Genomic DNA, 71,361 nt, shown 5'->3' on the forward strand with positions numbered 1-71,361 from the left:
AGAGCTTGCTATGGGGATCCTGTCTCTGCTAACATCATGCCCACCCAGCTTTCTGGTGGTTTCTAGGGGTTCAAACTTGAGCTCTCAAGCTTGCACAAGCGCTTTTACCGGTGAGCCGTCTCCCCAGTCTCTGTCGGGTACTTTTATTTGTTGAGACAGGTTCTCACGGGACCCAAACCCCCGGCCCTCCCGCCTTAGCCTCCTCAGTGCGGGGGTCTCAGCTGCGTCACTTTAGTTTTCGGAGACAGGGTCTTGCTATACAGCCCTGGTTGGTCTCATGCTCGCCATTCTTCTACCTCAGCCTCCAGGGTGCGGGTATTACAGAAATGTGCAACCATACCTAGCTTAAGTCTCAATAATTAAACATATTGCCAGAACTAAATCTCTGCATCTTTTAAATTTCTTTTGCCTAAATGGCTCGCTTTTGTCACAAAGAACGTAAACTCTATACAGAGTTGCTTTAATGCCCATCATCTTCTCTGAAATAGATTGGTGCTGTTAGGAGCAGACTTGTCTCATTGTCATGAAACATAATAAATACCACATTCTTTAGGTCTTTGAAGACCATCTATCTATTTAAATGTCTATGGCCGTAAAAACATATCTAACATGACTGTAAGTTTGACTATTATAGATGACTATTAATTTATATTTAATTATACAATATATTTTTTAAATGAGCTGCACAGACATAACACTGCAAACAAGAGTAAAAATATACATACAGTATAACAAAATTAACATTAAACTTGTATCAATATACAAAAATGCATACCAATGTAAAATATTTATGACTAGTAGTTACTTTTCTATTAAAAGTAGATTCAATAATCTACCTTTTTATCTTATAACTTTTATATCCCCCTTTTATTTTCAGAAAGAGATCTTTGAATCTAATCTCCTTTGCTCAGCCTTTTTCTTGACCATTACCAATAATAACTTGTAGCCAATCCCCCTTATAACCTATCTTTTGGGAACGTGGGTGTTGGTCTCTGAACTATTTCCTGTTGTTTGGGGGGCAATGGTAATCTTTGCGGGAACCATGAGAAAATCAGGATAATTGTTAAGTCTTCTCTAGAGTATTCTGTGAGACTGGCTCATTTCAGGCAGCAGTCTTGAAACTGTTCTGGATGGTCTGTTTTTATAGATGTCTGGTCCCTTTGGTTTGAAAATATGTAAACTTTTAAAGGTAACATATATATCTGCATTAATACAAGTACAGACTGTGCATTGTATATAAGTCTGCCAAAGATGAAATTTTCTATTATGTTTGAGCAGGTAAAATATGCATCACGTGTCTTGTAGTTCTTCTAAGTTTATTTCTTTATGCCTGTAACCAGGATTTCAGGGGGGGGTCTTCCCCAATCAAGCCTGATCCACACCAAGTTAGAATGAACCCACAGCCTCTCATTTCCTGTGGAAATAAAAGCAAAACGTCCTCTCCAAAGTATTATGTTTTTTGACTTCTTTTTAAAAGTCAAGACATTAAAAAAATATATATAGATTGGTTTAATCCAGTAGTTTTCACAATCCAATGCCTCCTAGCAGCCAAAAAATTTAAAGACAACACAGTAACATATGATCCAGACTCTGTGTATTTTCCATTTTTACGTGGCCTATTTCTTTCATTTTACTCCCCTTTTAAGGACTTTACAATTATTTTAAAACTATATATTTCTTTTTCTTTTCGAGACAGGGTTTCTCTGTAACAGCCCTAGCTGACCCGGAACTAGCTCTGTAGACCAGGTTGGCTACAAACTCATAGAGATCCTCCTGTCTCTGCTTCCAGAGTGCTGGGATTAAAGGTGTGTACCCACACCTACCATACCTTCTCTTTTCTCTCCCAAGCCTACGTATATTTTTAAACACACTGTAACCCGCTCAGAGTTTTTTCCTTGTCTGAATCTGTCCTTACTGTGTATCTGTCTTTTTCCTGACGGCAGGAGCACTTTCCTGTACAGTGGCTAGTCTAAGGGAACGCGGGAACCGCCATGCAGCTTACGCCATGGTGCGCTGGCAGTGCAAGTCCACAGGCAGCAACCGGGAGAAACGTCCCTGTGCTGCGGCCCGCATGAGGGATACGAGACTACCAAGTTGCTCTTGGCTCTGTTTTAGAAACCTTTTTCAAAACTTTCTCAGGTTTTATGTAAAATTTTTTGTTTGTTTGTTTTTGCTTTTTTGAGATAGGGTTTCTGTGTAGCTTTGGAGCTTGTCCTGGAACTCATTCTGTAGACCAGGTTGGCTTCAAACTCACAGAGATCCGTCTGTTTCTGCCTCCCGAGTGCTGGGATTAAAGGCGTGCGCCACCACTGCCCATTTATGTGGAAATTCTTGCTTAACATTTGGGCGCCATTTGTAGACAGAAGTTTCTATCCCATCAGCAGCTCCCAAATAAACACACTGAAGCTTATATTAATTATAAATGCTCGGCCGATAGCTCAGGCTTTTTAGTAACTAGTTCTTACAATTTAAATTAACCCATTTCTAGTAATCTATTGCCATGTGGCTTGTTACCTCATTTTCTACATGTTTGGCTTCCTAGGTGGCTGGCTGGTGTCTCCTCTGGCTCTGCCCTTTTTCCTCCCAGCATTCTTAGTTTGGTTGTCCCACCTATACTTCCTACCTAGCTACCGGCCAGTCAGTTCTTTATTAACCAATGAGAGCAATATATATTCACAGTGGACAGAATTATTCCACAGCGACCTCTAGTTGTTTGGGTTCACACTACATGTACTCTGACTCCTCGTATCTTGGTTGTAATGGAACCACTCTCCAAAGTGGCTGAGCCCTTTGAGAAAAGTTAAATAGCCACTAATCCACTCTAAAACACTCCATGTATCTAATGCACAAGCTCAGTCTCTGATTCCCATTTGTGACGTGTGAACTGAGGGCGGAAAAGTCACTGATCTGATGACCCAAGGAGTGCCACTTGTCCTCCTGAGGAATCACAGTGAACAGCCAGGATGCCTTCTAAGAAGGCCACAATGACCCTCTTGGCTGTGTCTCCAGCCAGTGTCTGCACACTGTGTATGTGCGTCAGGGCCACTCTGACCATCTGGTCTCTCTCCTGTGGGGTGTGGACTGTTCCAGGATCACCTCCCTCTGCTCCTGATTTTAAGAACTGCAGGACGTAGGACTGGATCATATCCCCATTCAGCTCAAGAGTTTCTAGAATGCAGGGGAGGTCGGAGGCACTGGCTAGACTCAAGAGGTGAAGCAGCGCCTGGCAGACGTGGGTCCGTAGGCTGGCACAGTACTTGAATTCCAGAAAGTCTGTGGTGTCCTCACTCTTCTGCAAGGCAGTGACCAGTGCATTCCAGATCTGAGCAAACTGTTCTAGGGACCCGTACTGCGCTCTCTTGCCTGGGATGGAAAGGGCTGCGGCAGATCTGATGCGCACTTTGAAGTTCTTGCATGACATCACAACCGATGTCAGGGCCTTGTAGGCCTGGGAGGTCCACGGGGCTGACCCTAGGAAGAATTCACAGTCACTGAAACTTGCGAAGGCTTAGAGTTAGACAGGGTGAGCAGGAGAGGGGTGGAGAAGCATGCATTTTGTGTTTACGCCACTTTCATCGTGGCCCCATGAGGTGGTCTGAGAAAGAATGGTCGTCCCACTGGCTCATATATCCTTAGTCATCAGGGGGTGGCACTGTTTGAGAGGATTCGAAGGTATGGCCTCGTTGGACAAAGTGTGTCACTTGGGATGGGCTTTGAGATTCCCAAAGCCATGTCAGGCCTAGCATCTCTCTCTGCTTGTGGATCAGGATGCAGCTCTCAGTTACTGCTCCAGTGCCGTGAGTGCCACCAGGATCCTGCCATGATGATAAGGGACTAAACCTCTGAAACTTTAAGCCAGCCCCCGACTAAGTGTTTTTCTTTATAAGAGTTATAGTGGGCATCATGTCTCTTCACAGCAACAGAACAGAGACCAAGGCTCCTCATAGGAGCAGGGCAGCGAAAGTCAACCTGTGGGATCCCAGGGAAGGGATCAAATACTGATCTCTGGTCTCCTGCCTTCCCTAGACAAGCCTGAAGCATGATCAAAGCCTCAATTACCCAAATAGGATTTTATCTGTCCAAAGGGGCAAAGTTTGGTGGGAAACATATGGATGGAACTGCATCCAATCTGCTCCTGGCAGTGCAGGGCTGCACACTGTATGAAACAACCCTCTTCCCACTAGCAAAAGGAATATTCCCTCCTCAGAAAGCACCAGGTACTGACTTGCTGCAGCACACTGTGCATTTATTGTTAAGACATAAGAACACTTCTAATGTCAAGAATATGAAGCTTGCATGGTCTTTTCCCATTTCTGTGCCTCCAGTTCCTCCCCCAATAGCTTTCCATCCTGAGGTGCTGCCAGCCACTCCGGCTTCACTGTCTCACTCCTCAAGACGGATGGCAGTTCTCTGTCCCCTTCTTTGCTGCCCCCCCCCCCCCCCCGCAACTGAAAAACAGACTCTCTCCATTCCGTGAACGCCAGTGCCACCCACAAGGGCCCCAGATCTCAGTGTCCCGTCTGTTCCTGCTCCATTTTTACATGCGTCCTCATAGCTCTGCAGCCCCCAGGTAACTTCTCTACTGTCTCCCAGGCTCTGCTCTGCCGGGACAGCCCCTCACAGACTGCCTACTCTGCTGGCACTCATGGTTGTCCCTTATCCAGGGACACAGCCTTAGCTCTCCAGTCCTGTCAGAGGCAGAGATGTAGGGCCAGTGCTGGTATCCCCAGTGGCTAAGGTCTATGCACAGAAGAAACTATTAGCCCAAGATGTCTTGTCAAGCAAGGCTCATGGTATTCGGGACAGTATGAAGGGGAAAGAAGCCCTGAGCTTCTAATTCTGAATCCAGAACTTGTAAGATTTGAACCCGTGTCCTCTGTGCCAGCGGTGATGCTGTAGATTTGGACAATTTCCTTCCCATCTTTTCTCCTAAGTACTTAATAAGATGACATTGTAGGAACGAGTTAATATCCTGCTTTAGTTTGCTTAACATATGAAGTATATTGTAAATATACTTTAAAACGGCAATAAAACACCTCATCAAACACATACACCCAATGACGTAGTTCATTGTTCCCCTAAACTTTTGATTCCTGTCATTTTCTAAGCCTGCGACAAAAACCATCGTTTTTTTAACAACAGCACAGACTGGTGCATGCTTTCTGGAGAACCTCGGCACAGGCTGAGAGAGGGAAAACATCTTACCAAGGGGAAGAGCAGGGTTTTTAAAAACATTTCCCATCGCATAGCAAGCATTCCATCGGACTTTCATGGCAGCCTCGTTTACAACGGTAGAGATCAGAGCCTGAATAGACGCCTCGATGATCTCAGCAAACCTGGGTCTCTCTATGTGAGACGGTTGTAGAAAATGAAGCAAATTCCCAAGGGCCCGGACTGCGTTGCTTTTGACCTAGAACAAAATATAAAAGGCCTCAGAGTTATTTTGCTAGAGATGTTTCTGACAATATAAATTCTACTTTATGAAAGACCCTCCATGTCTTAAAGCTAGAGAATAAACGAGACATGAACCCTGTGAGGGTGTGAGTCCTCAAAACTATGCATGCTCACCTCACCCCATTTGTCCGAGCCCATGCTTTTTAAATGGACCATGTAATAGGCACATTCAAGCTCTTTATCTTTCTTAAGTATCCATTCCATTTAAGGATTTATTCTGTCATTCTTTCTTTTCAAGTAACAGATAAACATGAACATATCACGCAGTAAGACAATGAGAGAGTGCTAAGGCAGTAGAATAAACTGTAGGAGGACGGTGTGGGCAGCATTCCCCTCTGAGTGCCTGTGGACACAGGAGGTTTAGGGCCATCAGACCACCCTGCTGGGGCAGCGCAGTTGCAAGTGTGCGCCCTTAACGTCTTGTGTGTACCTTGTCTTTGTCTGTGGAGGCTTGTATCGCAGACTGCAACATTTTCAAGAGCAGGAGCCCAGAGAACTCATCCTGAAAACTTGGATCTGCTGTGTCCCTGTCCCACCCAAGGCACATGGTGGGGTAAAAAGAAAATATCACTTAAACGTGTGCACACAAAGATACAGTCACCAAGTACACGAGGGTAAAAACGCCAGGAAGACAGCCTGACAGACCTTTTCAGATTATGCTAAGAACTCACACATCTTTTTGTTTGTTCCTTTGTTTTTGAGACGGGGACTCATGATAGGGCTTAGGCTGGCCTGGAACTTGGTATGAAACTTAGGTTGACTTCAAATCTGTGATCTCCTGCTTCAGCCTCCTGAGTTCTGGGATTACATATAGGTACATGCCACCACACCTAGGTTTCAATGGCAGTTCTCCATTTAAGAATGTAACCACCGGGAACATCTCAAGATGAACATTTTATACCTGGAAATATTCACTGCAAATAGACACCCACAGGCCTAAGTAAAACAACCCTTCAAGAAGAGGATTGATTAGGATGTGCCCTAATCCTCTGTGTATGATGCGGTTATTAAACATCCAGTGCAGAGAATGTCTGTGTGCTACACACGCTCCTTACGCAGAATCAGGTGACAGACAGTCCAGCAGCCGCCACCCTAGGGAAGTGACGGGTGTTGCGGGAAGGAGGCAGATTTTACACTACATGCCCCTTTATGCTCTTCCAGTTCTTTCGACCTGTGACTCTAGTCCTTAAAAATACAAACTGCTTTCTCTAGTAGAATGCCGCTGGGCATCAGCTACACTCCTGGGCAGGCTCCATGCTCAGGAGTAGCTGGTGACACAAAACAGACTCCGTGGGGTTTTTGTGGGTAATTTTTGTCTTATTGGGTTTTTTGTTTATTTGTTTGTTTTGATCTTTGTTTCTTGTTTTTGTTTATTTTGGGGGGGGAACAAGCATGAAGTTGGGTGGATAGGGAGGTAGGGGAAATCTAGGAGAAGTTGTATTAAGGGGAAATATGATTATATATTATATGTAAAAATATTTAATAAACAAATAAATAAACAAAAGACCTTCTGTCCTAAGAGCAGGGTAACTGTTACTAAGGTTTCAGATTTCTACTGTGATATTTTCTACAATGTGGGTATATGCTTATGTTAGCAACTGGTATTTTTGAATATATATACTGTTATAGAATCATACGTATCTGAATACACAGTAAGAACCAACTAGATTTATTGCTTAAAGGAATATTAAAACAAAGTAGTAAAGCTGTCGGTATGATATGGGGGAACTCTTGCTAATTCTTTCACAGTAAGGAGGAAAGACCCCTTTCAGAGCTCTGAAACAGTGCCACCCTTGGAAAGCAAGCTGAGTCACTTACATGTTGACGATAAGAGTGTCTGTCAGGTTGCCCAGGGACCAGGCTGCTTTGGCACGCACATTTAATGACTTATCTTGAAGTGACATCAATATAGCATTTGCTGTGTCTGCAACAAATATGACGTCCTGTACAACAAAGGAGGCTCTGTTACTCAGCAGTTCACACTGCTGCCCTGAACTTTTCACAGAGAGCTGTGAGCCTCTATGATAGTTTTGATTTAGAAACCAAAATTTATCTATGGAATCGACGTGAACCTGTGAGTTACCTGTGCATTCTGTGCTTGGGTTGACCCCTACCCCTACCCCTGGTAACAATGTTCTCATAGAGAAAACAATGCCCAAACACATTCTCTGCACTACACACTCTTCCTATGGATGAATGTCACATAAGGAATAAAGGAACACTTCACTGTCTTCTTAGAAAAATGGGTATTAGCTTTCTCAATCATTACTCATGTGGGTAATGTCCTCTTTTTCATCTTTAGTTAATCACTCATTAATTAAACATTTGCTGTACACTACAGTCCCAGGCCGTGTGTCAAATAATTAACAAATGCAGCACGGGTACTGCACGTTGTAACAGCAATTAAGGAATCTGATTACACAGCAGGCTTCCTTCACCACTCACCGTGGAAGCTATATGCCCACAAATCCACTGGTGGGAAAGGCTCTAAGGAAACAGCGGGCAAGCCAGGCTCACTCTCACCTGTCTGAGGCAGGGGAAAAGCACATAAACGCCAAGGGCCCTGGAGGTCGCAGCTTTCACTAAATGGTTCTTGCTGTCGTTCAGGCCAAGCAACATTGTAATGCACAAAATCTGCTTGTCATTCTGCAGAGAAGGTTCACAAAAGGAGAAGTCACCTGGAATCACTGTGAGCCAAAGTCTGTCACAAGCAATAGAGCACTGTGACCCTCAGCTGACTACAGGGCAGGTGCCTGGACACTGGGGCAGGTATCTGAGGCATGATTTTGGGCAAGGTACATACAGCATCTCATCACATTACATGTATGTGCAACAACTATGTAACAAGGTCATTTTTATCCTTGGCTCTTTTAGAAGGAGCCGCCTTCTTTAGAAAAGTTAATTTACATAGCTAAGTACAGATCAAAAGCCATTGAGGGATAAAGAACAGGAGCAGAATTATATGATTGTATACCCCAAATCAGACATGAAATCCTCACCTAAAGCTGTGGGATTGGGAGGTGACAGACTAAGCGAATACCCCATGTGGAGACCTTAACCTAAGTATTTTCACACACTGCTGCTTCTCACGTGACTCCTCTGTGAAGAGGATTATACAAAGCTTTGGAGAAATTCAAGGGAGTCAAAGAGCTGGGGTGGAATGGCTAGGATGCAGAGACACCAAGTGCTTCCTTCGGAAGTCTCATCAGAGCTGTGTCGCTCACACCCACACCTGCCTTCTAAGGCAGAAGCAAGGCTTTCCTGGGGGGAGAGGATGGCAATTCTCTCACAGCAAACTCAACAGAAAACAGTTCTTTTTTCTATAGAAGAGGTTGAAAGATTTCAAAACAGAATCACACTGGAGCCCTGCTGCCCAGGATATGGTCCAAGAGTGAGGACATGAGGTTAGGTTACCGGCAGACTGCTGAAGGCCTCTGGCAAGATGGAGGACAGGGCATCACAGGCACTTGCTTGCAGAGTTGGGTGCTCTGAACTCTGTAGGGCACGGGGCAAAGGACCATTCAACATCATAGTCCAGAACATCACCACCTAGAACAGAGGCACAGTTAGAACCACAGCACAGCACCCACAGGAGAACCTATTGAAGCCATGCCCATCAGATGCAGCCTTGGAGAGGAAACGCTTCTGTAGTAGCTTTTTACAGGTGTTTTCACTGGGCATCTTCCACAGTGACGGAAACAACTTCCGAAATAACTAGCCAGACCCAGTAGGGCATACAATGTAGTCAAGGTGACGGCAACAGCGGTGATGATGGTGGTGGTGATGACGGTGGTGATGACGAATGATATGACGATGGTGGTGATGACGGCGGTGATGACGAATGATATGACGATGGTGATGATGCAGGCAGTGATGACGAATGATATGACAATGGTGATGATGACGGCGGTGATGACGAATGATATGACGATGGTGATGATGATGATGGTGGCAAAAACAGCAGAAGCAGCTGTTTCGCGGAGGTTTTATCATAGGCCAGGCATTATTTGAAGTGACTGTCATACATCAACCCATTTTAATCCTCAGCACAACTAAATGAAGTCTATACCACTACCACAATTTCTACCAAGAAAACAGGCACAAATATGTAATATGCTAGTCAGCAGCAAGGTCACTGAGAATCCGGATGTGCCGCCATCTTGCTGGGCTCTTTCAGTGTGACCCTGTTTGGGCACAGGAGGCTGTGCACACCAGTCAACAGGATCAGGGGGAGAACTGAGTTGTTTCCTATCCCTTCTGTCTGTAGCACTGCCTGGTGACTTGATCTGTGTGTAAGCTTTAGCGCCTCTTCAACCACACCGGCAGACACTGAAGTCTACAGTAAGACGTGACACTGTGCTGAGATCCTGGCACCAGGATAGGCTAGCTCTCAACTTGAGAAGCAGGCTCTGCTTTAGGAACTTTGAAGACTCATCCCTAAGCCCTCAGGCGGGTGTCAAGTTGACATGGCCCAGTCACTCCAATTCCTGACCAGCAGAGACTGCAGGGAACAAATGTTCATTGTCTAAAGATGCTAGGCGCTTAGGGCTACTCTTTTGCTTGTCTAATGCCAGGTAATACACAAAGTCTGTCTTCTTTCTAGGGGAGGCAATAATAAAGTTGTGAGCAGTTAAGAGGCTTGCTTACAGAGATGGGAAAGAAGGTTAATATCACTGGCTGCTCTTAGAGAAGTCTTGAGTTCAATTCCCAGCAACCATATGGTGGCTCACAATCATCTCTAATGGGATCTGATGTCCTCTTCTGGTATGCAGGCATACATGCAGATACAGTACTCATATACATAAAATAAATCAAAAAAATTACAAAAAAAAGAGGCTTGTCCACTGCGACTTGTCTAGCAAGTGGAGAAATCTGGATTCCCATCCAAGTTCTATCTGATGTCCAAACTCACTCCATTCTCCTTCAAGTGGTTCCAGGAAAGCTCAAGCTGCTGCCTTGGAAAGGAGCTTAGGTATTCAATTTACAGCAAAGATGATGGATGTATAAACAGTAAAGAGAAGGCAGGATGAGGAGGTCACGGGGAGAAAGCTTCACCAACGCTGAGTTCATTTGGGTGTTGGCACCAAGTAGAGAACATTTTGGCGGGATTATACTTCTCATCCAGAGAAGTGGCACAGTGTAGGGCGACAGAAGCAGCCTGATCATAGGCTTTCCTTTTTAAACTATATATAGATACATGGGAAAGACAAACCTGGCTGTCATCTTTAGGGACACTGGTCACCTCCTTTGAGATACTTTCTTATTGGCTTGTAGTGTCCCAGTTAGGTGACACTGTCTAGCCAGTGAGCCCCAGGGATTCTCTTGGCTCTCCCTCCCAGCACCGGATGAGCACCTGCCACCACACCCAGCAACTTTTTTGACATGGGTTCTGGGGATTGAACAAGCCCTTTACCAATGAGTGCTCGCTCTCCCCACCTCCCTTTTGTTCAACTTTTAGTGGGAACCACACAGCGAGAAGTGAGCAGATTAAAGAAACTCTATTCACTGGGCACCAGCATCTTCCCATTTTAAGCCTCTTTAAAAAGAATCAGTTTGTGAATTAAGGATTATTATTCCTGTTTACAGTAGCAACCTAAGCTCATAAACACATGCCCACTGAATGATGCTTCCCAGACCTGGTTCCCTGCCTTCTTAGCCACACTCCCTGTCTTTCCCCACAATCCTAGTTTGTCTCTTGAGCAGGCAGAATAACCATATTAAGCTTTCTGCCTTGGTCTAATAGGGCAGAACTTAGGTAGGCAGAGAGGACGAAACTGAATGCTGCGGGGGAAGAAGGGCAGAGAGAGAGAAGCCATGGATCCTCCGCCTGAGATGAATGTCGGTTAGAATCTCCGGTAAGTCACTGCCACATGGTGATATACAGACTAATAGAAATGGGTTAAATCAAGATGTGAGTTGGCCAATAAGAGGCTAGAGCAAATGGCCCAAGCAGTGTTTTAATTAATACAGTCTCTGTGTGGTTATTTCGGGGCTAAGCTAACCGGGTAGCTGGGACAAACAAGTGAGCCCTCCTCCTACAACACTATTCCACAACAGGAACACCACGGGTTTGTTCTAAATTTTATTTTTTATTATTATTAGTAGTGTATACACATGTATGACGCATGTGGACACATCTGTCATGGTGCACATGTGGATGTGAGAGGAAAACCTTGCAGAATTGGTTCTTTATGTGGGTTCTAGGGATCACACTCGGGTTGTCGGGTTTGCATTCTTGGTGGCAAGCACCCCTATCCACGGTGCCATTTTGTTAGCACACCATGGTTTTTGACACTGGAAGAAATGATATCATCTGCTCCACTTTATTGCTGAGCCTCAAACTAAAAAGCACACTAGAGCATGCGGAGAGAACACTGGGAACGGAGGTGTGCTTACCACACAGAGGGGCACTCTCTGCTCAGGAGCTGTGCTGGAATCGGGCTTGTACTGCTGTATCAAGCCTGTACCCAGTTCTTCCAGAAGCTGCCAAGACATAAGAAATGAGCTGTCAGAGCAGATCATTAGCCCTGTGGAGATCAAGAATACCATGCCTTCAGTTTGGAGAAACCTCAAATCAACAGGAAAAATTGTTTCTTTTTCTTTCTCTCTCCTTTTTTGTTTGTTTGGTTTTTTGAGACAGGGTTTCATTACGTAGCCCTGACTGGCCTCAAACTTAGAGATCCACCTGCCTCTGCCTCCCTCATGCTGGGGCTAAAGGTGCGAACAGAACTTAGAAAAGGTAATTCTAACTGGTTTTTCTCTTCTCAGTAACTATGGCAGAGGTATTCCTTGAAGGAGTAAAAACCAACACCAATGGTGTTAGCTGTCCCTGAACATAAGAACCAGGATAGGAATACATCCTCTCCTTGCCCGAAACCCGAGAAACCACAGAAGAAAGGGTGTCCCTTGTAATGCAATTACCTTCACGCCATGGAGCTGAATGGACGGGTTTGCTTCACCCATGCACTTACAGATCACCTCGCCAAGCTCCATCAAGTACAGTTGAGCCATTGAAAAATAGCCCTTTGCCAGGTGAGCCAAAACCTACACAGAGAACAGGCAATTAGCTCATCTGAAAGCAGGTAAGGCTGCAGAATCCAGAAGTGCTTCAACATTTTGGCAGCCGCTCACACCTAACACAGACCTTAAGTCTGGCACTGAACACGTGAGAAGCAGCCATAATCTAGCTACGGCTGGCATCAGTTTGATGTAGATTTTTATGGACTTTATAGCTGAAAGGACCAAGGCTGAGGGTAAAGGGTCCTCAGTGTCCTCAGACGACCAGCAGAACCTGAGCTATGATGGCTGCTCTTGGCGGTCACCTAGGCACAGTTGGAGTTCACTAAAACCCAAGTGGCTAGGCATGCCTGTGAGGGATTTTTTTTTCTTAATTAAATCATTTGAAGTGGGGAGACCCACTTTTAATCTGAATCTTTTGGGAGAAAATCCACCTTTAATCTGGGCCATGTTGTAGGAGGCTGTTTGTTCCCGGCTGCTCAGACTCCCGAAATAATCACACAGAAACCATATTATTTGCAAAACTGTTTGGCCAATAACTTAAGTGTATTTCTGGCTAACTCATATCTTAAATTAACCCATCACCATTAATCTGTGTATCGCTACAAGGCTGTGACTTACTGGGTAAAGTTCTGGTGTCTATCTCCAGTGGGGCTACATGGCTTCTCCTGACTCTGTCTTCTTTCTCCCAGCATTCAATTTAGTTTTTCCCACCTAGCTCTACTCTGCTCTATCAGGCCAAGCCAGTTTCTTTATTAACCAATGGTATTCACAGCATACAGAGGGGAATCCCACACCAGGGCCACACCTTCTGCTGGCAGTCTATATAAAGGACATGGAAGAAGGAAGCTTTTGCTCTTTGCCGGCTTGCTCTCACTTTCACTAGCAGGTTCATTCCTCCACTACAATTAGAGCCTACTTTTTTGGGATTCTGGTTTATGCTGAAGACCAGTTCAGACGTCCATCCTTATGGACTGAACAACCACTGGATTCTTGGATCTTCTGTTGGTAGACAGCCATTTTTGGGCTAGCTGGACCATAGTGTGTAAGCCATTCTAATAAATCCCATATATATATAATAGATATACATGTTCATTCTATCAGTTCTGTTCCTTCTAAGCACTGGTTCTCAGCCTTCCTAATGCTGCAGCCCTTTAGTAAAGTTCCTCATGCTATGGTGACCTCCAACCATAAAATTATTTTGTTGCTACTTCATAATTGCAATTTTGCTACTGTTATGAATTGTAATGTAAATATCTGATATGCAGGATATCTGATATATGGCCCCCAAAAGGGTCATGATTTACAGGTTGAGAAACTCTGCTCTAGAGAGCCCTGGCTATACACAACCCTGTGTTTTAGACTATATCTGAGTACAAGGGTATTTTCTTTTTTTTTCTTTTCAAAATTTTTATTTGTTATTTATTTGCTTTGTGATGAGTTCTTACTATGTAAACTTGTGTGTTCTAGAACTCGCTATGTAAACCCGATTGGCCTTGAACTCTCAGAAATCTGCCTGCCTCTGCTTCCCAAGTATTCAAATTAAATACACAGACCAATGTACTCTGAAAGGGGTATTTTCTTCCTTCCAAAGAGCAATAATTTTGTTTCAATAAATAGATACAAGATGACAACAAAGAATTTATTGAGAACTAACTTTAAGTTGTAGAAGTCAAACTTAATCGTATCCACCTGTCATACAATACTTGAAGTAACTACAATAGACTGTAACAAAAGAACAGAAATATACCCAACAATTTACAAGGACTGCCCTAAACAAAACAGAGCAAAAGCCACACCTAAAGGGGCGGCCACTTCATGCACCTGCCCCTCAGTCACTCTCCTGAGAAGAAATGGTCTCTTTCTAACAGACAGGAAGACATGGCATCCTACCTGCAGAGCCTCCAGCCGCATGGGGGATGGTTCGTAGGTGCTTCCCAGGGAAGAGCCAGCATCGCTACCCGAGCAGGAATCCTCCTTGGGCAGCACCACAGTGGAGATGCAAAGTCGGATGAGCCAGCAGGGCTCTGTAGACGCCTTTGGCGAGCTGACGGATGCTTCCTCCAGAGAGGGTCCTGCAGGGACTTTCTTCCAGCAGTCAGGAGTTGCTGAACTGCTGCTGCTGAGCCCCGAGGAGCAGGGCTGCTGCAGGAGCAGCTGGACTTCTGGCAAAGGCGCGTGAGTAGACACTATAGCTCCTAAGAGTGTGAGACTCGACACTCGAACATTAACATCTGCCCAAAGAAAGTCAGAGCATCACAAATCACTGACATAAATGTCATAAATGCTGTAATTATCCCTGCTAGCAATTAAGAATTGCTAGATTCTTCTTTAATTAGGTATAATTAAACTCCTAATTTCAGTTCATAGAAAATATGGGACAATATCATGAAGAAACAACATGACAAGAACATTATTCTACAAGACAACTGACTAGGAGTATTCAAATATGAATACTAGGAAAAACAATCAAAATAGGTGGTGAGGTTTCTTGATTTAAAAAGACCACAGAACCCAGGCGAGGAGCTGTATATCTGAATTCCTAGCACGTGGGGGTGGGAGAGATGGTTCAGTTGGTAAAAGCACTTGCTGCTCTTGCAGAGGATAGAGATTGGCTCCCAGCACTCACAAGGTGCAGCTCGCAACTGCCTGTAACTCCAGTTCCTGGGGATTTAGTGCCCTCCTCTGGCCTCCTAGGTATCCGCATACACATGCACATACTTACCCATAGTCACAAAAATAAAACCAGTGTGTCTTTATAATTCTAGCACTCTGGAAGCTAGGGGAGGAGGACATTTGGGGCCAACCTGGGCTACTTAGGTAGACCTCATTTCAAAAGGAAAACAAATAGAAACACTATAGTGGTGCATATAGTAACAAAATACTATTAATCCAGGAACATGAATAATCACAGGATTTAAAAGAAAAAGCTATTAAAAACAAGAAACAGGAGTGGGGTTTTCTCAGTGATTGAAGCAATTGCCCATAAGCATGGGGACTGGAGTTCAGATCCTCAGAACCCATATACATGATGAGTGGGTGTGGGGCCTACTCGTAATTCCATATACATGATGAGTGGGTGTGGGGCCTACTCGTAATTCCAGTGCTCAGATGACCAGAGATGGGAACCCAGGAACAAAATGTCTATCCAGAGATCTGGTGCACCCGAGAAACGTTCTCAATGAAGTGGACAGACTGAAGAACATGCCTGATGCCAATCTAGGGCCTTCACATGTGTGTGCCCCCCCAAAAAGTCCATATACACATGCACTCATACCACACATACATAACAAATGAGGGGAAAAAAGCTAAAAGGTCTGTATTTGAGTTCAGTTTTTTTGCATCTGGTTGCCTAGCAGCCCTAGCACCATTTACTGAAGAGTTATTTTGATTATTTTGCTGTATCAGCTAATGGTGATGGATGTGGGTATGTTTCCAGGCTTTCTATTCTCTTCTGACCTATATTCGACACTGTCTTTACTGTAGTTCTATAGAAGGTTTTGAGGTGCTGACACTCTCAGGTCTTGCACCCTCTAGACAAGTGTTCCACTGAGTTCGACCTCCAGCCTAACTTCTCTATCAGTACTGTTTCCTATTCCAGGTCTTTTGCCTGGTAAATGTGAGAACCTATCTGCTGGTGCTATACAAAATAAGCTGCTGTGCTTTTAATTGGGATTACATTAAACTTTTGATCAAATTTGGGAGAACCGACACTGAATCCTATCCATGAACAAGGACTCTTCCATTTCATCTATCACTTTCTAGTGTTCATATGAACCTGCTATTAATTTTGTTAGATTCACTCTGAAGCATTTTAGAATTTGGACATTTTAACAATGAAAACAATCAAGTACAAAAGTCAAATATTTGAAAGGGATTGTTGAGATGTGTCCATCTCCTGGGGCTGAGGATGCAACTAAAGAGAAACAGGCACTGTTAGACAAGCAGCTGCCTGCACCAGGAGTCTTGGGCTCTAACTTGTACCTTCTGCCATCACTGTGATGAGAGGCCTCAAGGCAGGACTTATCTTTCTGTGTCTTGATTTACAGACCGTGGGCTGAACTTGGCCTCTCATGCCAACCTTACAGAATAGGTGCAAGTCTTTCTGTTATGAGGAAATGGGGTTCTGGAAGGGCCATAGCTGTGAGGATGGAAGAAGAGGGGGCTGTAGATCCTCAGACTGACTCCAGGGCCAGTGTCTCTCCCATAGTATTCCAGAAAATACTGCACATTCCAGAAAAAGCTCTACAACTCTGACTGAAAACTTAGATGTAAGAGGGAACCTGATCTGAAATCTTGCAAACAAAAGAGGAACATTTAAATGCAGGTGCTGACAGCCCATACACATGTGTGGGAACATTCTAAAGGCAGGTGCTGACAGCCCATACACATGTGTGGGAACATTCTAAATGCAGGTGCTGACAGCCCATACACATGTGTGGGAACATTCTAAAGGCAGGTGCTGACAGCCCATACACATGTGTGGGAATATTCTAAAGGCAGGTACTATCAGCCCATACACATGTATGGGAACATTCTAAAGGCAGGTGCTGACAGCCCATACACATGTGTGGGAACATTCTAAAGGCAGGTGCTGACAGCCCATACACATGTGTGGGAACATTCTAAAGGCAGGTGCTGACAGCCCATACACATGTGTGGGAAAAGCCAAGACACACAAGCAGTATCTCTGCAGTCAAGGAGATGTGAACCAACTTCAAAAGACCTTATGTGAACCACATGGATTGTGTTACAGAAGTCAGTTTGTTTTCTCCTCAATAATGATATCACCCACCTATTCATCTATCCACCTGTCTGTCCGTCCGTCCATCCATTCTGTCTATCCACCTACCTATCCACCCTTCCTTCCATCCACCTGCCCTCCCGTCCATCTATCCACTCACCCACCCACCCACCCATCCATCCATCCATCCATCCATCCATCCATCACTATCACTCTAAGATGCAGTTTGTTCACTGTCCTGAGACGTCAGGAGGAAGCCCACTCCTCCATTCCTGCCCAGACCACAGAGAAGCAAGATGTAACCTGCCCCGCTGGAAAAGGTACTGAGCCACGTGGCTAACATAGATCAGAATAATGGGTTAATATAAGCTATAAGAGTTAACAAGAAGCCAGAGCTAAGGGGCCAATCAGTTTATAATCTTAGGGAGTCCTATGTGTGACTTTCTTTGGGGCTTGCCGGCTGTGGGGTACTGGGCAGGACAGATACCCCAACAAGCAGGCTCCCTCATGTTACAGATGGTGCCCAACAAGCAGCACTCGACTCAGTTGGTTCTTTAGCTCCTTCCCTTCCCCTAAACAGCCGTCTAGTAATTGTTGATACCCTGGACGAGACTAAGCAAACATCTTAGAGCTGAAGAGGTGCTCTCAATACTTACTTCTCTTTCTTTTAAACACTGATAGTCTACATTCGAAAGACAAAGAAGCAGTTAGCACTACTAACCTTTGTGGCGGATGTAAGGTTTTATGTGGTTCCAGACTTTGGTCAGCAAGCTGAGTTTCAGGCGGTTGTAGGGGGCATTTGATACTAGATTTGCAAGGCACTGTAACAGAACAGAGTCATACATTCACACACAATAATATTTTTTATCTTTATTTTTGTGAGTGTGGATGTGTATGTGGAGGTCAGAAGGTGATTGTGGGAATCTTTTCTCTCCTCCCACCACATGAATTCTGGAGATCAAACTTGGCTTGCTGGCAAGAGCTTTTACCAAAAGAGCCATCCCATCAGCCTCCTGCCACCCAGTTTTAAAGGCCTATTTACTAAAAGAAAATCGGTCTTTTTAATGTCTATAGTTAGATTAAGTACAGACTTCCAAACATGGGTCTTTAATATAATGATTACCTATACTTTCAGGTGATGTAAGACATACAAACTGAAGCCTCTCTCAAGCTGAAGGTAACTTGGGACTTACCTTAATTATCTGGGTAAGGGTCTGGGACGATGACTCTGCCACCAAAGCTAACAGAAGACATCTGTGCAACTCTCTAATGCTGGATGCAATTGTTACAGAGAAAGGAGTGAAAGCCATTTTGTGGTCAGTGGTGTCTTCAGCAACAGAAAGAAACTGTTTCGAGCCTTCCAAGATGGCAGACAAAACTTGCAAGGCACAGGCACGCGTCTGGAATGTCAAGATGATTCACACCAGTCAGTTAGAAGTCGGGATCCAGGCTCCCTTCTTTCCACAGACTCAATTCTCCAACTATTCAGAGGCATCTTATTAGATAAAGGCAAAGGGAGGCTGCATCAGGTACTGAGGGCAGCTACAAGGTAGCCACTTGACCACACGTAAGGTCCATGGGACAACAGTGAGGCAGAACTCTAAGTTCTACCACTACCACAGCACACGGATCTGAAGCCCTAAGTGTGGGAATGACCTACATATCTAAGCATCAGGCCAATGAAAAGAGAACTCAACAGCTCTCAAGAGTATCCACTTACATTCTACTCTGAAGCATCTGAGTGTGTGTTTGTGTATATTAACAACAGTAATTCAATGTTTAGAAACACTTGGGTGGGGGGCTGGAGAGATGGCTCAGAGGTTAAGAGCACTGACTGCTCTTCCAGAGGTCCTGAGTTCAATTCCCAGCAACCACATGGTGGCAGCTCACAACCATCCATAATGAGATCTGGTGCCTTCTTCCAGCCTCCAAGCATACATGCAAGCAGAACACTGTATATGTAATAAATAAATAATTTAACCAAAAAAAAAAAAGAAACACTTGGGTGTAGCTGATAATAAATGTAAGCTGTGTATGTCTATGGTGTGCACATCTGCATGCACATGTGTCAAGGCTAATGCCAGTATCCTCCTCAGTGGCTCTCTACTTTAATTTTTGAGACAAGACCTCTCACTGAACCTGGAGCTTGCTGATTTGGTGAAGCTGGCCGGTCAGCAAGCCCTAGGGATCCACCTGTCTCCACTACCCAGTTCTTTACAGGGGCTGGGGATCTGAACTCACGTCTTCATGCTTGAACAGCAAGCACTTTAAGTACTGGGCCATCTCACGGACCCTAACTATGATCTTATGGATGGAAAAGGAAAAAAATACATTTTAGTCATAGATTGCTGTTTATTTAAGGAAGAGTCGGTTACAGGTGACTGTGAGCTGACAAGTGGGTGCTGGAAATCGACCCTGGGTCCTCTGGAAGTGCAGTCAGTGCTCTTAACCAGAGCCATCGCTCCAGCCCCATCTTATATGTAATTAACTACTCAAATGATTACAGAGTATTCTAATATACTGTGGATTATATTCTCCTTTTAGAAAAAAACCCCTTAAAAATAGGTAAAATATGCAATAGGGCTAATTAAAATATTCACTTTCAGTGGGTTATCTAAGGAAAGGTTGGTGCTCCTCAGTGTGACTTTTTAATATTCACTGCTGCACGGCTGAGAGCAGACTCTTTTCCTTCCTTGCTTGAGAGCTAGTTTACAGAGAGGAGTGAATGTGTCTATCTAAACAGAGGCAGACTCCATCGGCCACTGGGTAGTTGCTGATCTTATCCAGACTTCCAAACTATTGTTTTCTCTTTTCTGAAACGATTTTTTTCTCATTAAAATATGTAAATCTTTCACTTTTTAAAAGATATGAGGAAATTGTTAGGACCTTATTTTATGTATAGTACTATCTTGGGTTTTCACAAACAATACAGGGACTGCTCTAAGCTTTAGAGAGCCTCTACAACCACGAACACACTACACGGCTCTGAGTGAAGCCTCTATAACCAGGTGCACTACATTCTATTGAGTCAAGTCACTCCTGAGCTGTTCCCAGTGCCACAGCTTCAGTGGGGCTCACGGGAGACACAGAGTGATAGCTCAGTGTGCTCTGACTTCGGTCCACAGAAGCCTGTCCCCAGCCATTTCCTGCTAGCAAGGTTCTCAGGTCAGCAGCTGGGATGGTGTGAGTGAGAGCAGTATTTAGAGACCAATAGGGCAAAGGGGGGAAAGACATAAAAATGTGCTTACCTTTGGAGATGGGTCCTTTAATGTGAGCGTCATTAAGGACACAGACTGTGGGCTTCCAAGCTCGGGTGTGTCAGGAACAAAGGCCGACCAGTAGCCATACAGAACTTTTTTTTCTATGGATTTGATAGTAGAAAGAAAACAAGCTAATGCTCCTTGGCGAACCTTGGCTTGGTATGACCTTTCATAGTGAGAAGAAAGTTTAATAAGTTTTTAAAAATGCAAAGGAAAGGCTATTTATTCCAACCAGTTCAAATGATTTGAGAAATTAAGCACCCTGAGTATCCCTAAGGATGTTAGCACCCCTTTCAAAGTGTGATCAAAACACATTAGGTAATTTTGCTACAAGCTATTAATATTAAGGCTGAACCAGAATGAGACAAGAAACAGCACAGAGTGTCCATACATCTCTGCTCAGTGGATACGCCGAATGACCTCACATGGGCCACAGCACTTGAGGTGCGGACACACACACAAAGCCCCTGCCCTTGACACGCTTTTTAGGGGAAGTGACAGATGATTCAAGAAAGAACTGTAACATACTTCACATGACACTAGGGCAAAAGTGAACTGCAGGGACATGTAACAGGGAGTCTAGGTCAGAGCGGAGGTGCAGGAAAAGCTTCCCAGCAACCATGGCCTGTGAGCGCACTTAGAAGAGGACCAGTGGCTAACAAGACGAAAAGGCCAGAGAGAGGCAAAGAGTCATGAAAGATCCATCAGCTGGCCATGGGTCAAAGTGAAGTTGACATTTAAGGTCACCGCCACATGGCAGGCAGGTTCTTAAGTCACACGCAACTACAAATACCAGGTAGAACATTATAACAAAGTACTACTACCTCATTTTCCCCTGCATGCCTCCTTCCGAATCGGAGTAGTCTGACTCACTGCTGCTGGCTCGTTTCCAGTTGGAGGAGGCGAAGGGCCAGACCTGCTCTCTTCCTGCAGCTCTGTCTCCATCCACAGGCAAACTCTGGGAGCCCCGGGGAGAGAAGCGCCAGGTGTTCGCGCCACACATGTTTACCCTGCCTCTGTTGAGGCTTGGAGCTGCTTCGACTTCACCACTGGATTCTTCCTCCTCCTCCTTCTCTCCTTGTTGGGCTTTCTTTGGTTTTACTTTGTGCTTTTTCTTTTTATTCTAATTTTAGGAGCAAAGATTATATATATATATATACATATATATATGTACACACATGTATATATAAACATACACACGTACATACTTAAATACACATATACATATATATTATGAGTCATTCCAAAACTACTTTTTAACTGACATCATTGGTACTTTCTCATTTGAAAGTGACTGGAGATGTCCCTAACAAGCAGTGTGAAGAAAGGAGAAAAGAGAACAAAAGCAGAGTGGCAGGATGTGTCAGGCACGATGCATGACACAGTCCTGAACTAGGAACAAGGAATAAGGTTCCTGGGCACAGCACCCGCATAGCCTGGGCTTCTCTAAGTGACTCTGGAACCACTTCTCTGAGTAACACTGCCTCACCTGGAAGCCCCAGGCATAGCTGGAGAGAAGCTGGCCTTCCCCAGAGCTTCTACCAGAGCTCGAGAGCCTGTGGAACATGAGCACAGCCCCTGTTGCCCTCTAGGCAGAAGCACCCTCATCTATTGCTTAAAATGGTCCTGACCTACACTTTCTCTGCAAACATCTGTGGTTCTTCTCAGCCACAAATCTGACCATGTCATTTTTCTATGACTCTTGCATCACCTACACATAAACCACAGATTCTGTAACAGTGTGTAAGACCCTCCACACACCTGCAAGCAACAGGAGCCACATGCGCACTTACTCCGTGTCTATGCAGCTCTGATTCCCGTCCCTCCACCCTGTTATTCATTCTGGAGTCTCCATGTAGCTATCACATCTTAAGCAAACCTCATGTATACACCAGTTTTGTTTTGTTTTTTTAAATATAGGTGACAAGGATATGAACTCAAGGCCTTATGTTTGTGCAACTGGTACTTTACCTACTGAGCCATCTCTCCAGGCCTTAGTGCCTGAACTTTTCATGCTTCCTCCACTGTCTTAGTGCTGTGGGAGAATGCTCTTGAACACTGTAAAGATTTGCCACCTGTACTGGTTCAATAAAACACTGATTGGCCAGTAGCCAGGCAGGAAGTATAGGTGGGGAAACCAGACTAGGAGAATTCTGGGAAGAAGAAAGACAGCAAGTCAGTCATCAACCAGATGCAGAGAAAGCAAGATTAGAATGCCTTACTGAGAAAAGGTACCAAGCCACATAGCTAAACATAAATAAGAATTATAGGTTAATTAAAGTTGCAAGAGCTAATTAATAATAAGCCTGAGCTTATAGGCCAAACAGTGTATAATTAATATAAGCTTCTGTGTGTTTCTTTGGGACAGAATGGCTGCAGGAACACCTACATCTTAGTGTAGTCCATGTATAAATGTTGAATGAACGAATAAATAAATAAATAAATAAATTTCTAATTTAAGCATTCTTTATCTGCTCTCACATTTCTAGAAGTAAATCTTGGTCATCCATCTGAATGCTCCAGAGACTCCAAGAGAACTGAGGGAAAAGACAGCTGTCTAGAAAGGCTGGGAAATGTGGCAGGAGCATCATGAGCTTTAATGGCTCTAAAGAATGACTGTGACCTTATGACCCAAGGCTAACTGCAGTCCACCCTGTAGCCTGTTTCTGTTATAAAGCTTTAGTGAAATGCAGCCCATCTGCTTCCATAGAGAATTCCTGGTTGCTTTGCACTATGTTACCTGTGATAGCCAGCCCTTTACAAGAGAAGTATACTGATCCTTCTTGGCTTTGAGGGCCCAGAAAGGAGTCTTCACAGCACTGATGTAAAGCAAATGCTTGCTTGTAGCGGTCACAATGCCTAGACCTCTCAGAAGTACAAGGTACTGTAACTGGCATTCTCAGCAATCTGATTAATTTTATATTTCTGTATTAACTACACTAACTTGAAAACAAATTCCTAGTGGCACACACACACACACACACACACACACACAGTAAGCACGTGAACAATCCATAGCTGAAATCTCAATGGACAGAAATGTACCGCAGATAGTCGAGCAGCACTGGGCTCTGGTTGCTGTGGTTTAACAGGTGATCGTCCATCATACTGAGGAAGTGGAGTTGGGTATAGCACTGTGGGCATCTCTATGTTTAATCCAGGGAGTCCGTGAAACATGGCTTTCTGACAGGGAAAGGTGAGGAGAAAGAAATGCCATATAAATCATAAACATAATCAGCTCGTTCTCACTGAAGCACAGACCAATGTTTAAGAACTATTACAGAGGGCTGGAGAGATGGCTCAGAGGTTAAGAGCACTGGTTGCTCTTCAGAGGTCCTGAGTTCAATTCCCAGCAATCACATGGTGGTTCACAACCATCTATAGTGAGATCTGGGGCCCTCCTCTGGCATGCAGGCATACATGTGGGCAGAATACTGTATACATTAGAAAAAAAAACCAAAAAACTATTACAGAATAAAAATGGCCAGGCAGTGGTGGTGCACGCCTTTAATCCCAGCACTCAGGAGGCAGAGGCAGGTGGATCTCTGTGAGCTCAAGGCCAGCCTGGTCTACAGGAGTTAGTTCCAGGACAGGCTCCAAAGCTACAGAGAAACTTGTCTCGAAACCCCCCCCCCCCCCCAAAAAAAAGAAATAAAGAATAAAAATATAAAAAAGAGACAAAGGAGGTACCTTAAGATTAGTGCTCAGAGAAACACAGAAGTACTTAATCTCATCTATGTCCATGTCCCCCCAATGTTCATGATTTCATCTGATTTCAGAGACTGGGGGTGGCAAGTAAATATCCTGTTATTTTATTGGTCACAAATTGTTTAAACTAATTTATTATTTTTTTAAATCCCAATCATTTTTTTAAGGTTTATTTATGTGCATGAGTGTTTTGCCTGCCTGTATGTGTGCCATGTGTGTACCAGGTGCCTGTGGAGGTCAGAAGAGGGGACTGAATCCCATGGAACTGGAGTTGTGAATGGCTGTGAGCCACCTCTGTAAAAGGAAGCAGCACTCTTAACCACCGAGCCATCTCTCCATCCCCTAATTTACTGTTTTTATTTGCTCATCTATTTCCATATTTGTTCCTCTCTATTTAGGGATTAAGAGAAAGTAATTAAAATATTGGGCACAAAACTAGACTGTCCCAGATGGCTTTGACCTGATTTCCCCACTGTGTGCAGGCTCAGGAGCTAGCAACGGCAGCCTACTGCTCCTCAAGTGCAAAAAGGGGAAGGTGGGTTCAAGATAATCTGTAATTAAATCATCTACAGACCATATCTCACCACAGATTCTTTTCTGAGATTCCAAAGTAATTCTTAAAACTTTGATATATTGATTGTTGTTGTCCTCTGCTCTTAATTTGAACTGAGTATACTTGAATACGAACATTTTACTTTGCTCTTATAATCCATATGAGGCCTTCTAAGCCACAGAGAGCTAGGCAGAGAGGTGAGAGGACAGGACAGCCCACACTTGGGGTGTGAAACTGAAGACTCGCCTCACCTTCAGCACAGCGAGGAGCGCGCCCAGGTGCTCAGTTTCCGTCATTCTCATCTTCCCGCCATTAAGAAGGGACTGTATGCCTTTCAGTGCGTTCTGTAACAACTGAGGGTAGGAAGGCAGAGATGCATGTTAGAAGGCAGAATAAGACCTGGTTCCTCAGGGACCACCTCTGTAACTGGTAGAATGGAAGAGAAGAGCCTTGTAGGCAAAGGAACACTTTATGCATACACAGCAGAGATGGGGACCAGAGACCAGGGCTGATGAGCATCCTGGGCATCTGTCTAGAAGAGCCCTCTTACTATGTACACTTCTAAGTCAGCAAGCATAACTGAGCAAGAAAGCGGGTGGGTGACACTGCAGAAAGGGTACAGAGGGCCTGTGAGACAGCTCAGCAGCTACGGTCACCTGTCGCTAAAGCTGACGACCTGAGTTCAGTTCCCAGGACCCACTTGGTGGAAGGAGAGAACCAACTTCTCCAACATGTCCTCTGAGCCCCACACAAGTGCTGTGGCATGCCCACATGCTCACATACATACACATTACATAAAGTGCCACTTTAAAGTTTTTGGCTGGGCAGTGGTGGCGTGTGCTGTGAATCCCAACACTCGGGAGGCAGAGGCAGGCAGATCTCTGTGAGTTTGAAGCCAGCCTGGTCTACAAGATAAGTTCCAGGACAGCCAGAACTGTTACACAGAGAAAACTTATCACAAAAAAACAAACAATAAAAGATTTTTTTTTAAAAGGAGCAGAGAGAAGATGTGAAAAGCTCTGTAATAAACTGTGATAAACACCCTGAGTGTCTCCTAAAGGCTAAGGCAGGGGTGGGAGGGCAGTTTCGATCAAGACTGATTTCTGAGCTCAGTACCCTCACTTCTAGGATTCTGTCCTTCAGAAACCCCCACAGGGGAAGCGGTGAACTGCAGACTTGTTGAAATAGTGGGAGAAATCGCCTTTCATGAATTATGGCTGTGACAGTTACATAAGCTAATGCCGGCTGAATGTGAAAGTCAACAACACTGACATGATTCTGTCATGCGTTTTAAATGCTTTATCTTGTGCACCACATAAAAGTCCCATAATATGGCTTTATCAGTCTAACTTTAGGATAGAACATGGATGCACCAGGAAGTTAAGTAATATGCCCAAATTATCCCATCAGTATCCACCAGAAACCATGACGCATATAAATATGCACAGGGAAGTTGTCTAAGAGTCATTAAAACTTAAAAAATGGGAAGGTTGTAAAACAGGGCATCAAATGATAAACATGCTCATTCAAAAATCTGAGGGCCCACAGGATGAATTATTTCCAGCAGTCATATCTCAGTCAGGTACCAAAAATAACTTTGACTACCTTGGCTCTATAATGTTTAAAATATATGCTTCTGGATTAAAATATGTTCATATATCATCATATTTGTCATTAAAAAAGATATTATTGAACAGATTTTCTTCCTTTTTACCCTAAAATCATTCCTAATCATTGTATTATTTTTAGATTCAGGAGGAGATAGACTATCATCTTTTAAGTTGTCAAAACAACACTCAGAGCAAACCAAAGCAAGCAAAATGGTTCCTTATCATTCAAAGGTGTGGCCTCGGTGCTGATGACTTATGGACACTATTTGCACATCCATGTAGCTCTACCTTTCCAGATGAATCTAATAGAGCAATCAAATCCTCTAGCCTCCGTCTGGATGTTAACAGCAGCCCCACTTACCATGCAAAATGTTATATCATCCATATCAGACGATTTCGGAGACTGTAAAATGGTCAAGAAAGCTTGGAAGCAGACATTCTGGTAGGACTCCTCCAGGTACGGCTGTCCTGGAACACTAAAACACAAGCAGAGAAAACAATTCCAGCAGTCTCCCTTGAAATGGTTCTTATAGATAGATAAGAACTAACGACAGCAACGCAGACTGCTAAGTCTAGCACACATCACTGAATGCTACTGCACTCTAGAAATGGCACTTTGGCTGATTAGGTACTGCTGGACTAACACAGGCTTGAACACACATGAAGGTGGAACAGGAATATGTCACAGCAGTGTAGTGGAGGAGGTGTGGAGAAGAAACAATCTTCTTTTGGTTCTGCCATTCAGTCATAGGAGGGAAATACCGCAGACAGATCCTGCGGAGTGAGAACAAGACCGCCTCTGCTTTCCCAGGCACTGGACAGACAGAGCTACCCAGAGACACCCAGGCTTGTGCTGCCCATCTGCTACTGAATACTACGGTATCAGCTCATCTTACCTCCCCTTCCCCGCCTCCCGACATAGAGTTTCTCTGTAGCTTTGGAGCTTGTCCTGGAACTAGCTCTTGTAGACCAGGCTGGCCTCAGATTCACAGAGATTCTCCTGCCTCTGCCTCCCGAGTGCTGGGATTAATGGTGTGCGCCACCACTGCCTGCCAGCTCCATCTTCTTAAAGAATATGGACTTAATAGAAACTCTCACAAGAGGTTAAATTCACATGAATATTCTTTCTAAAAGAATATGACTAAAATTTACACCAACAGAAAATAAAACTGACTGACATATTACACACCTATCACTTCTAGTATGCATGTCTCCCTTCATTTCTTGATAGGTTTTCTTTAATTAAAAAAAAAGATAACCCTGCTAAAAAGCATGGAAAATGTAAATTAGGTTCTCTCCTTTTGTTTATTGAACAGTCTGACCTGTTGCCCAAGCTCGTCTGGATCCTGCTATGTATAAGAGCCTCAAGCTAAAAATCCTCTTGCCTCAGCCTCCTGAGTGCTGGGATCAAAGGCATGCGTCACCAGGCATAGCTTAAGCTAGGTTATTTTTCTACAATCTACGAGAGGCCTAGGAGAGTCCTACCTTCTACTGTTGGGAAACCAGTTCGGATCCACATACCTGAGACACAAGTTTGCCATACAATGCACTGCAGCTCTCCTGACCTCAGGATCAGAGTGAGCTGAGTCACTCAACTTCATCAAGAGGCCGCTCTTGCCTAGCAGGTCTGGGAGATACTGAAACAAAATATCAACAGTGTGGGTACAAGAACAGCTTCTAGGAAGACTGTACCTGTTAGACAATATTTTCTTAACTAAAGAACAGTTAAATATCAAAAAATTAACCATTAGGTAAATCCTTCAATGGCTCCCCAAACATATGCCAGGAATCAGCAGTAAGAATCATGACTAGGTAATTGCTGGGGCTCTTATAGTCTTGGAGACATGGATGAAGGGTGACGATGATAATAATGGCCAACAGTTATAGCCAAGCACTGTTTCACTGCATCCTCAGAGCAATATCTTACCATGAACAAACAAGGGATTCAGGAAGGCTATACATGCAATTGTGGCAGGATGGATACTTGAAAACAGGTATCTTGGCTCTCAAGTCTGTGTTACTAGCCTTTCAAAGGAAAGACATAACAGTTTAAAATACCTGATGCAAACCTAGAGTCACCTGGGAAAAGGGGACCTCATCTGAGGAACTGTCTCCATCAGGTGGCCTGGAGAAGTGTTTGTGGGGAATTTCTTTAACAGCTAACTGATGTAGTAGGTTCGAGCCCACTGTGGGTGGTATCATCCCTAGGCAGTTGGGCCTCACTGTATAAAAAAGACAGCTGAGCAAGTCAGAGGAAGCAAGCTAGTAAGCAGCATCTTCCGGTGGTTTCTGCTACAGTTCCTGCCCCAGCTGCTCTGGAGGATGGGCTATAAGTTGTAGAATGAAACAAACACTTTCTTCCTTTAGTTACTTTTGGATGTGCTGTTCATCACGGCAACAGAACACAACCTAAGACACTACCTTTTGACATTTTGAACCATTGCAGTAAACTAGAGCAGCCAGGGCTTGAAGAATTTCCATGTGTGTCCAAGAGCTACACTGCTGAATAGCTGAGATCGTATAGGTCAATAGGAAATCCAAGTTCTGCTCATCCACAACCACCTAACAAGAAAGAAAAAAACAGAGATGATCTAATGTAAGAGAGCACACGGTCGTCTTTTTTGTACCAAAGCATTGGCTCTAAGTTTGATCAAGATAGGGGTAGACCGTCTCCCTGCTATAGGGTCTTGACCACTTCTGTCCCTTTGCTATCTCCAAAGTAGAACCTGGTAGTCCTGGTAACTTTTCCTGGAACTAATTAGAAACTGACAACTATAAATACAGATACAAAATTCAATACACTGAAATGTCTTAATTCAATTAAACTGACTTAGTATATAGTAATTATTCAACTAATACGTAGCAAACAAACACATTTGCTAACTATGTATTGTCATGATGTGAGGAATACACCAAGAAGATATATATGATAAATACCTGTCCCCTAGAGTTTATAATTTTCTCAAGAAAAAGTGGGCTGACCAAAACCCAATTTATGGACATTTAAGTCCATATTTAGTGTCATCAAATGTTAGAAAGTTGGTTATGGGCTCTTGACGCCACAGGTGTCGGGAAGTTCTTCAATTGCCAGTGACACAGAGATGAAGCACATGACAATAGTGAAAATTCAGAAGCCATCCCACATCTGTCTGTGACAGTCTAAACCTGGAATATATGCAGCTGGTTACACACCAGCATCTAATACATGCAGTTGGTTACACGTCAGCATCTAACACACGCAGTTGGTTACATATCAGCATCTAACACACACAGTTGGTTACACGCCAGCATCTAACACATGCGGTTGGTTACATGCCAGCATCCATCCCCTTGCCCAACAGCAGGGTTCTGCTTTTATTTGGATGCCCTCCTCTCTTGCAGTCTGAAGGATTCTGGTTGAGACAATGCTAACTGATATTCGTACACTCATCTACTCCTGGATTCACTTAGAAGTTTTACAGATGGAGAACTGCAGAACAGATCTTGACAGAAATAACTGTGGTCATTTTATCCTGGGGCTCTCTGTTTCCAAGATGCTTGTGGGGTTTTATATAGATTTCAAAAATAATAGTTTCAGGAAAAGCAAGTAATATTGGTGGGAAAGACATAGAGAAGCATTTGACTATGTTCTGGGATTAACTCGATCAATTTTATTTTCCATGAAAAAAAAATCTAAGTTGGCATGAATATGTTCGTTTATTGAACCAAACATAAAAGAATATTCTCATAAGCAAAAGTCTAGAATCTCTCAGAAAATATATTCAGCCAGAATTCTACTTGGTCTTAATGATATACTCTTATTAAGCATTACTTTTTTTCAGTGGTACTGATGCTGGGATTGAACCCATGGCCTCATGTGTGCCAGGCCTTCAGGGCAAGGCTCTACCACTGAGTTGAACTCCCAGTTCAAGGCATTTTGCTTTTTGAAGCTTTTCAAAAGAACAGACAACCGACCTGGGCATGGTAGCAAACATCTGTAATCCCAACATTTTAAATAAACATGAACAAAAAGATCAGAAGGTACAGGTCTTTCTCAGCCAAACTGAGCTAAGATCCTGTCTCCAAACAGAGCAAAGAGCTCAGCCTACCATATCTGCACTCACAGTCTGAGCCCTGAAGTGACACACATGATTACCTGCAGTCTGTAAAGTAAATGGTGGATCAGCTGGGACACTTTGCTGACAAGGTGATTCTGACTAAGAGGCACCAACTGACAAGCCCGCACAAGAACAGCACTGACATCCTAAGGAAAAAAAAAAAGGATAAATGCACTGGTTAGCCGAGTGAGCACCCCAAACACAGCACCAGTTAGCCAAGCGAGCACCCCAAACACAGCACCGTCAGCTGAGTTAGCACCCCAAACACAGTCAAATGGGAAAAGTATAATGAATGTTCCATACCCAGTGAGGAAAAATTTCCCAGTGAAAGTTGAGGCAGAAAATAAGGGTTAGGGGAATGAAATGACAAAAATTAGGAAGTAACAAAAAGAAAGAAAGAAAGAAAGAAAGAAAGAAAGAAAGAAAGAAAGAAAGAAAGGAAGAAAGGAACTTTTACCATACAGCACAATTAAATAACAAAAGAAGGGCTTCCAGCATAGAGAAGCACACATACTACAGCTAAAAGTACCAAGAGAGCCAGACATTCAATGCTATGGAGCAAATCAGAAATACGCTTACATGTCTTACATAAAATTAGAAAAATTACAACAATAAAAAAGGAAGAAGACGCTAGCCACAATGACACTACCTAATGATGCTTGTTAAGTAAAAAGGCTCTGAGCCAGGCTAAAAGGCTAACCAAACATTTCCCTGAACCACAGAGAACAACTGACAGTCTAGTGAGGGAAATAGAAAGAGACACAAATAAAGTAAATTAAGAACAGAAAGGATTCCAGAGAAACCTGGTAGAGAGGGCTCCTGAAGGTGAATTTTAAGCAGAATCTGGAATGATCTGAAGAATGAGCAGAACTTTGCCAGGCAGACAAGCAATCAAAAAGCCAAATGATGGGGATGGAGGGTGGGGAGCCTTGGAGACCAAAAAGTCCTCAGGTCTTGAACAGCAACAAGTTCCAGATGACTGCACCCGGGGTCCAAGAGGAGAAAAAGGGAAAAGCACAAAATATCTAAGTGCATAAAGAAAAGCCCCCTAACTTCACTCTCCATTCTACTCTGCTTCCTTAGCCGTGCTGAGCTTGTCTGGATTTTCCCCCTTTTTATATAAATGTACAGTTATTTTAAAAATCTCCTCCTTCCTTGAGCTTCACATATTGACAGTTTTATTAAGCAACTTGCTTCTGCCATTTGCCAATGTATGCTGAAAGTCTCTGACTAGTTTTACACTTTTATGGTTTTTTTTTGTTTGCTTGCTTTTTTTTTTTTTTTTAAAAAAAAAAACAAACTAAATAGTAGATTCTGGCAAAGAACTGTCTGGAAAGGGGCTAGTCTGGAGAGGAAAACCAGTGAGAAACCAGGGGAATAGTCTAGGCAAGAATTAGCTTACCTAAAGCACAGACAATGAGAATAAAAAGGAGAGTGAACTGAGGAACATGTCTGAGACAGATTCTGATGGATTTTAATCCGACAGGTCCCAGGATAAAGGAAAGGAACAGCAGGTCCGCCTTGTGTGTATTTGAGGTGGGTAGAGTAGAACCGACTAGGACTGTGAGAGAAGAGCCGAATAAAGTCACCTTTGAGAGTTCTCAAGTTGGAGGTGTTTGGGGGCCATGGTAGGACTGGCTCAAGGATTCAGGGAATTAATGATATACAAGGTCTGATGTGTTGTGGATCAGTAAGATAACTCAGACAGTAGAAGTGAAGCAAAGGAGGAGGCGCTAGTGCGGAAACAAAATAGAAAACTCAGGCACTAGGGCAAACGTAGGCTCCAATTCGAGCTCTTCCATTAGCCAAAACCGTGACGCTGGATCTCTGTGAGCTTCAGTTTGTTCATCAACGAAACCAACTAAAATTATCCTCGACATCCCTGGAATCGTTCGCCAGGGATGGCAGCCTAGGGCGTTAGAGCAGCAGCCTTTGAAAGATGCTAGCTTGCAACCCTTCAGATGGAGGGCAGAGAATACGGCCCAGACAAAGGGAGAAAGCCAGCCTGGAACTAAGGCACTCGGTGGACCGGTGACACCCGGAGGGTCCGGAGGAAGGAACCTGCCGTTGTCCTGGAAGGGTGAGGCGCGCCGCCTACCTCGGGGGCCACGCCGCCGCCCTCACTGTAGTTCTCGGAGATGAGCTGGTCGAAGAGCAGGTGGATCTCCATGCGGGACACGGTGCTGTCATCCGGCTGCAGCGCGCGGAGCCTGGCTGACAAGCGGCGGAACCCATCGTCCTGCTCGGGCGACAGCTCCCGCGGGGCCTCTCGCGGCTGCCCACATGGAAGCGACGAGGCAACCTGCACAGCCGCCATTTTCCCTACATGAGCCAGCCGGGAAATACTTCCGGGGCACCGCTTGGGGGCAGGGCTTTGCTGCGTACTCTAGTTCCGGAAAATCTTTCTTGCGCTACAGGTTGCAACTGTGGTGTTGAGGGCATCATTCCATCAGCCTGGTATCTTGTAAAAGGTGGCAGAAATAAGGCTTGAAAACGTCGCCCCACACCACCCCCCTTTATCCTCTCAGAAATTTCGCTCCTGCCCAGGGCTGACATTCCTAGAGTTTCAAGATTCAGGAGAGCACTTTTGTAGATGGCAGTGTGACATCCTTCTACTCTTACTTACATCCTACCAGAATCCTTGATCTCCTTTACCCCGAGGTACAAAAATACTCGCCACCCCCACCTCCGCCCCAGTGAGATAAACTGATAGTTACAGCAGCGGTTCTCCTTGCTCGACACCAAGAGTGTCTGAAGCAGTCCTTAAGACCTGTTCAAACATTGCACTGAGCTAGAAGGATGTAGGGCCTCATTCTTACCACAACAGATGTATGAAGAGACTGTGTGAACAGTCCGGGTTTAACGGCATGGGTGACCCACATAAAGTGTTATTCAAGACTGAATGACCTTGGTATTATAGAGTATACTGCTGCTAAGCTGTGAACTTCCACAGTCTCGGGGTAGGAGGTTGGTGTGCAGGGGCAGCTATCATGTAGCTCAAGTCAATGCAAGCAGTCTTCAGAGGCCTCCCTGGGAACTCTGTATATATTTTTCCTTCAGTTAGTGATGACCACAGAATAGGGATGTTCATTTTCTTGATGGACCCACATTGTCATCCACAAGGATAGACGTTATCAGAACTCAACACATTGGCATTAGTAGCTTTTCCACTGTTAGGATTAGATACCCAAGAGGGACAGATTAAAGGAAGGAAAATTTATTTTTGGCTCCCTGTTTCAGAGGTTTAAGGCTGTCTGTGGCTGGCTCTCCTGCTGTGCTCTGTAGTAAAGCAGAATTATCTTGCCAACAAGTGTGTCTGGTTGAGGCTGCTCACCTAAAGCAACCAGGATGTGGCAAGAAGCAAGGCAGAGCCAGGACAAAATACCCCAGTGATGTACCTCCTTCATTAATGCCCTGCTTCCTAAACAGTGCCATCAGCTATGGACCAACTGTCCTCAATATAAGAGTCTGTGGGAGACATGTCATAGTCAAACCACGACAACCTCCAAATAATGCAAGCGACGTGGAGACTTTTACAATAATGATTTATTAAGAGAAACACCTCCTTATCCCTCCCCCACTGTGCTCCTTGTAATCTTCATCCATGGCCTCCATTTTCAACAGCTTTCTTGGGCACGGAGTTCCAAACAGGCATATTTTTTTCAAGGTAGAAGCTGTAGAAAAAGAGGTGCAATTATTAGAGAAGATGACAACTCTTTGTTGGAGAAAGATATAAAAATTATACTTGTTGCCAGGCAGAGGTGGCACATGCCTTTATTCCAAGCACTCAGGAGGCAGAGACAGGCGGATCTCTGTGAGTTTGAGGTCAGCCTGGCCTACAGAGTGAGTCCCAGGACAAGCTCCAAAGCTACACAGAGAAACCTGTTTCTAATGTTCTTGAGACCTGCTGTTTTGGGGAGTAAGTAGCTACCTAGAATGCAAAGAGAAATAGCAGTTCCTGATTCTGGAAACCCATAGCACTGTATAGAAGCCAACAAGCACTACAGGTGGGTGGGACAAATACAGTGTTCTGAGCATGAACAGTTTAGGTTTGTTTTGATTTATTTGTGTGGATGTTTATGTTTGTGCATGTGCAGTTATGTGCATGTTATGGCATAAGAGGACAGAGGACAGATTTTGAGGCCAGTTTTCTCCTTCCACCATGTGGATTCTAGGGATCAAACTCAGATCGCCAGTCTTGGCAGCAGAAGCTCTACCAGTCTGTTGATCTGAACAGTTTGGTGTTGAAAGTATATGCTAAATATGCTAATACAATTTAATCTACAGAAGAACTCCCATGACTCTAGACTGTCTTTTCAAGTCCTGTCCCTTAGACATACCATATAGTAGTTTTTAATTACTCTTTTTTTCAATTAGTAGGTACTGAAAATTAAAAAGGGAAACTTATGCAGTATTATGAATCCCATTAAATATTTTACAGAAAAAGCATCTGCTTAGGTCAATATGGCAATATGCATCAAAGACTTACTATGATTATTCTTTGGTCATTGATTATATATGTCAGGTTGTATCCCAAAGGAATTAATGAGGGTGTGCACATTTTAATAGTCATACAGTCATATTAATAGTATAAAATAAATGTCGTAAGCTTACATTTACAAAGATTGTTGGCAGAAGAGCATATACAAAGGGCCACAGAGAAGGCAAAGATGGTGGGATGGGACTGAGGATAAGTACTGATATTAAAATTGTTGGTTAGCTATTTTTAAATTGAAAAGCTAAGGGATCAAAAAACTACAAAATTCTTGTTTTTAAATATATTTTTTATATTTGAGCACAGTTAAATATGTATCACAGTCATAAACAGACATCATTTTTGGGGTGATGTATAATGGGTGATTTTATCTTCTTGCTCAAATATTGTCTGATTTTTCTCCTGGGTAGACTGGGTGGGGAAATTATTCTAAAGGTTTGGAAAGCACCATCCTGTGGTAGGTGCATCTTCTTCATGGAAGAAAAAGGGAGATACTCTAGGGAGACACATGAGATTCTACCCTACCAACTCCTGGAAAGTCCCATGGGGTCAAATGTCTAACCTGCCTGGTCTAGGTGAGATTTGTGGCAACAATAAGGGTCAGATGGTTTTACCTGGTCTTAACTTGTAACACAGACATGACCGCACCCAGTGCTGACACACTGATCCCCTTGTGCGCAGTCCCAGTCACCTCTGCAGAGCTCAGTGCAGGCACCTAAATCAGAAAAGATCATCTGAAAGCCAGGCAGGTAGGGCCAGCCTGGACTACACAGTGAGTTTATCCTCTCACAACAGACAAACAGATGGTGAAAACCACTGGGCTTTAGGCTCAAGTTCTGGGGATGACAGTCCTCGGTTAGGGAGTAGATTTTACTAGTTTCTTTTCGCTCAAGGCAGAGTATAATTTGTAAACTGTTACCGTTTAATTCTGTTAAAAACAAGGCACACACATAATCTCATTAAAGCAAGCCCAAATGGATAGAGGGGTCGTATTTGGAAAGGAAGGAAGATGGTGCCGTAAATGACAACACGTCCCCACACCATAGGACATGGAGCAGAGCAGGGGAGATTTTGACTGTGAGGTTAGTCTCCCTAGCTCCGCTTTACAGCATGGTCCCCAAGTGTTTCTGGTGCTGTTGCTCCTCTGAGATGAGAAAGTTGAAGACCCCTTGACCCTATTCACAGTAGTGTGGTCAATCATTAAATATTTGTGTTGAGCTTTTTCTTTATATAAAACTTCTTCTATATATAAGGCCCCTTGGTGCCTTCCAGTGCAAGTAAGACTGACATTTAAGGTCCTGAAAACAAAGCAGTGTGTCACAAGTGTCCTGCAAGGGGAATCTGGAGGACTCAAAGGACTCAGAGGAGAAACGACATTATTTCTTTTTAAAAAAAATTTATTTATTTATTATGTATACAATATTCTGTCTGTGTGTATCCCTTAAGGCCAGAAGAGGGCACCAGACCTCATTACAGATGGTTGTGAGCCACCATGTGGTTGCTGGAAATTGAACTCAGGACCTTTGGAAGAGCAGGCAATGCTCTTAACCGCTGAGCCATCTCTCCAGCCCAAGACATTATTTCTTGTTCATCAGAAAAAGCAAAGCCTTGAAGTGCAGGAATATTCTCAAGGAAGAGTAATAGGGGAAAGTGGATGGAGTGCTGAGGAAAGATGCAAAAATATTCAAGGGGACAATGTCACAGTGCGGGGCTTCTGCGGGGCAAATGCAGGCCCTACCGAGGCGCTTCCACGGCTCTAGAATGACTCTTCAGGTCTTGTCCCTTAGACATACCTAATTTGTCTCTCTGTGTTCCCTGGAATATGGGGAGCCAGGAGCAATGGCAAGGGGAGTGGGGAGGGCTGGGCAAGTTTGGGAGCAGCTGGAAGTAAAGCAGGAGAAGCAAGCACTGCAGAGGGCAAGCAGGATTTGGGGGTTCATTTGACAGGCCAAGAGAACGAGGTATCACTTGAGAAGATTATCTTCTGCGAAAGTACAGACAGAACCAGGATTCAACTAGTCAACACACCGAAGAAGGAAGAGAGAGACAGGGAGAACTTTTGGGGGGAAGCTATTGCAATGGCAGAGCCTTGGAGTAATCAGGGCTGAACACAGTGAGGAGATGGGAGGGCAAAGGCCGGAAAAGAAGCAACGTTTCAAAAACAGGAAGTTGATGGAGTAGGGAAGAGAGTAAAGAAGAGAGGCCTAAGCTGGATCTGAAGACTTTTTGGAGCGATACATTTCAGTAAAAGATAAACCAGGAAAGAGCAGGCTGCATGATGGGGTGGGGTGGGGGTTGTGGTGGGGGGATGCAGTGGCAGGGCTGCCAAGATGAGACTTTACTCCTGAGAAGAGTCGGGAGACTCGTCCAGAGGACCCGAGAGGAATGCATCAGGAGTTTAATGGGGCAGAATTTGAGGCTGTGGTTACCAAAGGGCTAAGAAAAGAATGGGCAGAGAATTAAGACCACTCCTTTGAGAGGCCAAAGGAAGTGAGGTGGATCATGCTTGTATCCAGCATAGCAGGACAGGGCAGGAAGATTGCGGTCAGCCTGGGCTACACAGGAAGTTCCTGGCCAGCTTGGGCTACGGTCTGAGATTGTCTCAAACAAACAACAAACAAACAAACAACAAAAACCTATGGCAACAAAACCCTTTTTGAGAATATCGTTGGTAAAGGAGACTGACATAATTAGAAAAATGTCTTCCGTAGACAGAAAGAAGCTGGTGGAGAGGGAGATGTGGGAAGGTGGAGAACGGCTGCTGAGCAAGCAGGAGCGAAGAGCTCACATAGGTGACCCAGCTAATAGAGGGAGAGAAGGAAGAGGCAGAAAAGGGAGTCTGTTCTAGGGAACTAAGAGGTGACCATCAAGGAGGATCCTGAAGAGAGCTTTCTTTCCTTCCTCTCCGCCCCACTTCCTGCGCGCGTGCGCAGTGGTTCTGAATGGCCTACTTTGGCACCTTCATTTAAGGCAGAGCCGTGCTACCTTTTGCCCGAACTTACCTAAAAGTTGCAATGGTCTCACTGCAGCCTGAAGCTCCTGAACCTCCAGGCTGAAGGTGACGAGGGACACCAAGAGAAGGAAGGCCCCCAGCTTCATGCTGCCGGTGGAGGATTTCAGCCAACGTGCAGCACAGCCGAGAACTGCTAGAATTTAAACCTTCCCACCCACGGAGCTAGAATGCAAAGTCAGGGGCGAGTCTGCACACCATGGAAGCTAAATCCCCACCCGCCCGGAAAATAGCATTGCTGGAAACAAACCACGTGTGTCCTGGGTGGTGCCATGTTACCCAAGCCAGGCTCTGTGCCAAGAACACTCTACTCTGTCCCACAAACAGAACTCCTGAAGCTGGAAAACTGGGGGGCCTGAGGGACTCCATTCGTTTTCAACAAAGTATTAGAGGCCAAGTCTGGGCACAGAGCATGCTGGGATAAGGAATGTGTCCTTAGAGAACTACAATCCAGAAGCTGGGTGTCAGTAGGAAAGACCTCATCTGCTTTTCCTCCTCTCCCCTCGCTGCTCTAGGACTGGGAGTAAACTGAGGACAGGAGGAGGCAGTGGGAGAGCTAGTGGGGTACAGTCACTTATTGATGAGACAGTAAGCCGCTGTAGTTTTCCTCTGCCTTGATGTGACTGTCTCTGCTACTTGGAGCCTTGGTTTTGGGGAACCCTAGCTGGCAATATCCATGTTAGCCCCCCACCCCAGGATGCCTCTCAGGCTGCTGTGGGACTTGGAATGGGGCCATAGTGGCAACCAGCCTAAGTGTGAACTTTTGTTTCCTCCTCCTTGTAGATGTGCCTACCTATCTAGATGAGTGATTGTGTATCTCAGACTACCCTTGGTTTGGGTGCCAGGGGTTATACCCTCTTTCTTCCCCTAGTGGTGAGGGAGGGGCCCATGTAATGTTTGACTATGAATACTGTGTCTCATAACATGAAATGATATGGAAGCTGGGGGTGGGGGTGAGGAGTGATAGGTAGCAGGGTCAGTTTGTTGTCCCTTGGTAGGTTCCTGGGAAGATGGCTAATTTCACTTTAGAGAGTCAGGTACTTGGGCTGGGACTATAACTTAATGGTAGAGCGCAGGAGGCTCTGAGTTTAGTTCCTAGGATCACACATACATGCACACGCACATACACACGCACGCACACACATGCACACACACGGGAGAGGGAAGAGGAAGGGAGAGAACACTTGATGTTTCGCAAGGACCCTGGTTCCTATTTCTGGGCTCCAGAAGAGTCCCTTCCTTTCATTTGTCACAAGTCAGAGGACCTTTGGATAAACAGCTGACTCCATACAAGCTAGCTCTCCCCACGGGGTTAAAAGGCAGAGATATGGGCCATGCAGAAAGTGTTTTTGCAAGCTGTTTTAACCCCGCTCTGTCTAGCCCAAAGGAAGATCTGCTGGCGTACATTTTCTGCAATAGGTCTAATGCCTGGCACATTGCTGACGTCTCGTCTCTGTGATAGAATACCTGGCTAAGGCAGCTGGAAGGAGGAAGGTTTTGCTCCGCTACACTGTTCACTGTTTGACGGTATTGTTGTGGTGGAGAAGGCATGGTAGAGTGTGCAACTGGGACTTCTCACAGCTTTGCAGATGAGGAGAGAGAGGGCAGACAGATGCAGACACACACACAGACATAGACAGACAAACAGACAGACAGACAGACAGACACACGCACACAGAGAGAGAGAGAAAGAGAGAGAGAGAGAGAGAAATCACTTAAGCCCTGTCCCCGGTACCCCGTGTCCGCCAGTCAAGTTCTAGCTTCTCTAACTTCTGAATCCTCCCCAGGCAGCACTAGTTAGGGATCAATTGGTTCAAACACCTAAGCCCATGATGGGGACATTTCATGCTCAATCCATAATAGCCAGGAAAGATTTTAGATCTCTCCAACACTGAAATGATTACACAACTCCTTTCCATGTGATTCCATATTTTTACAATCCTGAGGCCTAAAACAAATTGCACAAACGTCAATGGTATATTGAAATCATTCTCATTTCTTCTTATATAGCCTCATTTTGATTTTTTTTTCTGGTGGCCTAAGCATGTGCTTATTGGATCCTGAGGTATCCTCAGATCAGGTGGGGACTTCCAAGTTTAAATGATGTGTTCCATCCTGTCCCCTCATCTCTTCTCTTGGGTCCCGTTGTCTCTGCCATCCAGGCGCTCCTGAGCTCTGTTCCATGCACACGGGTCAGTACAGTAACTTTTAACTTGCCCAGCTCGACTGTACCTGGGTCGTGGAATTCCTTTCCGTTTCTTCTCTGAATGTGGGCATTCTTGTCTGTCAAAAGTCAAGTCCTTATCTATCAGTCACCCTAGGTCAAATGTCACCTCCAGAACTTTCCTAGGCCCAACCCTGGGGAGAGTAACCTGGTCTTTGGACTTGGCATAGTTCTTACTGAGCTCTGTTAACATGTAATACTTAATTACTACTGTCTCTGCCTTGCATTTCTCTCTTGGGAGGGTCATGACAGTTAGGGTGGGTTTATGTTCAGTGCTCCTTGACAGGTGTTTATTGTCCTTAGTGATTATTGGAGGTGGGGTGGTTTGTTTGTTTGTTTGTTTGTTTATTTATTTTTGTAGCCAAATGATAAAGTTAGAAGAACAAGAATGGTGAATGGTAGAGGTGGGAGGGGGCAAGAAGTGGAAAGTGGGCCAACCTAGGACCCATCCTGGGATCTTGAATTTGCCAAACCGGATATTCCATAAAGGTCTGAACTCTAAAATGACAGCACCGGAGCTCAATAAACCCTCATTGGAATCCCACCATGTTGCCGCTGAAAGTGTGAGCGTGGAGAAGAATTCGTGTTAGTGAAAACGATGCAGCTAGCATTCAGTGCAGGGACTATAGAGGCAACCGGTATAGGACTTATTTTTCTGTTTTGTTTGTGTTTTTGAGACAGGGTTTCTCTGCGTAACAGCTCTGACTGTCCTGGAACTCGCTTTGTAGATGGGGCTGGCTTTGAACTCGCAGAGATCTGCCTGTTTCTGCCTCCCAAGTGCTGGGATTAAAAGCATGTGCCACCAGGGCCAGCTAGGACTTATTCTTGAGGAAGCTTCCTCTTTAAGGGAGGGAGCTAGAAACCAGCAAATAGCCTGTGATGAAAGCAAATTTCTAGAAACCTTGCTGACTGAGAACAAAGATAGATAGTGTCAACTTGACAGGCTTGAGTCATTTTGGAAGAGGGTGCCTCAAATGAGAAACCACTCCCACAAGACTGGCCTGTTGACAAGTCTGTAGGACATTTTTAGAATTAGTGAGTCACAGGGGAGGGCCCAACCCATTGTGGGGGATGGCATCCCTGGGCTGGTGGTCCTGGGTACTTTAAAGGAGGCTGAACAAGCCACGAGGAACAAGCCAGTAAGCACACCGCTTCATGGCCTCTACATCACCTCTTGCCTCTAGGTCCTTGCCCTGTTTGATTTCCTGCCCTGACTTGCTTCAGCAATGGAGTATAAGCTGAGAGCAGTAAGCTGAAATAAACCCTTTCCTCTGAGAGTTGTTTATGGTCATGGTGTTTCGTCACAGCAACAGAAAACCCAGCTGAGACAGAGAGTATTTTATTTACAGAAATAATAAGTAGAAACCAAAAGTCACCTTGCTTGCCCAGGACTACCAGGGGTGACTCCATTTGCATTTTGCATGAGTGACTGGTCTCTCCACCTGCAAAAAAAGGTTGGGTTCTCCACCAGCTCTCGGCTCTCGGTTCTCAGTGCACAAATGCCCTTGCTATATTTAGCTTGTGCTGACTCGTTTTAGGCTGCCAATTAAATAGATACTTAAACTTTGTAAATCTATAATGCCTCAGGAATTTAATTTTCTCTTGTGGAGACCAAGAAGTCAACAAGACCGGTGCTTGAGTAGAGGCACACTCCAGACGTAAGCCAAGGGTGTGACTATTCATCTGCCTTTGCTGAACCCTTAGTTTGTCCAGGATAAGCCTCTCCACCGCCATTCTTTTTTTTTTTAAATTTTTTTTTGAGACAAGGTTTCTCTGTATAGCCCTAGCTGTCCTGGAACTCACTCTGGAGACTCACTGAACTCCATCTGATGTCTGACTCTGCCTCCTAAGTGCTGGGATTAAAGGCGTGGCCACCGTCATCCAGCTTTACACCACATTCTTATGGACCTTCCTCTGCTTAATGCTCCAACAGGCGGTAAGGTGGTTTGTCAGTCATAGTGTTGATTACCCACCGGGAGAATTTGGGTGAGAATGTGTCAGAGCCATGTCTGCTTCACCATCACTTCAACTCTGTCTTTCACTCTCCACTAACCCTCCTCCTCTGTTTGAACCCTGTGAGGGAGAGTCATCCCCAGGACACTGAAGGTGAGAATTTGATCAGTGTAGTTCCAGTCAGACATCTTTCCCAGTAATGGTACAGGTAAAGCTGCCAGCCTTGGTGGTCTCGTCTGTGAAGTGGGATGAAGCAGGCTAGAAAGCGAAGATGGAAGGGTCATAGGAAGGGAAAGGAGCCGTTCATCCTGGGAGCGAGTTTGTATTTCCTGTTGTCAAGGATGTTTAAAAGAACAAATCCTGCTTATTTAGGGCTAGAGTGCTTGTGGCCCTTCCTTTTCATCTCCGAATTTAAACAACACACCCCACAAACCATCCTATAATTTCATTGGCACATAGATTTACTTTAACACTGGGAGCTGGAGAGATGGTTAAGAGGACCTTGATTTGAGTCCCAGCACCCACATAGTGGATCACAACTGTCTGTAACCCCAGTTCCCAAAGAATCTAATGTCCCCTTCTGGCCTCTGTGACTACCAGGTACACACATGGTACTCAGACATACGTACAGGCCAAACATCCATACACATAAAATACTTTTTAAAAATTTACTTGGTTAAAAACATTACTTAATCTTTCAACCTTTTTATAAATGCCATTCTTTGACTAATGTAGTTTAGAAATCACAAAACCATATAAATATGTGTTGCCAAGACAGCTGAGTGTGACTCTTGCCTTGAGAAGCCAACACTCACGTCTTTGTCCTGCACCATCCTTTCCCTGTCTATCTTCCTGTCTAAGAACTTAAACTCACTAACCTTGCCCTCTTCTGCCTCATCCTGAAGTTCTTTCCTGTAGAGTCAGAGATCTGACTCTATTTGGGTGAAAGTTTCTGAGTGGGAAGGAAACTCCTCAGAAATACCTTGCTGATGGTATTTCTGGGCTCCTTTCCCTGCTGCTGTGGTCAGAGGCCATCCTTTATTGGGCATATGAGAAATACACACACACAAAACACACATGTGTTTGTGTAGTACGTATGTATTTGTACTCTTGGTACCACATCCTTTGAACTGTCAGCTGTCAGTACTATGAACATCTACAAAAGGGACTGTTGTTTTGTCTCTCTCGTCTCTGCAGCAGGACACACACACACATACTACACAAACACACATATGTGTTTTGTCTTTCTCGTCTCTGCAGCAGGCCGCTTATGGGCAGCTTGTGCAACGCTGTGTGAGGGACTAAGGAAAGACTACAAAGTGAATGAATAAAAATGAGCCAGAACCTGTTCCTGTCTTATTCCACTGGACATTATAATTAAGCCATGAAGAGACTCCAGGGTTTAATCTAGCATTGCTATTAACTCTGTGATCACACATGGGTTCATGGTTCCTATATATATATAAAGGAAGTATGTATAAGAAGTATAGCATGTGAACAGTTTCTGATAAAGAGTCATTTCTTGGGACAAGATAAAAAATGTCACAGGCATAAAGAGCACAACATTGACTAGAAGGAACTGTCACCACCCACCACCATTGACTAGAGGGGACTGTCACTACCCACCACCCAAAGTGCCTTTGTTCTTGATGAGAATGCATGCAAGACGAAGGGGTTGTTGCCAACTAATGATTTGTGAGAACCGAACTGCTCCAAATACCAGCTCTCCTGCCCCTTAGACTCTGAAACTAGAGCGTGAGACCTGGCAGGGACCACAGTGTAAGGTCCGCACCCTGGGACAATGAGAGGCATGTTTTCTCCCGCCTACACCTTCTCATCTGAACCAGATCTAGACAGTATAAGGGTCTGCCAGGCCAGACCAGACCAGACTGTCTGCACTTGACCCCAGCTCCAGCCTAGCAGACACCCGTGCAACTGAGATCTCGTTCTTTACTCCAGCATCGTGTAGCTGTGTTAAGTCTCCTTTGATATGGCACAGATGATCCGAGACAGAGAGAGGATGACACATTCCCTCCCACTGAGCCAGGCTGGCATCTGCAACGTAGGTCAAGACAGGCATTTGAGGCCTAACCCTGATAAGTATCTGATGTTTCTGAATGCAAGATCTTTCTTAGCATTGAGTGATGCCATACTTTCATACCGGCATGCCAAGTGGAGGAAAATAGCCGCTGCCTTATAATTAAAACCACTAAAGAATGGAAACCACTCTGAGTGACAGAGAGAAATGGGGTGGGGAGAGAGGGAATTGGCACACACTGGGCCCTTGTACGTGCTGTATTTTACACACACACATTGTGCGTGTGTGTATCTCCCAGCTCTATCCCTGTTGTTAATGCTATTATGTTATTACTGTTAAATATGTTATTATCATCCCTGTTATTAAATTCTCAAGGGCTAGTTCCTCTCCACACATGGCCTTACCCAGTCCTGTTTTACACAGCTGCTGCCTCCTCTTCTCCCTCCTCCTCCTCGCGTCATGTTTGCGGGCTATATGTGCATCGTTGTGTACATGTGTGTGTGTGTGTGCAGGTACACACACCCGTGTACTCATGTAAACAGGCCAAAGAGGACATCAGATGGCCCACTCTGTCACTCTCTGCTCTACTCCCTTGAGACAGGGTCTCTCACTGAAGTAGAGCTATGCTAGCAGCCAACAAACACCTTGATCTTCCTGTCTCCACCCCATATAGTGCTCTTAATTTATAGGCACAAGAATGGTCACACCTGCCTTTTAGTGTAGATGAGGGATTTGAACTCACACCATCACATTTGTGCAACAAGAACTTTCCCACTGAGTCATTTTCCTAGCCCCGATCCAGCTTCTTAATTATGTCTTCCCATCTGTAAGCTTTCTCCTCCACGCCTCCCCTCTGTGAACCTGCATATCCACACTTTACCTCTGTGTAACTTGAATAGCTCCCCGTCCATTCACCTGGCATTAAATCCAAATCTCAGTACGGTAGAGCACAGGGCTTAGCCTAGGAATAGGGACTGGTGTCCTCTTTGTTTCAATGCCCAATATGCCTAGAATTGCTCATGTGGTTGAACTACATGAGATGCTAACAGTGCACTCCTAGGGGCACAGGTGGTTTAGAGATTTCATTTCTGAGCAACCGTGGCAGGGCAGGCATTGAGGAACACCATATTCTTACTACGTTTAAATAGCACTATCCTGTGCTGTAATTCTGTTGTAACTTTGTGCCTGCCTGTTAGATCATTTTCTGTGATTGTGATGGCACGTATCTAAGGTAAACTTACAAAGAGTCAAGGTTTATTCTGGCTCGTGGTTTTGCAAGTTTCCATGCATAGTTAGACAGCTCCATTGCTTATGACACCTGGAGCAAAACCATGCATCATGATTGGACCATGTGGAGAGGAAACTGTCTACCTCAGGGCAGGCAGCAGGTAGAAAGAGAGGGAGCAGCCCTGAGTGGCCCCGATATCTGCTTCAAGCTTATGTCTTCAGTGCCCTAACTTCCTCCAATTGTAAGGCACCTCCAAAAGGCTCCCCCATCTCTGAATATGCTAGAGGCTAAGGGCCATGCCTTTATCACGTGGGTCTTTGGATGGACATTTGTCAAAAACCGTAGCACTTTCAGGCTAGGGAGGCAGGGGTGGATGGGAGGGTGGGAATGGGGGTTATGTCATTATAACTGTTTTGCCACACAAGAGAGGGAATATTTGTGACCCTCTAGGATTTCAGCAAAGAATGAGGCAGCGAAGTTCAGAGGGAAGGGCAGGGCTGACAAACGCTTTGCAGTTAGCTGGCAGCAAGAGCAGACTTATGGGTCACCAATATCTGTCTGTTGCACAGATCCATGGGAAGAGATGAAGATTCTTGGATTCCACATCAGACCTACTGAAGCAGGAACCCTGGGTTTGGGGTGCACTGGTCTAGAGTTTAATGAGACTCCACTCAGTTGTGAACCTTATGCATGCCCATGCTGCACAGTGACCCCTTCAAGACTTTTGTACTCTATCAGGATAGCACCGTGGAAGATGCAAGCTGGGTATTACACTCACTACTTTGGGTGGATCAAATTGGTGCCCCCTTCATCAGTAGGATTCCCTTGCATTCTGTCCCCGCCTCCCACAGATCTAAGCTTGACCTGTAAGCCTGAGATAACAGTGTTTGCGAGCTGTTCTTGGATTGCACATTCTGTCTCAATTCCCAGGCAATTATGACGCACCTTCAAGATTTATAGGGGCTACAATCAATCCTGGGCTTTCAAGAAAAAGCGAGGGATGCAGAGGTACAGTGACACAGTGTATCCACCAGGTGGCAGTATGAATGGTGGTATGATAGTGGAATGAATGAAAGGCTGTAGCGTTTCACATCAGTCAGTGAGCAAGGTTTGGGCTAACTTCCTTACGACCCTCTTCTTCCCCGCTGTTGTTGAGAATAAGCTGATAACTAATTTTTCTACTAAGAATATTCCCAGCCTTTTAAATTTATAAAGACTACTAAGCAAGGTACTATCCATCTGTGTCTTCATGGGTCTTCGGATCACAGAGAAATGGTATGTTTCCTAATTCTCAGAGGCTATAGCTGCCTTCTTTCTCTTTGCCTCCAGTGTCTAGACAGGCCTTACTGCTATGATGTTGGTTTTGACATCAAGCAGGTGGGGCTGTGTCCAGTCATGCATACACAGGATAGTGTGTGTGTGTGTGTGTGTGTGTGTGTGTGTGTGTGTGTGCAAGCTTTACTTTAGGATACCAATGTGGCTTTCTATGTGAGAAGACTGTGGATAATACCTTTTCTGAATTTTCCACAGTGAACACATCTGTCTTGTATAACAAGAGCAGGACTTAATGCTTCTACCTGATTCTCAGGCTGGAAAGCAGACAGGACTCTGTTCCTTCTTGATATGTGATTCCAGTCCCAGGTCCCTTGGCAGCAGCCTGCATAGATTCCTCAAGACAGAAAAGCTTCCATGAACACAGATAAACCTCAGAGACATGTCTCTGGAAGCATGGTGGCAATTAGGTAACGAGCCTGCTCATAGACAGTATTTATTATATACTATAATAGAATATGAAATAGGATGTATATAAAGGTTCATAATTGCTGGTATACTGTAGAAGAAATGTATATAATGTCTACCAAACTATAAATGGTGATTATTTCAAAGATATGAAATTATAGACAGATCTAGTCTTTTGACTTGTATTCATTTAACTTTTGCATCAAATTTAAAGTTGTAGATTAACATGTATGGTGAATTAATACTTATGAGTGTTGTGTGATAGTTCAGTTTACATATACAACATGTAGTGATCAAATCGGGGTAATCGCCATTCGTGTCACCTCAAAAATTGATCACTCTGTTTTGGGAGCCTTCAATCGTTTATAGTTATTTGAGATAGATAAGAAATTGATGTAGACAGCAGAATGAGCTAGTGTACTAGGTAACCAAGGGCTCATTTCCTCCACTGTCTTTTGGTAACCATGATCCAAACTCCTTCTCTTGTATAATGTTTCCTATGTGGCCTCTGATAACCACTGTTCTACTCTCCACTTCCATGATATCAACGTTTTCCTGTTGTGGGACAATCCTCCTGTCTGCTGTGAATATGCATTCCTCTCCCTGGTTGATAATAAAGCCAGACAGAAAGAGGCTGGGTGGGAAAGCCAATGGAGATACAGGGAGAAAGAAGGTGGAGACCTGTGAGCCAGCGCCAGAGGAACAAGATGTGTTAGAGGACAGGTAAAACCACAGGCCATGTGGCAAAAGGTAGAGTAATAGAAATGGGTGAAGTTAAAAGAGCTAGTTAATAATAAACCTGAGCAATAGGTCCAACATTTTGTAATTAATATAAGCTTTTGTGTGTTTATTTGGGACTGAGCTGCCAGGACAAAAGAAAAACTCCGCTTCCATTTGCATTTTCCTTGCTATAAATGAGTGAGGACACACAGTGTTTGTCTTTCTAAGCCTGAGTTACTTCACTTAACACAGTGTCTTTTGGCTTTATCCATGTTGTTGCAAATGATAGTACCTCATTCTTTTCATGACTGAATACTATTCTCCCACCCACCTTTTCACTTATCTGTCCATCCATCCATGGGCACCTTGGTGGATTCCACATCTTGGCCATTGTGAAAATGCTGTAAGAGGGAATGTAGGTATGTCTTTAATATAATGATTTCATTTCCTTCATGTATTCAGCAGTGGGGTTGCTGAATCAGACGGCTGTCTCGTTTCATGTTTTTGAGGAACCCTTGTGCTGTTTTCTGTAATAGCTGTACTAATTTACATTCCTGCCAAGATTTCCCCCATGGGAGTTCCCCTGTCTCCACAGTCTTACTAGTCTTTGCTGTTTGGGGTTTTGTATACTAGTCATTCTAACTGGGGTAGATGACGTGACGTCTCTCGGTTTTGGTTTGCATTTCTGTGATGACTGTTGACATGAGCATTGCTTTTCCTTGTGCCTGTCAACTCTTTACCAAGGCAAAAGCTGCTTTGTGTCACTACAGCTGTAAACTGAGGCAGGCGAGGACACTTGAGTCGAGGGGTCAAGGCCTCTGTCCCTGTGCCATCTCAACGGCAGAAGTGCCTGATTCTCTTTCTGACAGTGGGTGCCAAGGGCTGCACTTGAGAAACAGGGGCAGTGACCCTTGTGCTGCACATGTGTCCTCTTGAAGAAATGGCTCCCCTTGCTTTAGTATTTGCCTGATCCTGTTGCTTATACTTAGAGGGGCAAATGTCAGGACTGAGCCTTTCATTATTCCCCTAGATAGTCAGTGGAGGCCCCCATCCAGAAAAAGTCAGGGTGGTGGTATGTGCTTTTAATCTCAGCACTTGGCGGGAGGTGGGCAGAGGCTGGAGGATCTTTGATTTCAAGGCCAGTCTGGTCTACAGAGTGATTTCCAGGACAAGCAGAGCTAAACAGAGAAACCGTGTCAAAAATAAATAAATAAATAAATAAATAAATAAATAAATAAATAAAGACTTTGCCATCAATTTAGATTTGAAGAAACTACATAGGGCAGGAAAGACGATCTGAGGCATTGCCTGTGGATAACAGAGAACAACAATTTGGGGCTATAGCTTGTAAGCTGTCCCAGATATGTTTGTGATCCAGCTGTCCAGGGAATGAAGGAGAAAAGTTGCCAGGGAGATGGAAGCAGGAGAGAGAAAGCCAAGTTAAGGGATGTGCCAACTAGTCTTTTTGGGTGCAGGGTAGGACAATGCTTCATGCCCAGCATCAGAGAGCAAGCGCAAGAAGTTTATCCTGGTGGCCTGCAGGAGAAGCAGATACTTTGTCTATCAGTAGAGAAACAGGTATCGTCATGGTGTTGGGAAACCAGGCCAGAGTGCACACAAGTCCCCCACCTCACCCAGTGGCCTGGCTCCGAGGCTCCTATGTCTAAAGGGCTGAGACCCAAGTTTTCTGAATTTAGGCCGGTTACTAAATGATGTCTGTACCCTGCACTCACTTATTCTCTAGATTGACAAGATGTTCAGGGAATAGACTTGTCATTTACGGGTCTGGAGCTTTCCAGACCACGGAGAAAGAGACAGTTTGAGGCAGAAGAGACGAGCTCTCTGCTGTGGCTCTGCAGTGCTCAGACGCCGCCCTTCTACTGTGTCTGTGACTTTCCCGTTTCCTGGTTGGAAATGGGGATCCTTTACACAGTTAAAGAGACGTGGAAGTAGAAGCCAGAGCATGTCAAACATGCATCATCCCTGTTTTTCAACTCCAGGTTCATCTCCTCCTTCAGGGTGACAGGGATATGACTAAAGAGAGGGTGGGGTAGTGGTGGACCGTGGCTTTCCTTGATCCCAGCTCCTGTGGGGCAGCTGCTATTCTAAAGGGATGGGGTCATGGTGGAGGTTAACGACACTTGGAAGCTCCGATCACATCCTAAGCGCTAAGCGTCTCTCCCCCATCTCTCCTCAACCATTTCAAAACTCTTATCTTCAAGGAAATGAGATCTCTCACCTGTCGCCATTTCATCATTTCTCTTTTGTAGATCCCTTCATTTCAGTGGTTTGTGTAGTGGGGACAAAGTGAGCCTAGTTTGGTAACATTCACAGTGCATGTCCAGGGAGACTTTTGTTTTTTTTTTTTTTTTTTTTTTTAAGATTTATTAATTACATATTGTGTTCTGCCTGCATGTATACCTACACACCAGAAGAGGGCACCAGATCTCATTACAGATGGTTGTGAGCCACCATGTGATTGTTGGGAATTGAACTCAAGACCTCTGGAAGAGGATTTAACCACTCTTAACCACTGAACTATCTCTCTAGCCCCAAGTTTTTTGTTCTTATTCTTCCATACTTCTAGCTGTTCTGTGGTTCCCCTAGTTAGTGGTAGCTATTAAGTGTGTGTGTGTTGGGGGGGGTACCACAGTCTGGAATAAAGGGCCAGGGCTCAACAGGAAATTTCAGATTAACCTTGGTTAAATTAGACTTCAGTAGGCCTTATCGAGAAAGAAAGGGTTTTTAAAACTTGGGAAGCACAAACGTTGGACATATTCCTGTCACCCAGAAGAAGGAGACTAACCTGAAGTTGAGTGCAGAGAAGATGCAGGATGTGAGCAAACTTTTGTTCAGGGAAAGAGGAAGTACTTCTGGCTAGCAAGGAAGAGGGTGGAGCTACTGGAGCAATGTGGTTCATTTATAAATCCTCCGGGGACACCCCCTGAAGTGGCTGGACTGAGTGGTAGCAAAGGAAACCTATGGCTTAACGTCTTAGCTCTCTGACTCTTCATGGAAATGTTCACTGAGTTCCCGGTGTAAATAATGCCAATGTATGCTGCAGGTATGAGAGAATGGTTCAATATATACTGGTTAAAAAAAAAAACTAAGAAAATCATAACCTGCAACCACATGTGATTATTCTGTGCAACCGGAAAGAACATAAGAATCACATGGCCCAGCAAGTTAAGGATAGCTCTCTGTTACTGGCGGTATTAGAGCTTTGTTTAAGATCTTGTTTTTCTGTAGATTCTGAATTACCTCTGGTGAGTATGGATAAATATGTATTCATTGAGAAATTAAAATGTTAGCCACCCCTAGAGGTTCTCATATTTGAGAATGGCGGCTCTGAGTTAGCTCTTTCCTTTGGGAAGGACAGGGGAATTCATCCGGATTCAGCTAGATTTCTGCTGCATTTTTAGTAACCACATGAAAGGGGAACCACAGTCTTGGCCAACCAGAAACTAGTAGTTCTGTAATGTTTTATGGGACATAGCTTGCTTCACTGTATCCAATGTCTGCAGCTTAGTAGAAATGTACTCAGCATTATAATGTCTTTGTCCTCGATAAAACTTTTACATATGTCACAATATAATTATACATTATAGTATACAGTTACTATATTATGATTGAATTATTCTTGTGGGAAAAAATAAAAGATATAAGAAGGAGACAGTTGTCTCTGTGTTACAGTAATTGGAATCCTTCCTTAAGGCCTGAATTTAGATACATTGTTTTAAATAGCTCATATAGGTAGGTGTGGCATATGACAGGTCACGTGGGAGGTGGAAGCTGGAGTATCAGAAGTTCAAGGTCATCCTCAGCTGCATAGTGAAGTTAGTAAGTTTGAGGCTAGCTTGGGCTGCATGAAATCTTGCCTCACCCTCCCCATTTACCAAAAGAAAAAAAATATCAGAAAATGCCTAGTCGAAGTATAATCTTAGAGCGCCATGGTGAGCAAGTGTGGTGGCTCATGCCAATTGTCCCTGCACCTGGGAAGTGGAGGAAGAAGGATTGTTTCAACTTTGAAACTAGCTTGGGCTGCTTAGTGAGTTCTGGGCCAGCCTGAGCTACAGAAGGAGAGCCTGTCTCAAACAAACAAACAATCCTGCTGAGTCCATGACTCCTGTCTCTCAGGGAAAGGAGTTTATTACTTGAGGCTGTGTACCCCTTGTAAACACCGAGTAGGACAGTTTCTCAAACCTCTGTAGACAGTAAGATCACCTGCCTTTTAACAGTGTCAAGGGGTAGCTGGGATAGCGTACTGTGTGGGTTTCCCAACATCTCTTACATTATGAAAGGTTCTATGAGGCAGTTTTAAAAGGTGTTAAAACTCATATCTCCGTCCAGGGTCGGTGCTGTGGGCTTTTATGGAGGACTGCCAGTGAGCCTTGTCTTAGTCTGTTTTCTGTTGCTATAACAAAATACCTGAATCTGAATGAATCGCGTTTTAAAAAAAGGTTTATTTGTCTTATCATTTCTGAAGCAAATGTCTAAGATTAGGTGTGGTCTAATCAGCTACTGGTGAACACCTTCTCACTACATCAAACAGTGGATGGCATCCTGATGCTGTGTAGAAGGGAGTGACCACATGGTAATTCAGGAAGGGAGAGCTTAGGAAAGCCCAGGCACCCACATTTATAAGAACCCATTCTAGATAATTCTAACCTACCCCTGCAAGATTCAACCTGCCCATGAGACATATATTATGAGGGTGGTACTCCATTGGCCTAGCTAAAGTCCGTGGGTTGCCTTTCACATGCCAATACTGTCACACTGGGGACCAAGATAGAGGCACATGCATCTTTGGACCAGATGCTATCCAAACTTGTAGCAAGAGGAGAAGACTGACGGCTTGCTGGGATTTCATTTGAGCTTCACAGCACACTAAACATGGTTCTCTCCAATATGAGTTATACTCCCTCTTGATGAAGGGTGTCTGCTGATACAGGCACCTCTCACTTTCATTTTCCCGTGTGGTTTCCCTACCATTTTCCCAAGCAGTATCGTGTCATTTCCCGATAAATGGTTCACATTAAGGCTCACCCATTTGTCATGAGATTCCCTATAAAATGAGTAGCCTATAAAAAGATTGATTGTTTATCAAAACTTTTAATTGCGCATGCGTCTGTGTCTAGGTCTGTGCTTGTGAATACAGGCTCTCACGGAGACCAGTAGGGGGCAGCAGATCCCCTGGACCTGGAGTTAGACGTGATTGTGAACAGCTCTAGGTGGGTGATGGGAATTGAATTCCGGGTTCCCCAAATGATCAGTTTCTGCTCTGGAGAGAGGGCTCCTTGTTCCACCCCAAAAAGTATAGAACTAGGCCTTGAGGGCATAAACCACTTACATGAAAGCAAAGAGCTTAGAAAGAATGGGCAGAACTTTCCAGTCAAAATTCCAAAGGAGATTTTAAAGGAAGCCTCCGCACATCTGCCAAGTGTGTGGGGCCAGCGGCCATGTTTGCCCTCACACCAGAACAATGACGACAGCCCAGGAATAGCTGTCCCCACTGCCCGTGTCAGGAGGCTCATGGGTATAGTAGTTTTGGGCCCTGGCTAGGGAAGTGGGGCGGGAGAACGCCCAACCATCCAGGAAGAGGACACACTGAGAAGAAATTTCTGTCTTTGCTCAGAGCTGGAAAAGGTGAATGTGAGCGGAAGAAACGGGTCCAAGTGCGGGGCTTTGCTGTGAACAAGTCCATAGGGGCAGCCACGGCCACTCCCATTTGTGGTCGCTGCTCGGAGAAGCTGGGTCTTTTGCTTTGTTCTGTACAGCTTAGAGGAAAGTGTAGAAAGAGGAAGACACTGTTCTCATGGCTGCTGTGTTTGGGGAGACAGCATGGTTTGCAGGAAAGAGTTTTGGTTTGGGAAGCAAGGACATCGGCTAGGCCATCCATAAACTTTTTGATTTAGGACACATGTGCCATGTCTCTGAGGCCCAATTTCTCTGCGTTTGAAATAAGGGTGGTATTTATTTAGGAAAGGTGTGCCGTTTAAGGGCAGAAAGGTGAGGTTTACAGGTAGTCCCTCGTTCTGCACAGTAACAGCCAGCAGATGGCGCAATGGACCGCACCACCTTTCCTACCTTTACTCTTTGAGCCAAACGCCAAGTTCTGTTTCCTAAGGAGGAAGGCCATTACACTAATCTTCAGGGTCCGTTGGGAGACAGGGGCCGCTAGGTACAATTTGGACGAAGCCCTTAATTCGGATCAAGCGCCTATACTAAGCCTATTGGAAACTGCAGTTTACTGGTGTGTGGTTTAGCTTCAGCACTTGCTGGAGACTCCGTAACCGATTAACCATTTTAATTGTAGTTTAGTAGCGTTGTTTCTATCTGGCCCTTCCACATCTTAGCAATTCTGCCGTATAGTATTATTGGCTGGTCTTCTCGGGGCCTGCTTTGATTGAGGAGATTTGTTAATTGTTTTCTTTTTTCGTTGATTTGTTTAGTTTATAGTTGCTCAAACTCTGAATGAATTAGTTTAGGATTGTTTTTGTACTGACAATGTCCTAAATGACTCAAGGAAGCAGTCGAGAGCAACCACAGCGAAGTGGCAGTTGGTCCGTTTCTGGTTTCCCCCCTGTAAATTGGGGTGTTATGAATATTTACGTCATAAAAGTCTTTAAGATGGAACAAAATAATGTTTTTGAAAGATCTAGCATAAAGAGGCCGCCAAATACATTTTCATTCTTTTTCTTCTCTAGAGGTGATTCCTTACCATGAAGAAACAATTTGAAACGCTCCTAAACAGAAATGCATATTTCATAAACACAGCTGAAGTTTTAAAAAGTATGTCATTTAAAACAGTAAATATAGCCGGGCGGTAGTGGTGCACACATTTAATCCCAGCACTTGGGAGGCAGAGGCAGGTGGATCTCAGTGAGTTCTAGGCCAGCCTGGTCTACAAAACGAGTTCCAGAACAGCCAGGACTGTTATACAGAGAATCTCTGTCTTGAAAAACCAAAACAAAAAACAACCCCCACCAAACCAGTGAATATATATAAAATTACCATTATTACCAAGTATTGATACATTAAACTATATTCCTTATTTGGGGGTTCATTAAAATCGCTGGCATAAAGAGTACATCCTCACAAAGGTATTTAGTAATCAGTTTTTGGGTGTAAAAGCATGCACATTATTTGAACAAAGATGCTAGAAGCAACATTCCTAAGGAGTCAGTCATGGGTGCATGGAAACATTTAATTTGTGGGAATCATTTGGTGGCTAAATCAGAGAAGTATAAGTGTCTATTAGTCTAGAATTAGTAAGCAAAATGGGCGTAGTGTTGACAACAGTGATGCAGGGCCTTTGGGGGGGGGTGGAACTCTGGAAATATATCCACAGCTAGGGAATGGGCAGTCATAGTCCATCCTGATGGGTCCTTTTCCTTCCTACATCCCTGTGATTTTAGCACTGCCTCAACAGGTGCCTGGAAAGAGGAGAGGATTGAATTAGTACACCTTATAACTCATCAAATTAAAAATTAAATATGCTTATTCTGAATTGAAACACATTAACTACTTAGGAATAAATCTAGCTTACTATGTGCTGAAAATTACATATTACAAAAAATTTAAGTGGAGGCTAGAGAGATGGCTCAGTGGTTAAGAGCACCGACTGTTCTTCCAGAGGACCTGGGTTCAATTCCCAGCACCCACATGGCAGCTTGAAACTATGTTTAATACCTGTTCCTGGGGGTCTGACACCCTTACACAGACATACAGGCAGGCAGAACACCAATGTACATAAAATACAAATAAATAAATTATAAAAAATATAAGTGATCTTAAAAATGGAGGCATACACCATGTTCATGGATTAGAAGAGTTATCTATTCATCTATCTATCTATCTATCTATCTATCTATCTATCTATCTATCTATTTTTCGACACAGGATTTCTCTATGCAGCTCTGGCTGTCCTGGAACTCACTCTGTAGACTATGCTGGTCTTGAACGCCATAGAGATCTACCTGCCTCTGCCTTACAAGAGCTGGGATTAAAGGCATGAGCCACGTGATCAGCTGAGTTATCATACTGGAGGCAGATCAGGGGAAGGTGTTTCTAAATTTTCAGTTCAGTTATTAAAGTAGTTTGTTTTATGTTGTAAAACAATGGACCTCTTAAAGCCACAGGTACAGCTTCACAAGAACGTTCTTCTGCTCAACAGTACATGCCTGGGGGAGCTGAGAGGCGGGACTGGGGAGCAATTGGGTGAAGCACAATAGCTCAAACTAGGACACACTGGAGTCACTTTTGGGTAATTCAGTAATGAACTCTCTTTTTCTTTAAATTTTTCTAAGACTTGCTATGTAAACCAGGCTAACCCCAAACTCTCATTCTTCCTGCCTTGTCCTCTAAAAGTGCTAAGATTACAGATGCTTCATCACACCCAGATCAGGGATGAACGAACTCTTTTAAAGACAAGGTCTCACTGCAGAGCTCACAGAAGTTCAGGCTAACCGGCCTTGAGCCTGTGGCAATGCTCTCTCCCGGGTCTCCCAAGTGCTGAGATTCCAGGCTGGCACCACCTCACCTTGCTCCGTCATAAACAGCACTTTAAATCATAACTCTTAGACAATACGAGGTTGTTTACTATCAAAAGCCTTTCTCGTCCTTTATTATAATTTCTATTGCATGTAATCATTCTTGACACTTTTTAGTGTGGGAACTTCTTTTTTAAAATAACCTTTCCTGTTTTCATCTCCAAATACATATTTATGGTTAAGAAGCAAGACCACAACCCAAAATATCTCAGACTGAATGAATGGCTGGCACTTGCTCTCACCAGCCAAACATCTTCCAGATTCTCTTCCCCAGTCTCCTGCGAGCTGGGAGGGAGGTGAATGCCACCATGCCTAGTTAGGTCCTCTGTTTCGTGTGTGTAACCCCTCACTGTTGCTATTTCTTTTTCCAGTGATGGATATCGAACCCAAGATCTTACACAGGCTAGGAAAGTACCCTAACATGGAACTGTATTCACTTCTTATATTTTAATGTGAGTAATACTAATAAAATAAACTAAGGCTAGTTTCTTCTGCCCCTTATTTCGCACTCTGTCCCTGAAGAGCAGATCTGAAGGATCAATCTTTTGTTTCTCCTTAGTCCATCCCACTGCCCTTTCAGAGGCTTTTTCCATTTCGTTGGACTGGAAGGTTCTGTCTGGTTCTATGTGGTCAGTTTACTATATTGCCATATTAGATGGCTGAAGTTCTAGGTTTTATAACTGAAAACACAGAACAAACAGATGAACCCTATCACTCAAAGCCTTACTAAGCCCAAGATGGTCCAGAAAATGTTTTTCAAAAAACTTCAGCTCTGACCTGCTGCTGCACTTGAAGTAGCCTTTGAGCCTCAGGTGTAAAAACCAGATAGAATAAAAATAAATAAGTAAACTAATTACATCAAAATTAAAGACTTCATGCATCAGAGGGCACTAACAAGAAAATGAAAAGTTGTTCATGCAATGGAAGGAAATCTTAACAAATCATATTTAAAAATGGATTAGGCCAGGTGTGGTAGCACACATCTTTAATCCCAACACTTGGGAGGCAGAGACAGGTGGCTCTCAAAAAAGAAAAAAAAAAGAACAGATTCTGAATAGGCAAAGAATTTCTGTGATTCGTAACAGAAAGAAAACAACCCAGTTTCAAAAGGGCGAGGGGTGTGAAAGACGTTTCTCCACGGAAGAGATTTCTTTAAACGGCTAATAGTCACATAATCACACGAAAAGGTGTTTGACTTCCCCAGGTGTGTGGTGTATCCCTATGATCCCAGCACTCAGGGAGGCTGAGGCAGGAGTGCAAGTTCCAGGCCAGCCGGGGCAATTCAGTGAGACTTTGTCTCAAAATAAACAGTTAAAAAACAAAAAAAGACCAGAGGCGGGGGCTCAGCTCACTGACAGAGTGGCTGCCTAGCTTGCATGAGCTCGCGGGGCCAGGGACCATCGTTGTGAAAAGCAAAGGTGCTTGTCACCAAACCTGACAACCTGGGTTTGGGATGATCCCTGAGAGTTGTCTTCTGAGCTCCCTTCATGTGTCACACAGTTAATTAGTAGCTCGGTAGACAACACATACTGATTAAAACTGTGGAGAAACTAGAAGCCTCATCCACCGCTGGTGGGACGGTAACGGAGTAGATTCTGTAAAACACTGGAAATCCTTCAGGACGTCAGGCAGAACTGTCACATAATGGAGCAGTTGAATCAAAAGCGCATTCAGGCAAAGTTTGCTGCATGAGTGTTGGTGAGAGTCTCTTGTGAAGGTCACAAAGGAGAAACCTTCCGAGTACCCACTGACTGATGAAGGCCCAGATACCATATGGCAAAAGCAGACAATGGGCCGTTATTCATTCTCATAAAGAGTCAAGTTCTGGTGGAAGTGGTGTCGCGATGAACTGTGAAAACCCTGGGAGACGCCAGACTTAAAAGAATAGATAGTATTTGATTCTACTTATGTGAAATGTCCAGGGTAGGAAAATGCTTCAGGATGGAAATCAGGTACATGCCAGGGGCAAAGGAAGGAAAGAGTGGAGGATGTCTCCTTAAACCGTCATGGAGGTTTTTGGAGTTGTCGAACTGTTCTTGTTAGAGAGTGCTGCTGACTGGCCCAAGCTGTGGATGCACACAAACCTGTGCACTTTGTAAGTATGTGAATTTTATGCCATTATGCATGCTACACAGCTGGAGAAATCCAGGGGGCTGATTTAATGAATGGGACTCAAGGACATGGGTATGAGTGTTCTTTAAAAACTTCCAGGTGATTCTAAGGAACGGGCAGAGATGGTCTCCTGCTGAGAATGGAGCCTGCTAGGGTGAGCCTCCCAGGCTGGCACTCCACGGATCTCACCATACCTCATCACTGGCAGAAGCAAAAGATGTCCTTGTGACTCGATGACTGGGCTCTCTCTGCCCGGAACCTTTTGGCTCTTTGCCTAGGTACCTCTTCTCTTTGCCAATTTTTATGTGTAGCTGGTTGCAGTCAAGAATAAAAGCCATGAGCATGGATACAGTGACTTTTCCGAGCTCTGTGTGTTCTTCTAGCAAATTGTTCAGTGTGAGCATGATCGTGGGGGTCCCCTGGGTTTCACCAGCTGGATGATGGGAGAACCGAGAACTAAGACACTCATCGACATGAACACGCTAATGTACAGGAGCCTGACCAGAGCGTGTCCTTAGGCACGTTTTGGGAGCTGACACAGTGCAAGTTTCTGAAACGTGGGAACACGGATTCTGAAGGCTCACTGATGGACGGTTGACAGTGGCTTTACAGCAGATGGCTCCTCATCCCCGAGGGCTTTCTCTCTCTCTCATTTTTTTTTAATGTTGAATTTGGAGATGCTCCCTTTGATTGAGCTGATTTTTGTTTTGATTGATGATTTTTTTTATTTATGTGTATACGTATGTGACTGTGTGCACATAGGACACAGGTGTTGGTGCTTCCTAAGAAACCAGAACAGGGCGTTAGACACCTCACGGCTGGAGTTACAGGTGATTGTGAGGCATGTGTGTTTGGATGTGGGTGTTTTAGAGTGTGTTTGTGGGGGTTGAGGACCACCTGCAGGGGTTAGTTTTCTCATTCTTTCATGTGTACTTCAGGGACTGAACGGTTGTCATGGCTGGTGGCACGTATCTTAACCTGTGAACTGTCTCACAGGCCCCAGATTTTCATTTATTTTCCTGCATGCATGTCTGTGTGAATGTGTTGGGTCCCCTAAAATGAGAGTTACAGGCAGTTATGAGCTGTCATGTGGGTGCTGGGAATTGAATCAGGGTCCTCCAGGAGAGCAGTCAGTGCCCCTAACCACTGAGCCATCTCTTCATCTCTATAGTCCCACAAGCAAACTTCAATCATCAAACAAAATGTCCGCATTTAGTTTCAGAAAAGTATTTTTTTGTAGTATTAGATTTGTTTAGATACCGTTTTTTGTTTTGTTTTGTTGTTTGTTTGCTTTTCGAGACAGGGTTTCTCTGTGTAGTCTTGGCTGTCCTGGAACTCACTCTGTAGACCAGGCTGGCCTTGAACTCAGAGTTTTGCTCTCCTCTGCCTCTTGAGTGCTGGGATTAAAGGCCACCACCACCTGGGCCTATTTTATTGTTTTAATTGTGTTACTTTACTGTCCTTATTAGATCATTTATTTGGCCTTTATGCTTTTGTAGAAACCCACTAGGGCCTATATCACCTCATCCATGGGTTCTTGACAAGATTTGCAGAGTCCGACAGGAGTTCCCTCCTGCGGCGTGGGCCTCAAATGCAACCAGAGGGCTGCTGGTTGTCCCCATAGCAGCCACACTACTGGTTGGTGTACTGGTGGGCATACCTGCCAGACAGGTCTCTGCTGCAGCCCGTGGGGTCCATAGCCAGATATGACTGTTGCTGAGTTTTCTTCCCTAACAGCCTGCGTAGCACCTCCCAGTTCTACAAGAGCTGATGGGCGGAAAGGAATCCTCTATCTGACATTCAGCCTGATTTCTCAGTGTCTTACAGCACAGGTGCTATCTTCAGCTCCAGGATCCTACGCTGTGATAGACCTGGTGAGATTCAACAGTCTCAGTGTTTTCCATTTAACAAGCAACAAGCCCCTAAGGAAGACACAATGATTTTTTTTTTCTTTTTCCCCCCTCACCCCTGGTGCTTAAGGTTGGACCCAGGGCTGTATGGGTAGCAGGTAAGTGCACTACCACCAAGCCACGTGGCTATTTGTTAAGAGGTTTGAACTCGCTGGGCAGTGGTGGCGCATGCCTTTAATCCCAGTACTCGGGAGGCAGAGGCAGGTGGGTCACTGTGAGTTCGAGGCCAGCCTGGTCTACAGAACAAGTTCCAGGACAGTCCAGGCTTTTTTACAGAGAAACCCTGTCTCAAAAATCAAAACAAACAAAAAAGAGGCTTGCATTTTAGGTAACACATTCGTCTTGATGGGGGATACCCAAGATCAAAATACCAGAGGCAAGAGTCAACTCTTCCCTGTCTAACCACCTAATCCATGCGACATCCCTGGGGGCTTGGCTTTATTATCATTGAGAAGCACCTCTCTGTGTGTGCAAAGCTTTGACTTGGAACAGTTTTTAGATGTACAGGAAAGTCATCTGGAGACAATACAAAGAGGGCTCTTACACTCTTCCTCCCCCAACTCCATCCACAGGTTTTGACAATGTAAATTCTCTACAGCGTGACATAGGCAATTTTGATTATACATATAATTTATCATAAATCAGAATTCTCAGCTGAGCATCCACTGATTCCAATTGCATGTCTTGATGCTTGTTCTGGGAGCCGTAGTGGCCAGGCGTTTGCAGGGTTCTGCAGAGAATTCAGGGGCATCTTGAGCTCCAGAACTTCCCCATATTTCACAGTGTTGAAAGAAACCTTATTTTCCGTCTGTCTGTTTTTCTTCTTATTCCACAGCCTTACAAACTTAACCCATGGAGGCCGGGGACAAACCAAGGGTGCAGACTTCACACCTGATCTGTCACCTCTCCCTTTGTGCAAGGTGCTGTTGCTGGGCTCTGCTCATTTTTTTTTTTTTTTGGACTTCCTTCTTCTTTCCAGAGGAGTCTATTCTCTGTTGTTCTGGGATCATTCAAGTCCAGAGAGTGCGTGGCAGAGCTGCCTGGCTGCCAGATTAGAGACAGACAAAAGAGAGGTTGAGGAAGTAATCCATTATGTTTTCTAGCCCAATGCCTCCCTTCTAAACTCACTTGGAGACAATAATATGGTTTCTCTTATGCCTTTTCTATAGAGTGAGGCTTGATAAGAATGAGTGCACTGTGGTCCTTGAAGAGTCTTGCATGTTTGAGAGTATCTGGAAAGAAAGGGATAGGCTCAAGACACTGATGGCTTCAGTGAGCAGATTGCCCACAGGGAGCTACATTGGCATGACATGAGCTGACCTTGTCTGGTTATGTAATCCTTGGTACATCATTGGAGATGCTCAAAACATGCATGCAAGTATAAGGACAGGAATGGACTCCAGTGGGAGGTGATGGCTACTAACAGCAAGAGGAAGTATGAGCCAAGAGAACACTACTGTTCTTTCCCAAGTCCACTGGGACAAAGGGGCATTGGGGCTACACGGACCTGCATACGAGTGTTCAGTTAAACTCCCAACAACTGTACATATAGACATGAGAGCTAGAAATGGAAAAGGAAATAGCAAGGAAAGAAAAGGCAGTAAAACAAGCAGTACTCTTGTTTGGTTCACTTACACACTAATGACTTGTTTACCTCTTTTTATTTTTTGAGATAAAAATTTTACTACATAACCAGACTTGTGATCTTTCAGCTTCCCAAATGCTGGGATTGCAGGGCCCAGCAAGCCACACCCCTGAGCTCAACACTTAATGTTCAATTGATGACTGAGGCAAGCATGTTAAAACACACCAACAGTGAACTCATCCTTCATAAGAGGGGTTCCATAAAGGAGTCTAACTCTTGGGCCACCAGGGAACCGCTCTTTCCTTTCTCAAGGCTGGTAGTTAGCATTTTGGGGTCTGCTTGAAAGCCCTAGTGATGATCGTGTTGTCTTTCTCTACAGCTTTTGTTATTCCTTTAAGGGACAAGCCACGCCCACTCCCAGTGACTTCTGACCTCTCCTCATCGCCATCTTGGCCCCTTTCTGTTCTCTCTCTTGGCGTGTGCACATGTGTCTCCTCTCTGTCTCTCTATCTGTCTCTCTCTCTTTCTTTCTCGTCCTCTCCTTCTCCCTCTCCCTTTTTCTCTCTGCCTCTCTCCCTTTCTCCTCCATAACCCCCGAATAAGTATTTCAATCTCACTCTACATGTCCATGTCTCTGTCTCCTGCCCACCTGCCATGTGTCTGCTTGCCTCCACACTGGCTGCTCTCAGAGCCCGCACTATCTGCCGTCTCTCCTGGGACTGGCTGCTGCCTGCTGTCTCTCCCGGGATGCGGAACTGCCCGGGAACCGCCCGCCAGCATTTTTTTTAAAAGAATATTAGCCTTCATAACCTTAGACAAATGCCAAACACCTCTAAGAAAAGGTTCTAGGAGCCAGGCATGGTGGCACAGGCCTTTAATCCCAGCACTTGGGAGGCAGAGGCAGGGAGAGCTCCGTGAGTTCCAGGCCAACCTGGTTTATATAGTGAGTTCTAGGACAACTAGGACTATGTAGTAAGACCCTGTCTCAAAAAAAGAAAAGAAGAAAAAAAAAAAGGAAGAAAGTTCTAAGCTTTTTGAGAGACTTTGGATGCCAGGTCCCTTCCCTGTCACCCAAAAGTTGGACTGACGCTGAGGTGAGAACAATCTGGAATGGCCTGCCCTACAGTCAACTAGCCAGTCATGTTTATTGGATTTCACTGAATCTAAGAAACAATCCATTTTTAAGAAGTACCACTATTTCCTATGCAATTAAGAAGAATGAAACCTTGCTAATTAAACTGTGACCCTGACATCTACTTCAAGATTTATCCTGATTTTGTTTTGTTTTGTTTTGTTTTTGAGACAGGGTTTCTCTGTAGTTTTGGAGCCTGTCCTGGAACTCACTCTATAAGCCAGGTTGGCCTCAAACTCACAGAGACCTGCTAGACTCTGCCTCCCAAGTGCTGGGATTAAAGGTGTGCATCACCACTGCCTGGCTCGATTTATCCTGATTTTTAAAGATGTTTAAATTTGAAGAAATGTGTATAGGCAGTGGATGAAATGCAGTAATTTACAAAACATCAGTAGTCACAGGCCCATCACATTTCCACACTGTGAATATCTGTTAAACAAATGTAGAAAAGGGTCCTCCTGTGCTAAATGGGGAAAAAACAAGACCCAACAGAAAACCCTTGTGCCTCTGTAAATTCACTTCTGTACTGGACTCTTACTTTCCTTTTGATAGCATGTAAACACTGAATTATTTGATCCGCTGTTCTTTTAAGTATGATTTGAAGACGATTTACTTTTGTCTAATGAGCAGTGAGTTGTTCAGAGCAAGTGAGGCATGGGGAGGTCTGTACTTTCTCTTTATGATCCTGGAATCCTACCACCGACATCCAAGGAGCTGGATGTGGTCTACTAGGTGACAAAGTACATGTGACCCAGGCATTCTAACAGCCAGTCCAGCCTGTCAGTCCCATGCAAATGAGGTCCACTTTGATCTTCCACTTCCCTTCAGAAAAGCCCTGGGCCCACAGATGCCACTGGGATGGGCCGCCCAACCGACCTACAAGCATTTGAGCTAAATAAACGGTTGGTTAATTTGTTGCTCTGTTTTGTTTTTAAATCCTCAAGGGTTTGGTGGTTTGCCATATTCAAAGCGCACTCAAACCTAAGCAGGTACTGGAAGTAATGCCCACGCACAGGACAGTCTAAGATGTTTGCGGCATGCAGATGGAAACCACTTGTAAGCTGCTCAGTCTGTAGCTGTCTGCCACAGAAGCCTGGATGGACTAAGGCAGAAAGAGAGGACAGAAGAAAGATTTGGTCCATTTTCAAGCAAAACTTGCAATATAGAAAAGTAAGGAATTTCTGGATTATAAAACAAAAGCTTTCTTGTTTATAATCTCTTAAAGTCGTAAAAGATGCTCAAAGTAACAAACAAGTTCCGGGTAAATATATACTACTACTATTACTACTACAGCTACTAAGTAATAGTAATAATAGAGGCCATGTTGTTAGGCCCTCCCGGGCTTTAGAAAGTCAGCAGTCAGTGAGATGACTCAGCAGGCAAAGGCCAAGGCTGATGACCTCAGTTGCATCCCTGGGATCCATGTGGTGGAAGGAGAGAACCAACTTCCGTGAGTTGCCTTCTGACCTCTGCATGTACACTGTGGCGTGTGCTCATATGGGACTCGTACACACAAATAAACAATCCTTTAAAAGTCACCAGTTAGCAAGGAAACACTGCCCCCCCAGCCCCACCCTACGAGGGAAGCGACATTTAGCTTCTTCAGGTATCTCTGGAAGCTTTTTGCAATGAACAGAGAGACTACGAGACCGTTGAAGAGAAACTCTGGTGTATTGTGTTGGCGAGGGGTAGGTGTTCAGCTTGGTACAGAAAGGGATGGGACCATAGACAGATGCTAGACTGGAGGAAGGCCTGTGGGTCATGTTCTGCTCTCTTCTACTCTACCTTGTCCCAGGAAGATTATTATTGGAAGGAAGAGTCCAACAAAAAAAGTCCTGTATGAGGTCAGAATGACAAAACAGTTGGACACACAGGAGAGATCCGTGATGGATGGAGGCTGATCTGCCATCTCTAAGGAGAGTGTGTTTCTTTCCACTTCCCATCTCCCTATTCCCTAACGCTAAAATTTAGCTGATGTAGCACCCAGGGGAGACAGCTATTAAAGAAGGGATGCACTCAGTCAGGGGCACTGTGGTGATGAATTTTGTGTGCCAACTCAGTTATGTTACAGCCTAGCATTCAAATGTTTATCTAGATGTGACTAGGACCATATCGTAGCAGTCATTTAATCCAAAAGCAATGAGTTTAGGAGAAATCAGCTTAGACAAGCAGGGATGGGGAGACTGAGTCGGAGATGCTTGAAGAGCAGAGCCAAGGCTCCCCTGATGAAGGTGTTCTTGCCAAGGGATTCTGAGCTATCATGTTGGCAGTCTGCCTAGGTTTGCAGCTGGCAAGGCAACCCCTAAGCACATGCAATGGTGCCGTTCTTATTAAGGTTTAACCTATTTGTTTATCAAATTGAACCCCAGCTGGAAGAGATTGAGAGAAGTTTCCTGATACAGAGTCATCTACTGTAACATGAGGGGGCCAGCTTGTTGGGGTTTCCGTCCCGCCCGGTACCCCACAACCGGCAAATCCCAAAGAAAAATCACACACAGGACTCCATAAGGTTATAAACTGATTGGCCCATTAGGTCAGGCTTCTTGTTAACTCTTATAACTTATGTTACCCCATTATCCTTATCTACATTAGCCACATGACTCCGTACCTTTCTCAGCTGGGCAAGTTACATGCTGCCTCTTCAGTGGTCTGCACAGGAGTGACGGAGGGAGCTTCCTGTGTCCCAGAATACTCCCAGTCTCTTTGCTCCACCCCTACTTCCTGTCTGACTTTCCCACCTATACTGCCTGCCTGGCCAATCAGCGTTTTATTAAAATATGATTGACAGAATACAGACAATTCTCCCACACCATTTCCCTCTTTTTTTTTAAACAAAGGAAAATACCCATAATCCATTTGTTGGAAATGTGGGCGTAGTATTTCAGGCTACTTCCTGCTGGTTGGGGGCGCTGATGATCTTATGGAGACCTAAAGAGAATTTAGAGTTATAATCAAGTCCTGACTGGAGTATCCTGTGAGTCTTGATTATCTCAGGCAGCGGTCTTGAATCTATTCTGGATGTAGAACTCTGTCATCTGGGCCATCTGTTCCTATCGGAGATTCCTCAGGTGGTCTTCCTTTTTCGAACCTGATTTTTCTTAACTCAGAATGAATCCACAGCCTCTCATTTTCTGTGGAAACAAAAGCAAAATCTCTTCTCCAAAGTAACATACCTTTTGACTTCAATTTTGAAGCCAAGGTATTTTCAAAATACCTATCTTGGATTAATTCTGCAGCATTTTTAAGCAAACGTCTTTTGGTGACTGTTGCTCCTTCCTCAGCATTCAAACAATTCAAAGAGAGCATAATAACACACAGTATCAAGATTCTCTGTGTATTTTCCATCTTTATGTGGCTTTATTTCAACCTCTATTTCTTTTAATTTTACTTTTAACTTTTGTCTTTTTGAGACAGGTCCTCTGTATATATCTTTGTCCTGGAATAACTCTGTAGACCAGGCTGTCCTTGAACTCACAGAGATTCCTGTCTCTGCCTCCCCAGTGCTGGGCTCAAAGGTGTATGCTACCATACCTTGAACTCACAGAGATCCGTCTGTCTCTGTCTCCCAGGCATTGGGATTAAAGGCGTGTGCTACCACATCTTGAAGTCACAGAGGTCAATCTCTACCTCTGTCCCTTGAAGTCACAGAGGTCAACCTACCTCTGCCTCCCAGGCATTGGGATTAAAGGTGTGTACCACCACACCCTATTTCTCCCTTTCTTTCTTTTTTATTTTTAATGACTTTAACCTGCATATATTTTTAATACACTGTAAACCATTTAGAGGTTTTCTTCAACTTTGAATCTTTCTTTTACTATATATCTCTCTTTTTCTGACTACAGGAGTCTTTAATTTACTAAGCAATATCAGTAGGACTAAAGCTGGATCCAGCCCATTACTTAGCTTTCCAGCCTCGTGGCTGAGGTACCAGCCAGAGCGGTGTTCACTGCCACAACTCTATGGCGTTTCAAGGTCCTTGCCAGCAAGCAAGCTGCATCATTCTGCTCACAGACCACACTCAGTTGGACTGCCTGCCTGAATCAGAGTTTGCACTGGCAGGACGGCCCAGAAAGCCAGAATTTTAAAACAGCGCAGCTTTTTTCCTGCTACGACTGAAAACCTAAAAGCATATGTTCAGCTTTTCATCCACACTGTTTAAGTGTTTCGTGGCAGGACCTCTTAAAGGAACTGCAAAGTTTTGCAGCTAACGCTGAGTCAGGAAGCCTCTCTTAGATGAGAGCATTTACTTGCCTCTAGCAAGCAGAGCAAACCCGAAAAATTGCTGCTACCAACAAAACATGCTTTACTCTATTCTTTCCCAAGCTTTCTCAGGCTTTCTGTGGATGCAGTTATCCACGTGGGCGCCATATGTAATATGAGGGCCAGCTTGTTGGGGTTCTGTTCCCGCCCAGTACCCCACAACCGGCAAGTTCCAGAGAAAATCAATCACACACGGCTTGGTACCTCTTTCAGCTGTCAGCTCACATGTTGCCTCTTCGGTGGTCTGCGCAGGAGTGACGGAGGGAGCTTCCTGTGTCCCAGAATACTCCCAGTCTCTTTGCTCCACCCCTACTTCCTGTCTGGCTTTCCCGCCTATATATACTGCCTGCCTGGCCAATCAGCGTTTTATTAAAATATGATTGACAGAATACAGACAATTCTCCCACACCAATCTACTGAACAAAATGTGCTTGACAAATTGGGACTAAATGAGCCCAGATGATAATATCCTTCTCTTTGACAAGACATCCTACTCTGTAGGGTGGGCAGTTCCCCCCCACCCCCAGATGATGCCACTAGGAAGGCACGAGTAAGAAGCTGGGGATTAGCATATGACTAGCCACAGGCGGGGGAGTTCTGGGGCAAAATAGGAACTCTGCAAGGGTGAAAAACAAGACACTTGAGAATCAGAACTGACATGAAAGAGAGAGGCTTTAGAGGAAACAGAGCCAGTGAACCAGAGAGAAGACAGAACAAGCATTCTAGGGGGAACTACACAGAAGGAGACAAAAGCCATCAAGTTATAAGAGAAGCCCTGTGAGGTGCAGGAGCAGTGTTGTGATAGAGACAGGCACGGGACACCAAACTTTGGGGGACAATACCAGGGGACCTAGACAAGATAACACACAGAGGCTAAATGTTTCCTGGTGAGATTCTCCCCTGAAAAAGAAGGGTTTACTTTTTTTTATCCTAATCCTTTGTAGACATCCGCCATAAACCCCAACAATGCTGAGGGAACCAGGCCATCAAATCTGAACATGGCTTGCAGGCATCCAGCTAAGACCAGGGGAGGAGCAGAAGCCCTTCCCTGCACCAGAGCTGAGCTCGAAGGATAGGGAAGGGCCCCAGACTCCTGGAGGTATTTCACTGAAGTTCTAACACCTAATATAGACAGGAACAGGTGCTTTTAATCAATGCTTCTTAATGATTTAAAGTGTGGGGGGGGCGGGGGTTCAAATGCACACGAGGGCAGGTGTCTGACGGGGTCAGAGGTGTCAGATCCCCTTGAGCTGGAGTTTTAGGGAGTTGTCCCTGTTATGGATGTCAGGAACTGACATGAACCAGCTTCCCAACCTATTTACTCATGAGCAGCAGAAACACACCCCAGAGGCCGTGGCTGTGCTCCTGGAGTTAGAGATGCAGTCCAGCAGGAGGTTGTATTGCCTTCGAATGTGGAATTCCTGAGCCCTTCCTGCTCCTCCTGAATCATGACCCAGTAAACGCAGACCCAGCAGGCCTGCTTGGTGGGACATGCTCACTTCATTTTGTTTGTTTGACCAGACTTAAGGTCACAGAATGCACCCAGAAAATACTCTTCTGTCCTCTGCCATGTTTGCAGGCACAGACACAGCATGGGAAGAGGGATTATTTAGGATTAATTTGTACTGATCTGCTGGGATCCTGTGGGCTCAGTGAGCATGGGCCTCTGGAGGCTACAGGGATGGCTCTGCTAATCGGAGTAGTCAGTAGGCTGCACAAATGGGAAGAAATCTTCAACAAGACAATGCTAAGGATCATTTATTTTGGACACAAAGAATAGGAAGCAGTCACAGCATTACAGGCTCTCATCTTCTAAGGGTGCAATTCTAGGGCAAGAAAGTAGCAAGAACGGATTCCGTGGATTCAGAAAAAAACTTCCAGAGGTGGTCAACATTCGTGCTGATGGGTATCGAATCCATCTTTCACCAGCTGTCATCTGTCTACAATACAAATTTGATCATGATTTTCATCTGTTTAGAAAGGTCCAGCTGTTCAGCCCTCACGCTATGCTGGGCAGCTCATTACTGTGTGGATATGGCCTTTTGTCCTGTCCCCACCACCACCTCCACCCCCAACCCCAGACACCACAGCTCTCCATGGCTCTCATCTTCCCATCTGCCAAGAGGGCTGGCTTGTCTCCCACCATCTGAGCTTGCCCTCCTTGTCTAGTGTGCTCTGTGTATCCTACCTTAAGCTTCATCATGCTGGATCTCCACTCTTGCATCTCCCCTGCATCTCCTCAGGCAAAGCTAGTCTCCATTATCAGAACTTAGTAGACACTGGTGCAGCGCTCGTGCTGACACACAGGGCTGATTCTCCAGACTAGTAACATTTACTGCTTAATCTCCATTCTACCATGTGCTACCTGACATATAAAGTATTCAAATGGATGATGGGTCCCACTCACTTCCCTATCTCCCCCTCCCCTGAGCACCTGCTCTCCGGGAGAGTCAGCCCTCTTAGTCTGGGAATGGGAAGAGTGAGATATCCCAGTTAATGGCCATGTGGTCCTTGTCACGGTGACTTGTGTCACTGTAGTCGCTGTGGGAATCTTTGCAGAGGAGAAGGCCACAGAGGCTGTACCCCAGTGTCCTGCTGCCATTTACTTCCAGTTTCTTTCTCTTTGACACATCCAGACTCTTGTGTGCAGTCAATGGACAAAGCAACATAAAACTGTCTCACAAAAGTCCCCTGGACACTCAGTTACTCCTTTGAACATACCTTGACTGGATATGGTAGGTTGAATGGTAATGGCCCCCATGGGCTTATATATATTTGAACACACACACACACACACACACACACACACATATATATATATATATATATATATATATATATATATATATATATATGTATATATTATTGGCACATTTGTGGATGGTATAGGAGGTGTGGCCTGGAGAGAGGATTGGGGGTGTCAAAGTCCCACACTATTGCCAATCTTCTTGCTCTCAGCTTCATGATTTCGTGTCAAGATGTAAGTCTTCAGCTACTGCTCCAGCGCCATGCCTGTCTGCCTGCTGCCATGCTCCCCACCATGACGGTCATGGACTCCCTGTCTGAAACTGTGATCCCAGTAAACTCTTTCTTCTATAAGTTGCCTTGGTCACGGTGTCCCAACAGTAGGAAAGCGAGACCCTGACTGTACTCACTGAGGAAACAGGAGATGTGCAGACGTGACCACACCCATTGCTGCAGCACTTCGTTTTCTCAGGGCAGGAATCATCTCCAGTGCAGCTCTCAACACATGTTCCAAAAGTATTTGGGGGCACCTTGGGACAAGCTCCAGGTTTCTGCAATCCTGAAACACATAGTGGTATTTATGGAATCTGAAGCAGTCGGAAAGACAGGTTGAGAGCTGATGCTAGAGGTCAAAGCCTGGTCACCTGCAGGAAAGCAGCTAATTCTGTATTCTCCTTTGTACCCCAGGGCTCTTCCCTCAGCTTCACCGGCTCCAGTCTCTCTCTGAGGCCTGGGTGTTTCCTGGCCGTGGGAGAGTGTGCTCCCTCCCCAAAGCCTGTACAGTCTCAGAAGAAAGAACCTTCCACCATCACAGCCCCTTCTGTACACCTGAGAAGATGCTGTAAACCCTCTAATGACAGCCAGACCTCTCCCATCCCACCATACCCCATCTTCATCTCTGAGCAATGGCTCCTGTGACCCCCACATTCAAGGCACATCTCCAGAGTAGAGGAGCTGCCCTGATCTCTACCCCAGCTTCTGTCAGATCAGCTCTATCTCTCTCTCCCCCCACTCTTTCTCATATAAGAAATGTGGTATGATCACTCAAATAGGTCAAAAGAAGTGAGTTTTGATCCACACAGTAAGCACATGGCTTTCCCTTGTGGCAGCCGAGTCTCAGGCCCTGGTGACCTTTGAGCCCTCTCTACTCTCAGCCTGTATTCCCTTAGCACATTTACCTGTGGTAGAAGACAGAGTACAGGCAATCAAAGCCA

General features: G+C 44.6%; 3 protein-coding genes across 3 annotated transcripts in view; all 3 read right to left on the reverse strand.

The window, feature by feature from the left end:
- Positions 1 to 1,299: 1,299 nt before the first annotated feature.
- Positions 1,300 to 32,775, reverse strand: Heatr6 (HEAT repeat containing 6). The gene is made up of 20 exons (XM_048446674.3): positions 32,542 to 32,775; positions 30,482 to 30,589; positions 28,768 to 28,908; positions 27,868 to 27,983; positions 26,708 to 26,822; positions 24,988 to 25,089; positions 23,521 to 23,658; positions 21,300 to 21,598; positions 20,464 to 20,641; positions 18,409 to 18,615; positions 17,937 to 18,036; positions 14,365 to 14,705; positions 12,376 to 12,498; positions 11,851 to 11,937; positions 8,869 to 9,003; positions 7,978 to 8,100; positions 7,273 to 7,397; positions 5,885 to 5,981; positions 5,206 to 5,410; positions 1,300 to 3,471 (listed from the first exon to the last, which is right to left on the reverse strand). Exons 1-20 carry the CDS (start codon positions 32,758 to 32,760, stop codon positions 2,900 to 2,902), a joined length of 3,531 nt encoding a protein of 1,176 aa, XP_048302631.3. The 5' UTR covers positions 32,761 to 32,775; the 3' UTR covers positions 1,300 to 2,899.
- A 1,196-nt stretch (positions 32,776 to 33,971) lies between these two features.
- Positions 33,972 to 38,172, reverse strand: LOC125408382 (protein Wfdc21-like). The gene is made up of 3 exons (XM_048446648.3): positions 37,941 to 38,172; positions 35,553 to 35,653; positions 33,972 to 34,117 (listed from the first exon to the last, which is right to left on the reverse strand). The coding sequence occupies exons 1-2, from the start codon at positions 38,035 to 38,037 to the stop codon at positions 35,559 to 35,561; spliced, it is 192 nt and encodes a 63-aa protein (XP_048302605.1). The 5' UTR covers positions 38,038 to 38,172; the 3' UTR covers positions 33,972 to 34,117; positions 35,553 to 35,558.
- A 30,972-nt stretch (positions 38,173 to 69,144) lies between these two features.
- Positions 69,145 to 71,361, reverse strand: part of LOC125408381 (WAP four-disulfide core domain protein 18-like) — a 2,396-nt gene continuing 179 nt past the window's right edge. Inside the window, exons 1-3 of the mRNA XM_048446647.3 lie at positions 71,326 to 71,361; positions 70,558 to 70,706; positions 69,145 to 69,342 (exon numbers count right to left, since the gene is read on the reverse strand). The exon at positions 71,326 to 71,361 is cut by the window's right edge and continues 179 nt beyond it. Of these exons, the coding sequence (XP_048302604.2) occupies positions 69,325 to 69,342; positions 70,558 to 70,706; positions 71,326 to 71,361 (203 nt within the window). The 3' untranslated portion in view covers positions 69,145 to 69,324. The remainder of the gene's footprint in view (positions 69,343 to 70,557; positions 70,707 to 71,325) is intronic.

The sequence above is a fragment of the Myodes glareolus genome, chromosome 9, assembly GCF_982192425.1.
Source record: "Myodes glareolus chromosome 9, mMyoGla1.1, whole genome shotgun sequence".
NCBI classification, from domain to species: Eukaryota; Metazoa; Chordata; class Mammalia; order Rodentia; family Cricetidae; genus Myodes; species Myodes glareolus.

Bases quoted from the DNA above. Each gene is read 5' to 3' on its own strand.
- Heatr6 (XM_048446674.3), bottom strand. From the start codon at position 32,760: ATGGCGGCTGTGCAGGTTGCCTCGTCGCTTCCATGTGGGCAGCCGCGA. The intron at 28,909-30,481 runs GTAATCATGTGT...CTTTCTTGTTAG, and splicing joins ATTTACTTTACAGACTGCAG to GTGGTTGTGGATGAGCAGAA. The intron at 18,037-18,408 runs GTAAGTCCCAAG...GTTCTGTTACAG, and splicing joins CCCTTACCCAGATAATTAAG to TGCCTTGCAAATCTAGTATC.
- LOC125408382 (XM_048446648.3), bottom strand. From the start codon at position 38,037: ATGAAGCTGGGGGCCTTCCTTCTCTTGGTGTCCCTCGTCACCTTCAGC. The intron at 35,654-37,940 runs GTAAGTTCGGGC...TTTCTGATTTAG, and splicing joins GAGACCATTGCAACTTTTAG to GTGCCTGCACTGAGCTCTGC.